Source organism: Mobula birostris, chromosome 2, assembly GCF_030028105.1.
Source record: "Mobula birostris isolate sMobBir1 chromosome 2, sMobBir1.hap1, whole genome shotgun sequence".
Classification (NCBI taxonomy): Eukaryota; Metazoa; Chordata; class Chondrichthyes; order Myliobatiformes; family Myliobatidae; genus Mobula; species Mobula birostris.
In genome coordinates, this window is record NC_092371.1 from 35,461,160 (window position 1) to 35,533,248 (window position 72,089).

The following is a 72,089-nucleotide window of genomic DNA, read 5'->3' on the forward strand; positions in this document are numbered from 1 at the left end:
CTGTAAAAATGTTGACATTACAAATTTTCCGATATGATCTCTGAAAGTAGAAAGTTCTGTAAAGCATAGATTTCATGGTTCCAGTAAAATCATTAAAATGATATTGATTCTATAATGATAAACTTATCATTCCCATATGAAAAAATAGAAAAAATAAAATTCCCCAAGTGTTTACCAGAGGAAGCTTCCAGTTAGAATTCTGAATGGACATTCTGTGAGCTTGATGAGAACCGCATCCTTCAGAAAGCTCCATAACTATGTCTGACAGTAAACATTTAAAACATCTGGAGATATTGTTTAATAAATTGCCCATTCCACATTGTGGACTGCTTCTCCTCAAACTTGACTGTTACTATTTTCCACACAGCAGGTCATTCAATTGTTTTCATATACAATGGCTTTTTAGCACATGTATGTATGAGACTCTTCTATATAATATAGCTCTATCAGTCCCTCTGCCATTGTTTAATCCGATGTTGTGTGTGTAATGTAGATTTTTAATGAATAGCAGTCATATCTAGAGACCAGAACAAGATTACTAATGATGCAGAAGACTCGCCCCTCCATAGATGAAGACATTAATTAAGGTTCAGTAATTGGACTGGTATATTAAATTGTAATTTCTTTCAACCTAGAATCACACTGGCTGCTTTGGAGGAAGCATTTTAATGAGCCATGAACACTGACAATTAAGACTATCTTCAACAAAATGGATAGCCAGTTAAGATTAGCCAAAGTGTACAGCTAGAGATTCTGGAGCACGCTTAGCTGTTTGCTTGCTGTATAATATCATATTTGATGTTGTTTCTCTTATTTCCTACACAAACTCCTCCCTAAATGCTCACTCGTTCTGCCAGGTTACTTACATCCTCCATTAACCTCTCTCTCATATCTTTTAGCGAGTAATGTCCTGTCTTTCAGTCTATCTGTCATGCTACTGTCAATCTCAATAAATACATCCATTAATCACTGGCCTATGTTTATTTATAAACCAGAGGCAAAATAATTGTAAACATTTTCTCCATTAATTTACATACTATTTCCATTATGCCATGTGAGAGAGAACTTCATATTCTTACTTAAACCTTCCTGATTTTTATGCTTTTTAAAATATTCTAAGTGATTAACATCCTTATAGTTCAATTGCAGGCTTTTCTAATTTCCTCTTAAAATTATTACTGAATTATATAAATCAATATTTTTTTGAGATTGCAAAGGTGTTACTGAAATTTTCCATCCTTGTATTACTCATAGGAAGGTAAGTAAATACTATCACAAACAGTTTAATAAGCTATGTACTTGCATCAAACTTCCAATAAAATAAAACAGTGCTAAGATTAAAACCAGATACTCTACCCAATATTAATCTGGTCTCTGTACACACTTAGGTGCTATCATTCTGCTCTGTCTATCTTTCTCAGTAGTATCTGGTACACGTCATGATGGAAGGGGTACCTTATGGAATATTCAAGCTATTGCTGACATAGTCATACTCACAAAGTCATGCAAAGCCCCAGATTCGTCCATCAATATCCTTGGGTTTGTCTTGTCCAACGAACAAAGTAAATGTTTTTGGAACTTGTAAACACTGATTTCAGATTCAATAGAGGCTGATAGGGTTCCGGTGACATCATCGTTCAGAATGGCAGCTTAAATCAACAGCTCCTCTGGAAAAACGCATATTTTGCCCCGTTAATCCATCAAGTATAAGATCTTTCGAAAATATCTGAATTGATAAGGGGGGTAAGAATGGGGAGAAAGAGTAGAGATAAAAAAACCACCACTGTGGATCCTATGGAAGAGAGAGGTACAGCGCGTGGCGGCGAAGCTGACGTTGGGCCTTGCGCAGGCCAAGTGGCAAATATGATAAGGATTTTGGAAGAGATGAGGGAAGTCCAAAAAGATATAAAGCAGCAACTCAGTGATATAAAGTCAGAGCTCGCCAATGTCAATCAGAAAATAGCGGTGGCAGAGACTCGAATTGAGAAGGTGGAAGATCACGTGCAAAACATGGAACAGATACTAAGTAAGACAATAAACATATTAAATCAACAGGAAAGTAAATTGCTTGACCAGGAGGGAAGATCGTGATGGAAAAATATCAGGATTTATAATGTTCCCGAAGGAGCGGAGGGATTGTCGATGATGGACTTTGTGGACAAGCTGCTGCGGGAAGCGCTGGAGATTCCCCAGACTATGGAGATTGAAACTGAGAGGATACATCGTTCGCTTGTCCAGCGGCCTCCTCGGAGACAAAGTAAACTGTGCTCAATAGTATTAAAATTCCTTCAATCCAGGAACAAGGCGGAGATTCTACGAAGGGCCTGGGGTAAGAAGAGGTTTTTTTGGAACGGGAAGTTTATATACTTCGATCATGATTAACCCCCGGTCATCCTACAGAAACAGAAGGAATATTCCAAACTGAAACGAATATTAAAACAAGAAAAGATTAAATTCCAAACCACGTACCCTGCTAAACTGAGGGTATTTTACCAAGAAGGGATGCGACTGTACCAGACGGTGGAGGAGGCGACTACAGACATGAACAACAGAGGACTGTCCATTAGCGTGGTCAAACCAAGGGAAAGTGTGGCTGAGCAGTTATCCCGAACTGCTTGGGAAATAGTAAGAGAACCTAAAAAGCAGGGGATGGGAGCAGGACGAGAGAAGGATATTAGGAAGAGACTGTCAGTTCTCTGAGGGCAGCCCTCACCTCCACTAGAACAGCCATAAGGTTTGGCTAACTTTAAAAGTGCTGATAAACTAAACAGAAGCAAAAATAGACGATGATATACCTATCTCGAGAAATACATGTTATAATGTGGATTTTATATTACTCAATTTATAAAAATTAATTTATTCATTCCTTTTTTCTCACCAAAATGAGAATATCTACATGGGAGGAATACACAGGGAAATCAATTCTGTGTAATGGATATAGTTTTTTTTATTTACTTTTATAGGTACTGCAGTGGGGGCCCTCAACCCACAGGTAGGAGGGGCTATCCCCCATGGCTAGATTTTTCTTCTAGCCCAATCCAGGGTCATCTAGAGATCCCAGCCTTGGAATCACACCTTCGTTACCTTTTTTTTATTATTCACGTTTCTTGGCTCTTATTTGTTCAGGGAGTAGATCGATTAAGTTATATTCTGCAAATTTCAATGATATGATAACAGATAAATACACAGGGCTAAGGACAAAGTAAAATTCATTTCTTTTAATGTCAATGGGCTGTTGAATTCAGTCAAGTGCAGTAAAATTCTATCAAATGAAAAAAGAACAAGCCCATGTAGTATATTTGCAGGAAACTCACTTAAGTGATAATGAGCATGGAAAATTAAAGAGAATGGGCTTCACTAATTTGTTTTTCTCCTCATATAAATCAGGACATTGAAGGGGAGTTGCTATTCTCATCTCAAGTAAGCTAAATTTTGAAAAAGTATTCGAAATGGGAGATAAGGAGGGTAGATATATTCTGGTAAGGGGGAATATAGATGGAAATCCAGTTACTTTATTGAATATATATGCACCCCCAGGAAATGATATTAGTTTCTTCCAGAAGATTATGAATATTATGGTAACGGAAACAGAAGGTCTCTTGATATGTAGGGGAGACTTAAATTTACAATTACAATCAAAGTTAGACTCTTCCAATAGAAAAACTTATGAAACAAAGTCCTTACATAAGAAAGTTAACACTCTTTTTGAGGATGTTGGTCTAATTGATATAATGAGGGTCCTTTTCCCTGACAGAAGGGATTGCACTCATTATTCTGCCCCCCATTAACAGACTATTTCTTAACATTTGGAAAAGATAAAGACAAAATAATCACCTATGGAATTGGGACAATAGATGTAAGTGACCCATGCACTTATATATTTATCTGTTGATTTTGATCTACAACCAAAGAGTACTATTCAGTAACTAAATTTAAGTCTACTCAATGATCCCTATTTTAAGGAACAAATTAAAAAAGAAATTGGTCTTTACTTGGAATTCAATGTTAATGGAGAGTTTTCACCTCCCATTCTATGGGATACTCTGAAGGCTGTCTTAAGAGGGAAAATTATAGCAACACCTTCATATAAGAAAAAAATAAGGAATAGAACATTAGAGGAGTTAGAAAATGAGCTGAAGGAACTAGAAAATAAACACAAATTGAGTTTGGCACAGGATACACTAGAGGAAATTTAAAAAAATAGGAAAGAACTTAATAGTTTGACTACACAAGAAATAAGAAAAAAATTAATGTTTCTGAAATAGAGACACAATGAAAGTGGATCTAAATCTATGAAAATACTGGCATGGAAACTGAAAAAAAAAAAGATAGCAGAAAATACAATTCATAGAATAAGGGATCCAAGAACAAAAGTGATTAAAAAAAAGCTAAGTGAAATTCAAGAAGCTTTTGAAATGTTTTACAGAACTCTATATTCCAAAGTTCCAGGAGGAAGCATTACCCAAATTGTCACCTTCCTGAATTCTTTACAGTTACCCACTTTAAGCAAAGAACAAAATAAAACGATGACTGCTGACATAACTGAAGCTGAACTAAAAACTGCAATTAGTAGGCTTAAATTAAGCAAGTCACCAGGATCAGATGGATATATGGCAGAGTGGTATGAAGAGTTTAGAAGTGAGTTAATTCCTATTTTACTCCCCACACTGAACTGGACCCTGAGAAAGGTGCAAATGCCACCCAGCTGGAAGGAGGCGATAATCTCAGCTATACCAAAAGAAGGCAAGGATAAACTGGAATATGGGTCGTTTAGACCAATAACTGTTCTTAGTGTGGATTATAAAATATTTTACCTCCATCATGACCAAACGATTAGAAGAGTTTCTACCCACACTGATACATAATAATCAGACGGGTTTTATACAACAACGCCAAACACAAGACAATATACGAAGGACACTTCACATTATGGATCATATTTAAAAAGTGAAATTAAAGCAATAGTAATAAGTGTGGATGCTGAAAAGGCATTTGATTTGGTTAATTGGAATTTTCTTTACAGAGTTTTACACAGATTTCGGCTACATGACACAATTATTAAAACTGTATGGACACTATATGACAATCCCTCTGCGAGGATTAAAATCAATGGATATTTATCTAATAGTTTTACTCTAGAAAGGGGCACGAGACAGGGTTGTGCATGGTCACCGCTACTCTTCACATTATATCTGGAACCATTAGCTCAATACATCAGACAAAATTAAGATATCAGAAGAATTACTATTAAAGGGACAGAGCATAAATTGGCCTGTTACGCGGATGACATTTTGATCTATCTAGGGCAAACGACATACTCTTTACCAAAATTAATGCAATCCTTTGAACAATATGGCCAATTATCAGGGTACAAGATCAACATAGGTAAAACCCAACTACTTTCATATAACTATAGCCCACCAAGAGAAATTGAAAGTAGATATCCTTGGGCATGGCAAACAGAGTCCGTCAAATATTTCGGCATCATTATGCCAAGAGATTTGGCAAAATTATCAGAATGCAATTATCAGCCTATATATAAAAAAATTAAGGAAGATATAACAAGATGGAACCTAATTCTTTTTTTTTGGTCTCACTTCAAGGATTGAATCTATTAAAGTGAATATACTGCCCAGACTACTATATCTCTTTCAGACCCTACCAATAGAGATGAACCAAAATCAATTCAACGAATCGAACAAGATGCTATCAAGATATATATGGCAAGGTAAAAGGCCTAGGGTTTGTCTCAAAACTTTGCAATTAGCTAAGGAAAAGGGGGATGGGGCCTACCTTCTCTTAGAGATTATTATTTTGCAGCACAGTTGAGAGCTATGATATGCTGGTGCAACCCACTGTATGGTGCTCGATGGAAAAACATTGAGGACAGGATACTTTCCATCCCCGTACAGGCAATTTTGGCTGATAATAACCTACAAAGTTACATAAATAATATTGACAACCCGTGGGTGATATGAACTCTTAAAATATGGAAAACTATTATAAAAGAATATAAACTAGAGAGAGACATTGCAATCCTTAAATGGTGTGCATATGACTCGGATTTTATGCCGAATAAACTGGATGCTAGATTTAAGGATTGGACAGCTAAAGGAATAACAGCTATTTGCAATGTAATGAAAGAAGGAACACTGTTCAGTTTTGAAATGCTCAAAGAGAAACACTTATTAGAAAAACAAGACTTTTACCGGTATTTACAGATGCGACAGTATGTTAATAGGACGGTTAGAAATGTAATCAAGGCAAGTACATGTCTGATAGAGCTATTTAGAAAAGCATATAATTCAGACAACGGTAGTAGAATAATTTCAAGTGTTTATAAGGGTTTGTCAAATCTTAAAACACATTCGACTTCATACATTAAAACAAAATGGGATAAGGAAGGAGGGATAATAATATCTGAGGAAGACTGGACGGTAATATGGAGGTATCAATGGAAGTGTATCAGTTCACAGAAATGGAGGGAGTTTGGGTGGAAAAATTTGATAAGATATTTTATTACACCCTCTCAGAAATCCCATTATGATAGTAACCCCCCGCTTGCTGGAGAAATTGTGGAAATCAAAATGCAAACCATTATCATATTTTCTGGGAATGCCCTGTTATCAAAGACTATTGGAGTGGGATACATAATGCCCTACAAGACATCTTTAAATGTGAAATACCCTTAGAGAGTAAGACCATATATTTTGGGTATATACCTCAAGAATGGTTGAAAAGAGATAAATATTTAATGAATGTACTGCTGGTGGCTGGTAAAAAGACCCTTACCAGGAAATGGTTATCACAGGAGAGCCCAACTTTAAATGTATGGATGGAAATTACAATGGATATTTAAAAATGGAGAAAATAACAGGATCTGTTAATCATAAGTTGGAACAATTTTATTCATATTGGAAAACAATGGTTTAACTACGTCACACCTCATAGGCCTGATTTTATTCTCACAAGTCAATGAATATGTTGTTAAAAAAAAAATCACTCCCTACTCTGTACATAGTTTTCTTCTTTCGATTGTTCTTTCTTTCCTCTCCTTTCTATAAGTGTATACCTCAGATAAATGTTATGTGGAGATTTGTGACAAATATGATTATATGATATATTTGTACAGTATCTGAAATACATCTTATGGAAATGTTTGTTTGATGATGGAATTCAATAAAAAAATTACAAAAAAAATCAATAGAGGCTAATAGCATCGAGCTAAAGTTCAGCAAAAATATATCCCAAAGGTGACGATTTATTGTCCTCACTTAGCCAACAAAAACAGGATCATTTAGTGTTGAATTCTACAAAGCACTTCCAAGGATAAGAGAAACATATAGTGAGGAAGGAGTATAAATGCCCATTGCTCCATGTTATTAGTTACAGCTACTAACTGAAGTAGTTGACTTCAGAAGGACATAGCTATTAGCCTGGATCTATGGAAGGTGGTGAAAGAATCAGCACTCAAGATAAAACTTGACTTCATACACATCAATCTACCCATTATAGACCCAACTGTTGTAATGATGAAATAGATCTTCATGTAAACTTTGAGAGGGCATTTTCCACATTCAAATTGATGACGTTCATGTTGTTGTATGGATCCATAAATATACTAAATGGAACCTACTGAGAACTAACTTATCAGCTCTAAACTGAGTATCAAATCGTTACAGCGCATCTATCAGCTACAGACTAGTTCACTAACAAAACCTCTGATTACTGGCTTTTTATCATGCTAACTCATTTATCATAGCTATCAAGCAAGAGACCAGTAGAGAAATTGTGTGGATGCTAGAAATCAGAATTAAATATTCTACAACAAAATTATAACAAACATCCTGAATTAGAAATAAATTGCCAATCATTCATTACAGCTTAGTCAAAATTCTGAAATTCTATTTAGTTCCCACTCCAAGATTCAATTCAACAATTTAACTTGATGGATCACGATGATGCAATTTGTGGTGGCCCAAAAAATAATGTACTGTGGTATCCAACTAAATGATGAAAAAAACTTGTACTCCAACATTCTGTCAATTAAATGTATGACAATAAAACAGTAAGCCTTCAATAACATTTTCTACAATCAAACTGCCACATTAAAGTTCACAACTGAATATTTCTGGGGAAGACTAGTGAATATTTGAAGATTTAAAGATGAGAGCCAGAAATAATGCTTAAGGTAAGTTATGATTTTTCCTAATTTTAAGCCTTAAGTGTGTTCTAATATTCCAGCTGATGGTGTGGTGACATCAACACTGGACTTCAAGGCAGATGGTCTTGAGTTCAAACCCAGAATGATCCCAACCTGGGCAGCAGCAGTATCTGCGTGGAAAAATGCCTGGCAATTTGTAGCTTGCCATGAAAACCCTATGGACTATATAATCCATGAGGACACAAAGAGTTGGACTTGACTTAGCAACCGAACAACACTATTTCATAGGGTCTCATTGTTATATATTGCTATTTTTAGAATGTATTATTTTTCAGGATGCAGATATTGTTGCCTATCTCTAAATGGTTCTAGCTTGCTTGACCATTTCAGAGAACACTTACTTTTTTTTGCAAGTTTAATTGTGAAACTGTGGGTCTGGAATCACATTCACATCAAATAAAGTCAGGATACAAGACCCCCCACCCCCACCCTTGAAATGTTTCCACAAAAACCTAGTGGTTTTGCAGTCATTATTACTGTTTACTATTTTGTTGCAATTCCAGATTATTTACTGATTTAAAATCCTCAGATGATATGATGGGATTTGAATTAAATATCTATATTGTTGGTCTGGAATGTTCTGGATTAGCAGCACCATATCCTTACTTTCGAGATCACATTAAATGGGCTTTATTTAGTGAGTGGATGTGGAGAGAATGTTTCCTATGGTGGGGGAGACTAAGACAGAGGGACATAGCCTCGAAGTGGAGGAATGTCCTTTAACAATGGAAATGAAGAGGAATTTTTTTAGCCAGAGAGAGGTGAATCTGTGGAAGCTGTTGTCACAGGCTGCTGTGGAGGCCAGGTCATTGGGTATATTTAAGGCAAAGATTGATGGATCCCTGATTAGTCAGGATGTGAAAGGATTTGGGGAGAGGGTAGGAGTCAGGGGTTGAGAGTGGAAATGGATTAGCAATGATAAAATGGTGGAGCAGACCCGATGGGCCAAATGGCCTAATTTTACTGCTACATCTTATGTCTTATGGTCTTATTTGCCAATTATTGTAGACATTAGAGTGAGTTTAATCCTGTTATTTAATGTATCTGTACAGTTCGGCAGTAACATAGTGTGGAAAGTTGAGCTGTTTTTGAATTCTGAATCAATTAAACCAAATATGGCATAAACAGTTACTTTGGAACAAACTGAGGATCAAAAAAAGTTTCTCTCTCATTATCTACTAAGCTCAACAAATATGTAAATTGTGAAGATCATAAGGAGAACAAGCAGCACATTCCAGAACAGAACAAACATGTTTGTGTAATTCTCTGCTTTTTGTATTTTTTTGTGAGAGTACTCAGTCTGCAGGATTATAATCCTACATCAGACACTTGGTAATAAACTATTCAAATTACTATGCAAAAGCTCTGTTCTGTGGGTTTTTTTAAAATCAAAGCTACAGATTGTTTGACTTAAATGGCCAATGCCAGAAGGTATTCCTTTCCGGAGGAACTTTTTTCAAAAAAACGATTTTCTTTCAAAAGCAACAGCCCTTGGATTTGTAGGATCATTACGACTTTGCCACCTGCCATTATCAATTGATATTCTTTCTCAAAGCTTCCAACATTATTTATCACAGCATAGAACTATTTTAGCACAAATGGAGACCAATCAACCCATCAAATTCATGCCTTCTTTCCAGCATAACCACCCTTTCAGTGCTGTTTCCTCTCTATTTCCTACAGCCATGTAAATCAATCTGTAAATTCCTATCCAATTTCCTTTCAAGAGCCTCGATTAATTTTATTTCTAGCATTTTCATTGACAGCAAATTCTAAATCAAAAATATCGACACATTTTCTTTGAAGATAGGAGGAAACTGCACTGGCTCTTATAGCAATCTCTTCAGTTTAATTCCCCCTGTTATTTCCCACAACTCTCACATACCTGTCAACTTCACTTGATTTATTGTCTTCAACCTGAACTAGCAACAATTTACAGGTACCAATTAACCTACCACCATGTCATTGGGAATGTATGGAAACTGAGATCAAGCTCTAGATCTATTTCGGTAAAACATGAGTACCGGAAGGGTGCAATTATACTGATGGGATTGTAATATAGACCACCCTCCCACCCCAAATAACCACCAGGATATTGAGTAACAGAAATATAATCAGATTAATGAAATGTGTAAAAATATTAGAGTTGTTGTCATGGGGAATTTCAACTCCCTTAGTACAAACTGGGACCTTCTTATTATAAGGAGTTTAGATGGGGTATACTGGGTCTGGTGCTAACTAATGAGGCTACCCAGGTGACTGAGCTTTCAGTGGGTGAACAGTGACAACCACCCTTAACTTTCAGGGTAGCTATAGATAAGGATACGTATGGTCCTTGTAGGAGAGTTTTAAATGGGAATAGGACAAATTATGAGGGTATTAGGCAGGAACTAAGAAAAGATAGTTCAGAGCACCTTTTTTTTCTGGCAAGTCCACATCAGACATGTGGAGGGTGTTTAAAGACTAATTGCACAAAGTGCACAAAAGGTATGTTCCTGTTAGGAGGAAGGATGGGGATGGAAAGATAAAAAAAATTGGATGTCCAGAGAGGTGATGAATTTAGTCAAGAAGGAAAAGGAAAAGTATGTAAAGCTTTGGGAGTTAGGATTTAATGAAGCACATGAGGAGTATAGAGAAGCCAGCAAGAAATAAAGAAGGAAATTAGAAAAGCATGGAGAGGCCAAGAAAAGTCCTTGTCAAGTAGGATTAAGGTGAATCCCAAGGTATTTTATACATACTTCAAGAGCAAGGGGATAACTAGGGAGAGGGTGTGATCACTCAAGGAGAAAGGGAGGATGCGGAGAATGTGTGTATGGTACTTTACTGATGGAGGACAAGGACATCAGAGCTAAGCACATAAATATGTTAAGGTGCTTAGAGGTCAAGGAACAGGAAGTATTGGGCTCCTAATGAGTATTAACATGGATAAGTTTCCAGGGCCTGATGGGATTCACCCCAGATTATTGAAGGAGGCAAGAGTCGAGATTACTGGGGCCTTGACCAGTATTTTTGTGTCCTCTCTAGGCACAGGCGAGGTCCTGCAGGACTGGTGAGTGGTGAATGATGTACTTCTATTTAAGAAGGGAACAAGGGAAAATCCTGGCAACTAGAGACCGGTGAGTCTCACGTCAGTTGTAATGGAATTTCTACAGATAATTCTTAGGGATAGGATATATGAGCATTTGAAAACCCATGGTCTAATTAGGGAGAGCCGCCATGACTTTGTGCGGGACAATTCATGTCTGACCAACTTGATTGATTTTTTTGACAAGGTGGCAAGAGAGATTGATGAGGGTAGGACAGTAGATATTGTCTACATGGAGTTTAGTAAGGTGTTTGATAAAGTTCCTCATGGGTTTTATGGCAAATTGGCTGTTTGGAGGCAGAACAGACTTGCACATAGAAGACAGAGGGTAGTGACTGAAGGGACTTATTTGAGCTGGAAATCTGTCATCAGTGGTGTTTCAACAAGATTTGTGCTGGAACCCTGGAACCTCTGCTATTTGTGATGAATATAAAAGACCTTGATGAAAATGTAGATAGTAAGTTTGCAGATGAGAACAAGATTGGTGGAGTTGTGGGTAGTGTAGAAAACTGGCAAAAAATACAACACAATATAGATCGGTTGCTGATACGGGCAGAGAGGCGGCAGAAGGAGTTTAACCCAGATAAGTGTGAGGCATTGCACCTTGGTTGGGCAAATGCAAAGAGACAGTACACTGTTAAGGGAAACGTACTTGAGAGTGCTGCTGAGCAGAGAAATCTTGGGATCCATGTTAGTTGCACCTTGAAAGTGGCTACGCAGGTCGATAGAAGGCTTATGGAATGCTTTCTTTTATTGGTCAAGGCACTGAGTTCAAAAGTCAAGAGGTTATGTTGCCACTTTATATAACTCGCAAGGCCACATCTGGAGTATTGCATACAGTTCTGGTTGCTCCAATATCGGAAGGATGTTGAGGCTTTGGAGTTGGTGCAGAAGAGGTTTAGCAGCATGTGCCTGTTTTAGAGGGCATGCACTCTCAGAAGAGGCTGGATAAACTTGGGTTGTTTACTCCAGAATGAAGAGGGCTATGGTGAGATCTAATAGAGGTTTATAAAATTATGAGCTATAGATAGAGTAGACGAAGACTATCAGTTTCCTAGGGTTGAAATATCTAATAGCAGAGGAAATGCATTGAATGTGAGAGAGGGCAAGTTCAAAGGGGCTGTGAAGGGTAAGCTTTTAACACTTTGTGTGATGGATGCCTGGAATGCACTGCCAGGTGTTGTGGTAGAGGCAAATACACGAGAGCCTTTTAAGAAACATTTAGATAGACACATGGATGTTAGGAAGATGGAGGGACTTAGACACTGTGTAAGTAGAAGGGATTGGTGTTTGGGTGTTTGTGATTTGTTTCATAACTGCTTTGGCATGATATTTTGGGCTGAAGGACCTACTCCTGTGCTGTACTGTTCTATGTTCTATGGACCACTATGAGAAACCCGTATCATCAGAAGGAGAACGTGCAAACTCTACATAAACAATACCCAACATCAAGATTGAACGTTGGCTACTGGAGCTGTGCAGTCTTCACAGGGATTGATTTTGGGAGCATAGCTGTTTCTAGTATACATGAATGATTTAGATGTGGATGTAGGAGGCAGAGTCAGTAAGTTCAATGTGAAGATTGGAAAATTGGTGTTGTTGACAACATGAAGTGTAATCTTAGGATATAAGGTGATAGTGATGTGTTTGTGAAATGAGATGGAAAATGACAGATGGAGTTTAATCCTAATAAAATTGCATAGTGATATCAACTTCTCAACATGAGGCTAAATGTCACTCAGAAGAAGTCTCAAATCTGCATGTTTAATCATTATAGTCTATTTCTTTGCTTTGAAAGAAGTTGGACGACTGCACTAAAAAAGGCACTTCTCTAAATATGGTGCTGTAAAGACACTAAAGAGCATCTTGACCTTTTTTCACAATGCAGGATAATGTTAAGTGATTTGTTTCTGAAACCAAAAGTCTTGATATGAGTTTTTGAACCTTGGCTTCAGCTCAAAATTTGTAGCTAGATCAGTACTTCCTCTACCCTTCCTGTGAATTCCACAGTACAAGTGTTCAGGAATACATTTCAAATGTTCAAAGTTTCAAACGTTCATTTTCTTGTCAAAGTATGCATGTTCAATACAACATTGTCTACTCTATTTGTCCACTCTAAAGTTGCTGATGAGAGTAAAGACAGCAACTACCTCCCAGAATGAAAAGAAAAGAAACAAAACTGACAGACCCCCTTCCCCACAGCAAAAAAACAGTGATAATAAGAATCCCCTACCCCTCACCCACAGAAAAAAACCCTCAATCTCCTTAACAATCCCTGACCACCCCACCCACAGAACAGCACAGTGACCATAACAATCCCTGACCACCTCTGTCACAGAAAAGAACAGCAACAGCAGCAGCCATCGCTGACCCCCCCCCCCCACCCTTGTATTCACCTCAGTGCTTCTATCTTCCTTGCCCAATTTGGAATTTGGATTGAGAAAAGATCATGAAATCTCTCTCTCATAAGACCATAAGATATAGGAGCAGAATTAGGTCAGTTGACCCATCAGGTCTGCCCTGCCAATTCATTGTTTCTAATCCATTATCCTCTCAGCCTTAATCTCCGTATCCCTTCATGCCCTGACTAATCAAGACTCTATCAACTTCTGCCTTAAATATACCCAATCACCTGGCCTCCACAGCTGCCTGTGGCACTGAATTCCACAGATTCACTGCTCTCTGGCTAAAGAAGTTCCTTCTCATCTCCATTCTAAATGGACAGTCCTCAATTCTGAGGCTGTGTCCTCTGATCTTAGACCCCCCCCCCACATAGGAAATGTCCTCTCCACATCCACTCTATTGAGGCCTTTCAACATTCAATAGGTTTCATTGAGATCCCTCCTCATTCTTTTGAATTCCAGTGAGTACACTGTCAGAGCCATCAAACACTCCTCATATGATCAGCTTCTGAATCCTGGAATTGGTTTCATGATCCTCCCATGAACCCTCTCCAGTGTCAGCACATTCTTCCTTAGATAAAGGGCACAAAACTGCTCACAATATTTCAAGTGAGGTCTCACCAGTGCCTTATGAACCTCAACATTATATCCTTGTTTTTATATTCTAGTCCTCTCAAAATGAATGTTAACATTGCATTTGCCTTCCTCACCACCAACCTAACTTGAAAATTAACCATTAGGGAATTTGCACGAGAACGCTCAAGTCCCTTTGCACCTCTGATCTTTGAATTTTCTCTCCATTTAGAAAATAGTCTACATTTTAACTTCTTCTACCAAAGTACATGACCATACATTCATTACACTGTATTCTATCTGTCACTACTTTGTCCATTCTCCTAATCTGTCTAAGTCCTTTTGTAGCCTGTCTGATTCCTCAACACTACCTTTCCCCTCCACATAACTTTGTATCCACATATCTTTGTATTGTCTACAAAGCCATCAATCCCATCATTAACAAATCATTGATATATAATGAAAAAAGAAGTGGTCCCAACACAGACCCCTGTGAGCGACACCAGTTCCCTGCAGCCAACCAGAAAAGGCTCTCTTTATTCCTATTCTTTGCCTCATGCCAATCAGCCAATGGTTTATCCATGCTAGTATCTTTCCTGTAATACCATAGGTTCTTAACTTGTTAAGTTTATCCTTAACTTGTAACCTCGTCATGTCCACATGTAGCTCACCCAGGTGGGCTCAGTATACTTGAAGATCATCATTTTGTATTCTTTCTTTTTATTCTAGCTCAGAGAGGCACAAAAATTTGAAAAAAGAAATATATCTTTCACATTGCAGACACAATGGCTGCAGTTGGTTGCTTTGTCCTGGAATAAATCCATATTTCAGATACTCCACACTATACACTTTACACTTCTTTTTCATTTAGCCTGCTTCTGCCATTTTCATTATGCATGTCAAGCCAACCTCAAGCACTGCGACAAATAAAGGGAAAAGTTATGACTTTATCAGAGCTCAGGCAACACCTGACTCTGCCTGAAAGCACATCAAATGGTGCTGTAAACACAAAATACTCTGGAGATGCTGGGGTCAAAGCAACACTCACAACACGTTGGAGGAACTCAGCAGGTCAGGACAAAGGGTTCCGGCCCAAAACGTTGACTGATCATTCCCACGGATGCTGCCCGACCTGCTGAGTTCCTCCAGCGTGTTGTGAGTGGGGCTGTAATGTCTTGGTTGTGCCATGAGCTAGAGAAATGTGGTCACAACTATTCAAAAGGGCAGCTTCTGAAATTTATCCAATGGAACACCATAGCCTAATTCACAGGAACTGTGTCACTGCATGATTAGAGTATGGGAATTGTACTAACTAACATTGTATCAAAAGTAGTGAATGGAAATTACGTTCAGGCTGGGCCCAGAAATAACATAATTTCTTCAATCCAGATTTCTCATGGACTAGTGGGGTACTGCAAGGCTCAGTGCTGGGACCCCAGTTGTTTACAATATATATTAATGACTTGGATGAGGGAATTAAATGCAGTATCTCCAAGTCTGCGGATGACACGAAGCAGGGGAGTGAGGAGGATGCTAAGAGGATGCAGGGTGACTTGGATAGGTTAGGTGAGTGGGCAAATTCATGGCAGATGCAATTTAATGTGGATAAATGTGAAGTTATCCACTTTGGTGGCAAAAACAGGAAAACAGATTATTATCTGAATGGTGGACGATTAAGAAAAGGGGAGGTGCAACGAGACCTGGGTGTCATTATACACCAGTCATTGAAAGTGGGCATGCAGGTACAGCAGGTGGTGAAAAAGGTGAATGGTATGCTGGCATTTATAGCAAGAGTATTCAAGTACAGGAGCAGGGAGGTACTACTGCAGTTGTACAAGGCCTTGGTGAGACCACACCTGGAGTATTGTGTGCAATTTTGGTCCCCTAATCTGAGGAAAGACAACCTTGCCATAGAGGGAGTACAAAGAAGGTTCACCAGATTGATTCCTGGGATGGCAGGACATTCATATGATGAAAAATTGGATGAACTAGGCTTATACATGTTGGAATTTAGAAGATTGGGGGAGGATCTGATTGAAACGTATAAAATCCTAAAGGGATTGGACAGGCTAGATGCAGGAAGATTGTTCGCGATGTTGGGGATGTCCAGAACAAGGGGTCACAGTTTGAGGATAAAGGGGAAGCCTTTTAGGACCGAGATTAGGAAAAACTTCTTCACACAGAGAGTGGTGAATCTGTGGAATTCTCTGCCACGGGAAACAGTTGAGGCCAGTTCATTGGCTATATTTAAGAGGGAGTTAGATATGGCCCTTGTGGCTAAAGGGATCAGGGGGTATGGAGGGAAGGCTGGTACAGGGTTCTGAGTTGGATGATCAGCCATGATCATATTGAATGGCGGTGCAGGCTCGAAGGGCCGAATGGCCTACTCCTGCACCTATTTTCTATGTTTCTATGTTTCTATATGCAAATACAGAAGTGTCATATTACTTTTCAATAACTATATTGAGCTTTGAGCGAAGTCTAGAAGAATGGTGGGTCAGATAAAGATGAGGTGATAACAATTACGAGGCAATGAGGATCAAATGCATATAATAAATAATTAATTTATTAAATAAAACCTGTAAACTCTTAGCTGTCGCCTTGGTACCAAGCACCCCCACCACCCTTTACAAAGTCACACTGCCCCTACTTCTACATTGGTTGGTCTCCAGAGTTTCTGCAGATTCTGCAGCTGAAATTCACCATTCTTATCCTCTGTTTTATCAGATTGAATTGTTGTGCATCGATTTGGGTGGTTCATCTTACCTGGCTAGCATGTGTCAGTTTCTCACTGGTTCTGACCAAAGCTACAAGCATTATTAATATATGCTCTTTCACCAGGCTTGTGTCTCATGTAACTTTCTTTGCTCCCTGATTCAAACAAATTCAAACTAGTTCATCCAGGTCAGTCAAACACCGGACTCAGGCTACTTCAGGTCACAGGCCTCTTTTTTTCATCAACAGCCTCTATTTGGTCTATAGGAGTAGAATATAGATTTAGATCAGCTAGTTGAGTGGTGTCACATTGACGATCTTGCACTCAACAGTAGTAAGGCCAAGAAATTGATTACAGACTTCAAGAACGGGATGTCAAGGGAACATATACCAGTCCTCATTGAAGGGTAAGCAATGGAAAGCATGAACAGTTTCATGTTCATGTTCATGAACATCTCTGAAGATCTATCCTAGGCCCAACATATAGATGCCATTATGAAGAGAGCAAGCTAGGAGTCTGATGAGATTTGGTATGTCACGAAAGATTCTTCCAAATTTCAATAGATGTACTGTGAGAGCATTCCAACTGCTTGCATCACCATTTGGTATGAGGGGTTAAAGAACAGTTGGAAAAATCTGCACAGGCTTGGAAACCCAGCCAGATTCATCATAGGTACAAGCTTCCTCACCATTGAGGATATCTTCAAATGGCAATGCCTCAGAAAGGCGACGTCCATCATTAAGGACTCCAGCTACCGAGGACATGCCCTTGTCTCATAACAACCCTCAAAGAGGAAGTACAGGAGCCTGAAGACTCACACTCAATCTTTTAGGAACTGCTTCTTCCGCTCCACCATCAGATTTTTGAATGGCCAATAAACCCATGAGTGCTACCTCACTATATTTTTTGCACTACTTATTGATATTTTTAAATATATTTCTTGTTATAATTTATACCATATTTTATGTATTGCACTGTACTGTTGCCATAAAACAACAAATATCGTTACTTCTCAATGTTAGTAATCTGATTCCGATTTTGATTCTGAATTGGATGTGATTTCTGTTCTAATAGTTAATTGACAGGGACCTTATCATGTCCACATTCCATTACTCAGCTCAACCATTCCTGAGAAAGAACCAATATATGAAATGGTGCTGCAAGAACAGTCTCACAGAACAGTCACTACCAATCCTTTGGTTATGTGGCAAGAACTGCCACTGTACCATAGTTGTTAACGCAGCACTATTAGAGCTCGGGGCAACAGAGTTCAATTCTGACATCATCTGCAAGGAGTTTGTACATCACCCCTGTGAATATGTGGGTTTCCTTCTGGTGCTCTGGTTTCCTCCCACAGTCTAAAGGCATACCAGTTAGTAGTTTAATCGGTCATTGTAAATTGTCCTGTGACTAAACTAGGATTAAATTGGAGATGTAGTTCAAAATACTTGAAATGCATCTTTTAATTTATCTAAATTAGATAAAATAAAAATAAATATTTGATATTATGTGTCAACTTACACGGGTCTTGACTAATTCCTGTTAGATGATTGGCAGATTCTAATTCCTTTATGGCCAACAAATAGAAACAGGTTTTCTTTTTTGTTTCCCATCTAAGATTGTCACAATCTCAAGTACAACCACCTATACTGCTCTCAACCCCCTTTGCTCCAAAGGCAATAAAATAGATTTTCTGGTCTAAGCAGAATGATACAAATATGATGTCATTAGTTATTTACTTGCTTGAGCCTTTATCTGTTGGAGTGAACTACCCTACTGCCTGAACTAAACTCCTGCAATCGTTATCCACCCAACTGAAGTGATCTGAAATCAATGGGACAAACATACTAAACCTGCTTTGGAGAAATGCCTGGTAAGGCAGTAATGAGACTTCAGTTGCATGCAGGCATTAGCCAGTGCACTACTAAGCATTTCTGTCATCTTCCACCCCTTCCCTCCTCCATCCTTCCCACAAAGCCTTTCAGGCTTTAGAATAGAGTTAAAGTATGACTAATATCCACAAACATTTCAAAAGGTAATAAGACTGCTTTAATTTTTTTACAAAAATATTCTTAAAAGTAAAAATATTAACATATAATTAAGTATTTCCACAAGAGAAACCAATTAAAATAAATCTTTTTATTTTATTTTTCTTTTCATCTAATTCCCAATTAGATGGGGCAAGCTAAGATGGTGCCGGAGGGAAACTTCTTCCACCTCATCTGCGAAACGGCTTAAATTCCTCACTTTAATGTCTCTTTTTCCCTATTCAAGGTGGGGTTCTGTCAGAGTCCGTGATCTACACTCAAACTGCGGTTTTTCACAATGGTAGTTTCCAGCTTCTGGAGCTTGCCGACTGGTAGTTTCAAACATCTCCAGGGCCAGCCTGGAAGATGGCACCTTTGGGGTGTGGCGGTGTGGCCCTGTGAACTCGATTCCTCTCCAGTGTGGCCAACAGAGGCGTCGTGGAAGAACAGAACATCAAGGCAGTGTGTGTGGCTGTTGAAGGCCTCTACATTTAGATATCTATCTATCTCTCTCTCTCTCTCTGTCTCTCTGTGTCTCTCTCTCTCTCTCTCTCTCTCTGTCTCAAAATAGTGGGAGAAGTTTGTTGCCAATTCTTGAGTCAGAGAAACTCAGAATAAAAAGCAACAATGCAGACTGTCAGATTGTAACAGTGAGCTGTTGTTTGGGCTCCCCTCTCACTGTGGAGGGGGCAACACCTCTCTATCCCTTGTTGGTAAGAGAGAGATCCTGTGGCATGTTAAATAGCTGGGTGAACAATAGTTTTTGTTGGACTACAGATCATGGTCTTTCTTTAGGGGTGTGCTATTGCTTTCTTGGAAGTAATGGACACTGTTGCTTCCTAAAACAAAAAGCTGGAGCAAGTGGGGGAAGGGGAAAGGGTAGAGGAGATGCTTTGCTGCTGTTTGTGCACGGGAGGGGGTTCTAACATTTTCCATCATTCATTCTTTGGGGCTTTCTCTTGTTTTGTGTCTGTGAAGAGTAAAAATTTCAGGTTGTATCCTATATACATTCTCTGATATTAAATGGATCTATTGAACCATTGAACCATCGAACCATTCGACCATTGGATTAAATTAATGTAGGTGTCACTGGCCGAGAATCAGATTCCCTAGCACAATCCTTAGGAATCCCAGTGTTGTCAAGCTCTGCTGCTGGTATCAGGTGACAGGGTAGAATGACAGATGGACTATAATCTGCCACTTAGCATGTAGAGAACATCCATAGAAGTTCAGGATTTACTTACCTAATTATCTGGCCAAATTCCATTGTTCCCTGTTGGAGCTACTGGACAGAGATATTCCATTTGGCTCATCATCCTGCTTACGGTAATGCTCAGTATAGTTGTAATTTTTCATTAATTTTAATATTGGGAAAACATGAAATAACAATTTGGACCCGGCAATTTATTTAGTCCCAATTATTTTCTAATTCTTCCTTAAGACTGCATATTGACCGGTCAACTAATATTCATTTTACCTGAGCAACGTACACAAAATGCTGGAGGAACTCAACAGGCCAGGCAGGAACTATGGAAAGGAATAAACAGTTGATGTTTCAGGCTGAGACCCTTCATCAGGACCAGAAAGGAGGGGGAAAGGTCAGAATAAGAAGGTGGGGGAAAAGAAGGGAAGCCAGGTGGGTTGGGGAAGGTGATGAAGTAAGAAGTTGGAAGATGATAGGTGGAAAAGATAAAGGGCTGGAGAAGAAGGATGAGAGAGGAGTGGACCATGGTAGAATGGGAAGGAGGGTCACCAGGGGATGTGATAGGTAGGTGAGGAGAAGGGGTAAGAGGAGGCCCATTGTGGGGAAAGGGAAAGGGGGAAAATTTACCCAAGTTGCAGAAGTCAATCTTCATGCCATCAGGTTGAAGGTTACCTAGATGGAATAGGAGGAGTTGCTTCTCCAACCTGAGAGTGGCCCCATCATAACAGAAGAGGAGGCCATGAACCAATGTGGGAATAGGAAGTGGAATAAAAATGGCTTGTCACTGGGTGATCCTGCTTTTTGTCGATGTTGCAAAGATACTTGACAAAGCAGTCCCACCAATATACATCGGGTCTGGCCAACATAGAGAAGGCCAGATCAGGAATGCCAGATGTTAGACAACCTCAATTGAATTGCAAGAGAAGTGTTGCCTGAGGTCATGAATGAAGGTGAGGGAGAAGAAGAATGGGCAAGTGTAGCACTTCTACTTTCAGGGATAAGTGCCAGGAGGGAGATTGGTGGGGAGTGATGAATGGACAAAGAACCATGGAAGCAGCAATCTTGCAGAAAGCAGAGAATGGGGGTGGGAGGGAGGTAAAAATGTGTTTGGTGATGGGGTCTAATTGATGATATCAGAAGTCGTGGAGAATGATGAGCTGGATATGAAAATTCATGGGGTGGTAGGAGAGGAAAAGAGGAACTCCATCCCTGCTAAGCTGGCAGGAAGAGCATGGATGTCTGGGAAATTGAGGAGATAGGGGGAGGCCTGCAGCAATGATGGAGGAAGGAAAGCCCCACTGTTTGAAGAAGGAGCACATCTCTGATATCCTGGGAAGGAAAGTCTCATCCTGGGAACAGATGCTGTGGAGACAAAGGAACCAATTAAAGGGAATGGCATTTTTAAATGACACCAGGTTGGCAAAAGGCATAGTCAAGGTAACTGTGGGAATCAGTAGGATTATAAAAGATATGGATCGACATTTTGTCTCCAGAGATGGAGACAGAAATCAAGAAAGAGGAGAGAGGTGTCGGAAATGGACCCAGTATTTTACCTGTCCCCTTGCCCCTGAGGTACATGATGGGGGCCTCCTATCTAAACTGAATGGCTTAGCCACTGTATAGTCATATACATTAGGTGGGGCTAACATTTAACAGGGTAAAGATGGCAGTTTACCTTCCCTGACTCAACAGTTGGTATTTATGTCAACGTGACATTTAGATGGTTACTTTGCTAAGCCTTTGCCCAGCTTTAATACCTCCAGTTTACATTTAAGCTAAAGTATTAGACAAAGTCTGCCAATTTGGCCAAAATTTATTAAACTGATTAACCTTAAAGGTGATTAACTGCAGATCTAAAATGAAATAGATTCTAAGACAAAATATTACAATTTATACAAATGGTTCTTACTTGTGTAGAGTCATAGAGCACTACCAACAGAAACAGGCCTTTTAGCCCATCTAGTCCAGGCCAAACTATTATTCTGCCTAGTCTAGTCAACTCGTACCTGGAATATATCTCTCTGTACCTCAGTCATCCATGCACTTATCCAAATTTCTCTTAAATGCTGCAATCAAACTTGCATCCACCACTTACACTGGCATCTTGCTCCACACTCTGACCACTCTCTCATGTTTATTTATTTGTTGGTAGCATCTGTTAGTCTCACGAGACTATGGATCTGTGCCTGGAAAGTCTCGTCCTCTCCAGGGTGCTGGCCTGGGCAAGGTTGTATGGAAGACTGGCAGTTGCCCATGCAGAAAGTCTCCCCCTCCATGACACCAATGTTGTCCAAGGGAAGGGCAAGGGCGATATAACTTGGCACCAGTGTCGTCGCAAGAGTTACCAGAATGAGGTTGAAGGCAACGTCGGACTTCCTTAGGGATTCCAGCTCTGGATTTGTCCTCAGGGTTTACTCTCGAAGCCTTTCCCATGAGTGGGTATGGCCGCAAGGCAGCGGAGGTTTGAAATCAGAGTTTTCCCTCTTTTAGATGGACTGCCTTCCCAGGCTGACGAGCTCCATCTACCCAAAGCACAAGTTTTAAGGTGCCAGGACCCGCCTTCGCCCCTTCTCCCATCAGTAGAAATAGTTCCGCTGGGCTTAGAGGCTAAGCCACATGAGAAGGCCAGGAGTTGGACTTGGTTGTCAGAGGCTATTTGAGGTGCATGCCGTGAGGAGCACTTTTAGGTAGTGGGAGCTTATCCCCACTACCAATTCTCGGCTTGACAACCTTGAAACAGTTTATTTATTTACCTCTTGAGATACAGTGCAGAAAATGCTCTTCTGGGCATTTGAGCTGGACCACCCAGTGACCACCGTTTTAACCCTAATCTAATCATGGGACAACTTACAATGACCAGTTAACCTACCATGGGGTATGTAAATTTTTTTGGACTGTGGGAGGAAACCAGAGCATTTGGAGGAAACCCACACGAACGTGGGGAGAACATACAAACTCCTTATAGGCAGTGGGAAGAATTGAACCAAAGTCACTGGTATTGCAAAGCATTGTGCTAGCCACTATGCTACCATGCCATCCTTAAATATTTCAGCTTTCACAATTAATTCATAAGCTCTAGTTCAAGCCTCACCCAAACTCAGTGGAAGAAGCCAGCTTGCATTCACACTATACCCCTCAGAATTTTGTATATCTCTGTCAAATCTCCCCTTATTCTCCTACACTCAATGGAATACAGTTCTAATCCAGTCAACCTCTTGTTATAGCACAGGTCCTCAAGTCCCAGCAACATCCTTGCAAATTTTTTGTGTACTCCTTCAAACTTATTGATTGGGTATGATGTGTAAAATAATCTGTGTCAAGCCATTAGTGTCTAGCAAAGTGTTTCCTTATTAAAAATGTTCATTCCTTTAGATTCCTAGAAAAGTACAGCGCATAAACAGACCCTTTGGCCCATCTAGTCTGTGCTGAACTCAGGTCTTCCTGTCCCTGCAACATCCTTGTAAATTTTCTTTGTACTCTTTCACTCTTATTTCCTGTAGGTAAGTAACCAAAACTGCACTCAATACTCTAAATAATGCCTCACCATTATCTTATACAACTTCAACATAACATGCCAACTCCTGTACTCCCTCATTGATTAATGAAGGCCATTGTGTCAAAAGCTTTCTATACGACCCTATCTACCTGTGATGCCACTTTCAATGACTTATAGTCCTATATTCCCAGATCGATTTTTTTCTACAGCACTCCTCATTGCTCTACCGTCCACTGTGTAAGACCTACCCTGGTTGGTCCTATCAAAGTGCAACAGCTCATACTTGTCTGCATTAAATTCCATCTGCCATTTCTCAGCCCATTTTTCCAACTGGTCCAGACCACACTGCAAACTTTGATAGCTTTCCCAGCTGTCTGCTGTATCCCCAGCCTTGGTGTCATCTGCAAATCCGCTGATCCAGTTAACCACATCATCATCCAGACCATTGACATAAATGGACCCAGCACTGATCCCTGCAGCACTCCTCTAATCACAGGCCTCCAGTCAGAGAGGCAACTGTCTACTCCCACTTTTTGGCTACTCCAACAAAGCCAATATCTGATTCAACTTATTACCTCATCTTAAATGCCAAGCGACTAAACGTTCTTGACCAACCGCCCACATGGGACTGCTACAACATGCCGACAACTGCATCAACCTCTGGGGTTTAGATGCTCTAATTCTCTGAAGTATGGATAGCTTGCACCACCCTTTTAAAGATTCAGGACTGTCCCGCTAATTGGCAATCATGTTTTGGGTGCCAAGAATTGAGTACATAAAGAGCACCTGAATAGAGTCTCAATGTTTTATTTTGAGCTCAGTTCTTGATCTAGTTTGATACCATGTCTCAATCCTAGCCTTGAATACTCCAGCATCTGGGTTCAAAATATCCTCATCAAGGACTCTTGTCACAGTGACATTGTCAAATACCTTGCTGAAGTCCATGTCAACAACATCCACTGCCTTGTCTTCATCAACGTTCCTGATAACTGCCTTGGAAAACTCTATAAATTGGTTAGGCATGACTTACCATGCACAAAGCCATGCTGACTATCCCAAATCAATCCTGTTTATCCAAATACTTATAATACTTATATATCCAGTCCCTTAGAGTACTTTTCAATAACTTTTCATTACTGATGTCAGGCTCACAGGCCTATAATTTCCTGATCCTCCAATCTTTCTGTACCTCACCTGTGGCTAAGCATGAGTTAAATGTCTCTGCTTGTGCCATTGCAACTTCTGCACTTGCCACCCACAGGATCCAAGGGAACGTATTGTCAGGCCCTGGGAATTTATCCACCTTAATACGGCTCAAGACAGCAAGCATCTCCTCCTCTGTAATCTGTATAGTGTCTATGAAGTTGATGCCACTTTGCCTCACTTTGTGTCCATCTCCTGAGTAAATACAGGTGCAAAAAATCCATGTATTATCTCCTCCATCTCTCTTGGCTCCATGCATGGATTACCAGTCTGATCTTTCAGAGGACCAATTTTGTCACTTGCAATCCTTTTACCCTAAACTTAGCTGTAGAATCTGTTATGATTCTCCTTCACCTTGTCTGCTAGGGCAACCTCATGCCTTTGCTTAGCTCTCCTGATTTCTTTCTTAAGTGTTCTCTTGTATTTCTTATACTCCATAAATAATTCATTTGTTTCTACCTGCCTATCCCAGCTATGCACCTATTTTTTTCCTTAACCATGGCCTTAATAGCTCTTGAAAAATCAAGATTACCTACACCTGTTATCTTTGCTTTTTATTCTGACAGGTACATACAAGCTTTGTGCTCTCAAAATTTCACCTTTGAGGGCTTCTCATTTACAAAGTTCTCTTTTGTCAGAAAACAGCCTGTCCTGGACTGCACTTGGCAGATCTTTCTGATAGCAACAAAATTGGCCTTTCTCCAATTTAGAATCTCAACCCACAGACCAGACTTTTTTGCATATTTACTTTGAAACTAATAGGATTATGATCACTAGATGCAAAGTGTTCCCCTACGCAAACTTCTGTCACCTGCCATGTCTCATTTCTTAATAGCAGATCAAGTATCACCCACTCTGTTGCTGGGACTTCTATGTACTGATTAAGGAAACATTCCTGAAGATATTTGACAAACTCTATCCCATTTAGTCCTTTTAGAGTATGGAAGTCACAGTCAATACGTGGAAAGATAAAATCACCTACTATAACAACCTAATGTTGCTTGCAACAGTCTGCGATCTCTCTACAAATTCATTCCTCTAAATTCCACAGACTTGTGGGTGGTCTGTAATGTAATACCATTAACAATATCATACTTTTCTTATTCTTAAATTCTACCCATAAACCCTCACTACATTAGCTCTCCGGTCTGTCCTGATTGAGCACTGCCATGACATTTTCCCTGACAAGTAATGGCACTCCTCCCTCTTTAATCCCTCCTGCTCTATCACATCTAAAACAATGGAACACCAGTCCCACTTCTCCTGCAACCAAGTGTCACTAATGGCTATAATATAATAATTCCATGCCCCGAGATCACCTGCCTTTCCTACAATACTTCTTGCATTGAAGTATACGCAACTCAGAATATTAGTCCCACCATGCTCAAACTTTTGATTCCTGACTTTGTCTGAGGTCTTAACAACATCTGTCTCCACAACCTCTCCACTATCTGTTCTGACACTCTGCTTCCTATCCCCCTGCAACTCTAGTTCAACGCCAACCCAACCAAATAGAACTAACATCCTCCAAGAATATCACATCCTTGTCATAGGGTTTGAAGGCTTGTGTGCCTCAATGACCCGGAGAGTTATATTGACTGGATTCAGGGCCTTATGCATTGTTAGGGTCACCCATGCCAAACAGGTCAAAGGGTAGAGGTCAGACTAAGAGAGGTCCACCAGTCCACCAGGATTCAGGGTTCAGCTCAGGCCTAATAATCCTGACTGGTCAAAAAAATAATTATGGAAACAGCAGTGAAGAATCCTGCTGGACAAAGATGGAGGCCCTTCGTTGCTGCCCTAAAAACCAGCTGTGCAATGGGCAGTAAATAACTAAGCAGTACTAGAAAACATTCCTGCTGGGATATTATTCCCTCTCCAGTTTAGGTGCAAACTGCCTCTTCTATACACCCTCGTGGCTCTCACCCCATCTTCCCACCACCCCACTAGGGATAGGGTTCCTCTTGTCCTCATCTACCACCCCACCAGCCTTCGTGTCCAACGTATAATTCTCTGTAACTTCCGCCATCTCCAACGAGATAACACCACCAAGCACATCTTTCCCTCACACCCACTTGCTGCTTCCCTAGTCTCGAGATGAAGCCACACTCAGGTTGGAGGAACAACACCTTATATTCCGTCTGGTTAGTCTCCAACCTGATGGCATGAACATTAATTTCTCTAACTTCCGTTAATGCCCCTCTTCCTCTTCTTACCCCATCCTTATTTATCTATTTATTTATTTATTTGTTTGTTTGTTTGTTTATTTATTTATTATTTATTCTCTCTTTCCTTCTCACAATAACTCCTTGCCTGTTCTCCATCTTACTCTGGTGCTCCCCTCCCCCTATCTTTCTTCCAAGGCCTTCCATCCCATGATACTCACCCTTCTCCAGCCTTGTATCCCTTTTGCCAATCTACTTCCCAGCTCTTGGCTCCATCCCTCCCCCTCCTGTCTTCTCCTATCATTATGGATCTCCCCCTCCCCGTCCCACTTTCATATCTCTTACTATCTCTTTTTTCTGTTAGTCCTGATGAAGGGTCTTGACCTGAAACGTCGACTGTACCTCTTCCTATAGATGCTGCCTGGCCTGCTGCATTCCACCAGCATTTTGTGTGCGTTGCTTGAATTTCCAGCATCTGCAGATTTTCTCGTGTTTGCGCTTCTGTACAGGTCCCACCTTCCCTGGAATACAGCCTAATGATCCAAATATCTGATGCCTTCCCTCCTACGCCAGCTCCTTTGTCACGTGGTAAACCGCATGATCTTCCAAGTTCTGGCCTCACTAGCACATGGCACAGTTACCAGTCCTGAGATCACAGCCCTGGAGGTCCTGTCCTTTAACTTAGCACCTAACTCTCTGAACTCACTTTGTGGAACCTTGTCTGTCTTCCTAACTATATTATTGATGCCTGTAAGGACCATGACCTCTGGTTGCTCATCCTCTGACTCGAGAATGCTGAAGACTGGACTGGCCATAACTGCTAGTGAGTTTCATTTGTACCATGAATAGATAAAAAAAAAGTTTTCTGTATTTGCAAAAATATCAGTAACATAACCAATGAGGAGAACAAACTGGGAGTGAAAGGATAATAACTACTCTTCCTGTAGATGGGCCAGTTTTAATCACAAATGCATTTCTTGCTCAGTTTTAGCTAGGTTAAACAATGTTTGTGTGCCATATGTTATACAGTCAACTCAATCCTGGCAATGTATATTGGTGGGAAAACCATTTGGCAGCAACTGCCTTATAACAGATGAAGGATTATTGAAGACGTAGATGTGAGCTGGTGCTTTAAATATACACCAGCAAGAAACATTACTAACCAAGCCCGGACAGCAATTTCTCAGCCGATTTTAGCTCCATGGTCAAGTTCACAATGATGTGTACCATCAATTACAATGAATTAAAATCAATCTTGCAATTCCATTTCTTTGCCTATAGAGACAAGGCTGGAAATTCAACATATCAGTTCTTCTCACATTGTGAATAGCTACTTGGAAATGTGTGTATAACATTAATTGTTCAATTGGTGTTTCTTTGCTACTAAATGTTCTGAATTTTCCATATTACTGACAGCTTATGTATTTGTACGGCTCTATTGATTTTAATTCTGAATTTGTACCAATCACAAATCCATTCTACTGTGTAAGCAACTATCACCACTGTTATAATGAATTTACTTGCCAAATATTGTCAGAGAAGAGTTTCAAATAATTAGTGTTAAATATTGCAAAACAATACTTTTAACGATGCCAATTCCAGTTTTGGCTGCAAATGAATTAGATCAATAAATTGCCAGTGTCTGCTCTATATATAAAGATTGCTCTTAGACATACACTCAGTGGCCACTATATTAGATATACCTGTACACCTGCTATAATGTAAATATGTAATCAGCCAATCATGTGAGAGCAGCACAATGCATGAAAGCATGGAGGCATGGTCAGGAGATTCAGCTGTTGTTCGGACCAAATATCAGAATGGGAAAGAAGTAATAGTTCGTTCCAGATGAGATGCTTTGATTACCTCAGAAACTGCTGATTTCCAGGGATATTCATGCACAGAAGTCTCTACAGTTTATAAAGAATGGTGCAAAAAAACAAACAAAAAAATCCAGGTAGCAGCAGTTCTGCAACTGAATACACCTTGTTAATGAGAGTGGTCAGAGGAGAATGGCCAGACTAGATTAAGCTGAATAGAAGGTGATGGTAACTTAAATAAATACACACTACAACAGTGGTGTGTAGGAGAGCATCTCTGAACATACAACACATCAACTCTTCAAGTGGATGGTCTACAACAGGGGAAGACAACAGACATACACTCAATAGACACTTTATAAGGTACAGGAGATAATTAATAACGTGGCCACTGAGTGTATTTATTCAATAGAAAGTTATATCCAAGTATGTAGTATTTCTACAAAAGCAGTGTGTCCTGCTGGAAAGAATGTTTTGGCTTAGGCTAAAGATAAGGAGCCATTTTGTACAACTTAGGAATGTTGGATCATCCAATCGGGTTTGTTTCGGTACGTGTTGTAACTTCCCGTCCAGTGCGATGCGATGGAAAATTTGAGAGAGGTCAGTGGAATCGGATTTCTGGAGTACAGTAGTCTGGTTTAGGGTGTTTTGATGGGAGGAATGGAAAGAAGGGCACCAGAGAAATGCCTGGAGGATCCCACCCAGAGGGCAGATCCTATAGTAAGGACTGCTTTCTGAGATGAAGGATTCCAAGAAGGGAAGTTGAACCTGTGGCTGGTGTTAGGAACTCAGCACACTGAGTAAAGCAATTTTTCCAACTACTACAGAAACGAGCTCCAACGTTTATGTGTACATTTAGACTGTTTTAATTGTAATGGGCCCTTTATCTTTCTTTTTTTCCCTGTTAACTGATAAAGTTGAAAAATTGGTAAATACACTTTCTTCATAATTTTATGCCGCTGTACAATCTGTCATTTCTTAGCGACCAATAACCGTGTATGGGGCAGTATTTAAACAGCATTTGCTGAATCAATGTTCTTTAACCAGAACATCCTAACTTGCTTGTTTGTTTAAACCTAAGTTATACCAATGTCAGATAGTTGTTACTTATAGAAGATGGACTTCTCACCACTGGTCGTTAGAAGAGCTAGGTAATGAATTGAAGTGACTTTATCACTTATATCCTTCATACATGAGGAGTAAAAATCTTTACATTATGTCTCCATCTAAATGTACCATGAGCAATTTATAGTAACTTATAATAAATAGTATATACAACAGGGCTGTAACAAAATGGTTAAATATGAACAGTTAATGTAACATAGAAATACAGTTGCATCAGCATTTTTTAATCAGTCTGATGGCCTGGTGGAAGAAACTGTCCCGGAGCCTGTTGGCTTTTATGCTGCGGTACAGTTTCCTGGATGGTAGCAGCTGGAACAGTTTATGATGGGGTGACTTGGGTCCCCAGTGATCCTTTGGGCCCTTTTTACACACCTATCTTTGTAAATGTCCTGAATAGTAGGAAGTTTACATCTACAGATGCACTGGGCTGTCTGCACCACTCTTTGCAGAGTCCTGTGATTAAGGGAAGTACAGTTCCCAAACTAGGCAATGATGCAGCCAGTCAAGATGCTGTCAATTGTGCCCCTATAGAAAATTCTTTGGGTTTGGGTGCCCATACCAAACTTCTTCAACATCTGAGGTGAAAGAAGCACTGTTGTGCTTTTTTCACCATACAGTTGATATGTACAGACCACGTGAGATCCTCGGTGATGTTTATGCTGAGGAAATTAAAACTGTTCACTCTCTCAATCCCAGATCCATTGATGTCTCCATTCCTCCTGTAGTCCACAACCAGCTCCTTTGTTTTTGCAACATTGAGGGAGAGGTTGTTTTCTTGACATCACTGTGTCGGGTGATAACCTCCTCTCTGTAGGCTGCCTCATTATTATTTGAGATTAGGTCAATCAGTGTAGTGTCGACAGCAAATTTAATTAGCAGAGCAATGTTTGTATATGAGTCCAGTGAAAAGCTTGCATTTGTGGGGTGCTTGTCGAAAGTGGAATTACCACTGAACCATCACCCATAGTGCCTAATCATCGCCCATTGTGGTGGTGAGGAACAGGAATGGGAAAGAACTAATGTGTGTTGATTATCAAACACTGAATAGATACATAGACCCAGAGCAAAATACTGTTCCATGGATTGAGGATGCTCTGGTCTGTCTGACTGGAGCAAAATGATTCAGTGTGTTGGATCTAAGGAATGGGTATTATCGGATACCCATGAGGGAAGCTGACAAAGAGAAGATGGCATTTATATGTCCATTTGGATTCTTTCAGTTTGAAAGAATGCCTCAGGGCATATCAGAAGCACCTGCTACTCTCCACCGTGTCATGGAGAAAACTGTTGGGGACATGAACTTGCCTGAGGTATTAGTGTACTTGGATGATCTCATGGTGTTTGGGTCAATGCTGAAGGAGCATGAGACAAGGCTACTGAAGGTGTTAGACCTCCCGAAAGCTGAAGGTTTAAAATTGTCACTGGAAAAATGCCAGTTCTGTAAGGTGTGAGTCAACTATGTTGGACACATTGCCTCTCAGGATGGAGTGGTTGCAAATTCATCCAAGACAGAGGTGATAAGCAAACGGCCAAGGCCCAAGAGTGTGAGTGCCTTATGTTCATTCCTTGGATTCTGTGGGTACTACTGGGGATTGACTACACCAGGGTAATTCACCCCTTGAATCAACTTCTGTGTGGTTACCCTCCTTTGGGGATGAAAGGGGAAGAAGGCAAGTTTTATTTTAGCCCTTCCAAGCCTTTTGGGGAAAGATGGGATGCAAAGTGTGACGAGGCATTTTAACTGCTGAAGGAGTCGCTGGCCTTTGCAAACCTCCAGTTGCTAGATGTACTGCATACAGACACCAGCCAGGAAGGATTAGGCGGTGTTCTCGATCAAGACCAAGGTAAATGGTGTAGACCTGTTGGTTTTCACAAACAGAAGAAAATCTGCAGATGATGGAAATCCAAACAACACACACAAAATGCTGGAGGAACTCAGTAGGCCAAGCAGCGTCTATGGAAAATGATCTCATTTACAAAGTAAAGGACCACTTGATTTACTGAGTATGGATTTCCTCTCCCTAGTGCCTGATTCCAGTAATGTTGCAAATTTCTTGGTCATTATGATTCACTACATCAGATATGCTTAAGCCTTCCCCACAGAAAGTCAGAGAGCAGCCACAGTTGCCAAAGTGTCATGAGAGATATATTTTGTTCAATAATGGCCTCCCAAGAAGGATCCATAATGATCAAGGAAGGGGTTTTGAGAGTCAGATCATGCATGCTTGGAGTAGAGAAGTCAAGGACCATGCCCAATCACACTCAGGGAGATCCTCAGCCTGAAAGGTTCAACCAGACATTGCTGGACATACTTGGAACTCTGAATGCCAACAAATTTAAGCACGCGTAGCCAGCATATTGGACATTTGATAAACTGCTACAACTATACACAGAATGAAGTGACTGGCTACTCACCATACTATTTGATGTTTGGACAGGAAGTGAGATTGCTTGTAGATCTTGCCGATTGCCTAATTGCCCAATCAATCGGAAACTGAACAGAAAGTCACAACACGCACCAGTATTTAAGTCTCCCTCATCTTGCAATAGGTAATGGTTCCTGATAGCTGAAATGGAACTTCAATTTCTTTGTGTAACTCCCATGCCTGATGCCAGACTTTCAATGCAGACACTCTTTAAAAGCTTTGTCAGGTTAAGGGAAAAGACAATGGAATACTTTCAATGATTCTTAGAAGAAAGTTAATCTTCCCACTTCCTTTTGGTAATCAAGTTTAAGAATAGTGTTTGAGGTTGTATTGTGAACTTCTGCCTCATGGATCAGAAAGATACAGAAGCCCCGTATGTGTGGCAGAAAAAAAATACTGCCCTCCTGCCCTCCTGCCACGCTCATCAGCCATCCTGCTTTCATCTGCAGTAGATTGAAAGGTGCCCATATCGACTTCATCAGTCACATACAAATCTGGAGTGGAAGTATGTCCTTGACCCTGATTACCTAACCGCATCCAAACCTTAGCTTCCAACAAGGTAGGAGTTAAATGAAGAGCTGATTTCCTCCTTACAGGGTGTAATCAGGAAGCAGTCCAATAAATCCACTGTTATCCCACTTTCCCTGAACATGGATTGTTAAAATACAATCATCTTAATTACTGAGCTTTCACTGAGTCAATTAATCCTTATTTCATCAGCTATGAGTTTTAGAAATGAGCTTACCTGCTTTGATTATCTATCCTCAATCAACATGATTTGTGACTGTTACGTATGCATGGAGCAAGAACGACAATGGAACAGTAGGATTAAGCAATCTTACTGGGTCATGTTAACCACTGTACATGCTGGGAAGCTTACAGTGTGGGAGCTGTGACCCAGCCCCACCGACATGAAAACGTGCACACTCAAAAGCACACATGAAGAGAGAGAGCCATACACATGTAGGAAGCCCATTCGATTCACTGCGTGATCAATTGGCTGCATGCAAACCTGCCACATTCTCACAATCGATCCGATATGGTTCATCCATACCCCTCTATAGATTGCACCCACTGAGGAAGGGAACTGAGAAAAATGATAAAAGCGTCATCACTCTTAGAACTGGTCATCTGGCGAAAGCACCTTCTTAGACCATCACAGGGGGGCAGTCTCTCTTATCGTGTCTTCCTAGTTAGCTGATGTCAAGGGCGATGGTCTGTAAGCCTCCTCTTTTCTTGATGAAGCGCCCATTGGTGGATATGCTAGGATACTGGCTTCATCAGCAGAGGATGCTTCTGTAGCTTCCCTGGTCCATTGTCAGTTCACTGGCATTTACAATCCATATGCCAGTTGACAATTCAGCCACCTGTCTGTTCAGGTTCAGTTACTTGACCACAACAGTTTCAAAGAACACCTAGTAGCTAGTTTTTATCCTGCGAGATGTGCATGTGGACTTTGTTGCTGCTACCAAACATTCACAGCCCAGATCAGTGACCTCTTGTGCATGCTGTTTGAAAACTCAACTTCAGCATGTATTCTAATCTGTAGAAAGAACACTCACAACAGCTTCAAAGCATTACAGCGACATCATTGCACTGTATACCCCCTCAAATAAAGTAAGTGAGCACCACTATTTGATTCCTTTGATTCCTCCTAGTTTCCTATGAATCATACACCTTGGTGTATGGATCCTAAGAAATACTGTACAGGGCAACTGAGCTATAATCTGTCCTAAATATTGGACAAGAATTTATATAATCTTGATAAAACTAATGATAAATTACAAAGTGCATAGCTGCTTTATAATGAATTATCTCTCATAGATACATATTTAATAGCAAACATGATATCAAGACTGACATCTCCTGCAAGCTTAAAGTGTGTGGTGATGATGTTTTAACTTAATTTAGTTGTTCCACATGCTTTTTCATGATAAGCTTTGATCTAGCAACAGGACCGAAGAGCAGGAAGTCAAAGATGTATGCATGCAATGAGTTAAAATTTACAAATACCTATTTACTACAATACACACAAACTCTTTATATAATAAATCAAAATTAACATAAATGTGTTAAGTAACATGAAAGCAAACTGGACACAAGGTGTCGAGTTGTAGCTACGCTATTACTTTTGCTTGCTCTAAGACAAAAGTGTTGCTTAATTTCTCTTACTCAAAGTATCATCCGCAGAAGATTTTGAGGTGAGAAATTCTGCATTTTTAGTTCTAATTTTTGCAGTATAAGTTCCTAAATACACATGCATATGCCCAATGAGAATTTAGCACAATAACTGAAATCGCATGAATGGGTGTGTGCATTATTTTCACTTGTGTGCTCATGTTTTGTCACTCCCCTCATAATATAGTTTTGTATTTTTTATTTAGTCAAAGATTTAAGTTTTTTATTCTGTCACTTCTCAGTATTTCCCTGTCATCAGTCATCTCTTAAATGTTGTCATATCTCATAGAAGTTTCTGGTGTATGAATCCCAAGAAATACTGGGCAGGGTAATTGGTAATTGAGCTATAATCTGTCCTAAGTATTTCTATTATCAACCAAGTGAATAAGAGTGTATATAATCTTGATAAAACTACTGATAAATTACAACATGCATAGCCACTTTATAATGGATTAAGTCTTGCCAGAGCAACATGGCACATTAAGCATTGCAGTAAAACTTTTACCTGCATCTTTCAGCTTAAATATAGTTTCTAACATAACTTGATGCAAAAGATAACAACAAATATAATGGATCTATGGCTTAACTGTGCAAAATCAAATCTTTAGAAACTAGGAAATAAATATTGTTGTTTCTTGATTGGTCAGGGTGTGAAAGGTTACGGGGAGCAGAAAGGTGAAATGGTGGAGTAGACACAATGGGCCAAATGGCCTAATTTTCCTCCGATGTCTTATGGTCTTTTGCTCTAAATAGATAAGTAGCATAACAACCTGACTAAAATAAATTTCTTCAAGAAGAAATGGGGTGGGGGTGGGGAGCAAAAGATTGAGAGATAGGGAGGAGAAAGAGAAAAGAAAGGAAAATAACCAAGAAAATCCAGTGTTAAAAATGATCACACTTCAAGAGTACTTCAGCAGCTGTAAAGTGTTTTTGAAGATTCTGAGGTTATGAATGACACTCTAAAAGTTGAATTTTCTCTTTAGTTTTACCATTGGAAAATTCTGTTAAATGGGAGTTATCAATACACATGCTGTCATACAGTATATCTCTCCTGCTTTCAGTGGAAATAAAACTCAGCAAAGATGTAATATGAGGTAGCTGAATCAATATTGTCCACCTTACAGTATTAAAGTCAAAATAATGCCCTGTATATAGTTATTCATTGTTGTCCCAATTATAAGACAGGCCATTTTCTGAACTGCACTCTTTATGCTTATTTAAATCCATTTTTGTAACAGTATTGGCACAGCAATTAGCAGTACTAACAATAAATCTGTTATAACATAGATCCCATTTTTGTTTTTGATAAACATAGAATTGTTTATTTCGTTGCTTCACAATTGGGTTGCAAGAATTAACAGGTTCAGGAATAGGTGAGCTATGATGTGAAATGATACACAGCTCTCTCCTGAAGTTGGTTCAGTGCACAACATATCATAACTGTTCTTCTAGGCATAATGTTTCAGAATGACTGAAAATCATTGTGTGGGAGCCTCGGGGATAGAAAGCATTTTGTCACATATCCCTGCTGTCTATACAGTTCCAGACAGGATTAGACATCTGTGCAGAGCAGCCATCAGACTCATTATTTTTCTCACATTTTATGCATTAGGTTCTTTTTTCAGAATAGTGCCACTGACATCTGCCACATCAACCTTTTTACTATCTGCAGATGTATCCTGAAGGTCATGGATCCATTATTCACCAGGGCCAACCACTCAATTACTTTTAACACTGATCAGCGAGGACACACAACAGGAAGCACGATCTACAGGTCTGCAGGTTTTCAGAAAATCCAAGGAGTATTGATTGCTCCTCTGCTATCTTTCAATCCCTGTATACAATGGAATACCCCTAACTGAACTTTCATTGCACAAATGTTCAGCTGGTGAGCATTGAGAGAATAATATTATTGAATGTGTGCTTCACTGAGTGCTGAAATCAGACCTTCATATAAAGAAAAACTTAGGTGCCTATGACACATAGCATTCTTTAGAAAGAGACAAAATGCAGGTTCAAAACCTTGGCGACATCCTGGGTAAAAAAGTTAGCATGGCTGAGATTCTAAAGTACTGTTTTAAAGCTCTCTCCTTGCATGTTCTTACAAATCTGAGTGATTTACCACGAGCTGCAGAACTTAATCTCACATTAACTTGCCATTGAAATAGATGAATACAATGGTGAAGATTAAATACAGGTAAAAGTGACAAATCAAAGATTAATTGTCAAACATCTGGTCAAAGGAATATAGCTAGTAAGCCACATATTCAAAGGATAATTTCTCCTTTTGTGTTCTAGGAAAGAAGATCACAACTTCCCGTTGATCTGCTGGAGCGAAGGAAAAAGAGCAAGTGTAGTCAAGAATTAGTAGCTCAAATTTATTCTGGTCTTATCCTCAATCTTATTAAGCCTATCAAAAAGAGCATTGACTCAGAAGCTATGGAGCATTAATTTTGATGTATTTAGTGTGTTGGGGTTGGGGGGGGGGGAGCTGGGAGCCACATGGCATGTTGAAATGAAGCATGAGTCCCTTACATCAGTATGGTGTGGTCTGGGACTCCTGAGATGTTGGTTTTGAACTCCACTGTAATTAATCCAACATCCTTGCCAATTTGCTGTGTCTGTGCACAACTACGTATCAATTAAACATTAGCACAAATGGAGGAGATGGCTTTAACTGGTGTATTCACATTGCAATGAGAGAGAGAGAATAATGTGTGTTTGTAGACAACATCACATGCACAGACAACAGATCAATATGTAGTGCTGGGAGTTGGTGTGGTCATTGCTCTAAAAGGAATAGATCCACACATTACAGAACTCAGCAGGTCAGGCAGCATCTATGCAAATGAATAAAGAGTCAAAATTTCAGGCTGAGACCCTTCTTTGGGACTGAGAAGGAAGGGGAAGATACCAGAATAAAAAGGTGGGAGGAGAGGAAAGAGGCTAGTTGGAGGGTAACGATAAATCCAGGTGGTTGGGAGAGGGCAAGGGCTATAGAAGAAGGAATCTGATAGGAGTCAAGAGTGGACCACAGGAGAAAGGGAAGTAGGAGGAGACCCGGAAGAAGCAATAGGCAGGTGAGAAGTGGTGGTGGTGGTGGGGGGGGGGTTAGAGATTTATTTCCCATCTGGGAAAAAAAAATTCTTTCTTCCTCTCTTCCTCTATTCCCTGCTCTGACCTTTTACCTGTTCTCACCTGCCTATCACTTCACCCTGGGTCCACTCCTCCTTTCCTTTCTCCTATGGTCCACCCTGCTATCCTATCAGATTCCTTTTACCTCAGCCCTTGACCTTTCCCACCTACCTGACCATACGTATTACTTTCCAGCTAAACTCTTTCCCCTTCCCCACTTTTTTATTCTGGCTTCATTCTCCTTCCATCTCAGTCCTGAACACTGTTCTCAGCCTGAAATATTGACAGTTTGTTCATTTCCATAGATGCTGTCTGACCTGATAAGTTTCCGCAACTTTTTGAGTAAGATGGATAGTTAAGATAACAGTTGGAATGGATTTCCTGCTATTGTTTCAAGATGTTCAATAGGCAATCATTGCAGTTGAGAAATGCTAACCATGAGATATATCCCTATTACTTCATCAGAATGGCCCACTGCATGGAATTAGAATGCACATACATAATTAGGCAGGAAAAGCTAATCTTAGAAATACGGTTTCTAACTTTATGATTTTTAACTACTGAACAATTAATTAATTCATTAATAGAACAAATTTCCAAACAATTAGCAAATAAACAAATAAGCCAAAGACGTCTTTATGCCATATTTTAAAGATGGTTGTTTTGATATAAGTACCTGTGATTGTTTATGATATTAATGGAACTCCTAGTAACATTACTGGATCCATGCTGTTAAAGATTTTTCACATTATAAAAGCTGGTTTGGGAATTTCCAACATTCTAAAGATGGAGCTACATGAATCTGTGTGATCACAACATCTGAAATGGTGTATTATTGAAAGATGAAATATCCAGTTCTTTGCTCTGGTCTGTTATTAAAACATGTTTGAAATAAAACCCAGTTGATTAACAAGGACAAAAAGAGAATGAAAGCCTGGTGTAGTGTGCAAAAGTATCTAAAAAAAAGAGTAAATATGTTGCTGAGCACAGTGGCACTCAAAGTGAGAAAGCAGATAAGGCATTCACAAAAAACAGTTGAAAGCTAGCCAAGAATTAATAGCAATGTGTGGAATAGTATACAAATTAAATTTGAGAACGTACAGTTTAGATTAGTAAATATTTTGAAAAAGTGTGACTAATCCATGTTTAACATTCCACAAAGTATTTGTTTTGAGCAAATACAGATGCACATTGCATGTAGATGATTTATTTTTACACAGAGAAATAATATGGAAATAACAGTAATACATTTCAAAGATTATTAAAATCATTTAGTAAACATGAATCAAAACAACATTTCAAGGAGACCTTATAAATTTAATGATAAAATATGAACAATATATTTGATGAGGTGATGAAGGTGATTGATGAAGATTGAGATGTGGATTATATTAAGGCATTTGACACAATCCCTCATGGGAGGCTCATCCAGAAGATTAAGATGCATGGGATCCTTGATTAATTGGCCATTTGGATTCAGAACTGACTTACCCATAGAAGACGAGGGTGGTGGTCAAAGGGGCAGTCTACCTGGAAGTCTGTGATTACTGGTGTTCCACAGGGATCTGTACTGGAACCTCTGCTGTTTGTGGTGTATATGAATGACCTGAATGAAAGTAGAGATGAGTGGATAGTAAGTTTGCAGATGATATGAAGACTGGTGGTTTTGTGGATAGCGTAGATGACTGTCAAAGGATAGAGTGGAACATAGATCATTTTTGGATATGGGTGGAGAAATGGTAGATGGAGTTAGGCCACATCTGGAGCATTGCATACAGTTCTGGTCACACTATTACAGGAAGGATGTTGAAGCTTTAGAGAGAGTGCAGAAGAGGTTTACCAGGATGCTGCCTGGATGAGTGGGCATGTGCTATTATGAGAGGTTGTTCAAACTTGGGTTGTTTTCTCTGCAGCAGAGGAAGCTGAGAGGATATCTGATAGAAGTTTATAAGATTATGAGAGGTATAGTAGACAGACATTTATGAGAGTCGACAGACAACATCTATTTCCCAGGTTGAAATGTCTAATGCCAGGGGGCATACATTTTAGGTGAGAGTGGGTAATTTTAAAGGAGATGTGAGGAACAAGATTTTGACTCAGAGAGTTGTCAGTGACTGGAATGCTCTGCCTGGGGTTGTGGTAGAGGCAGATATACCAGGGGTTTTAAAAAGATATTTAGATAGGCACGTGAATGTGAGGGAAATGGAGGGACATGTACATAGTGTAGGCAAAAGAGGTTAGTTTAGTCAGCCATTTGATTACTAATTTAATTGGTTTGCCATAACATTGTAGCCCAAAGGATTTGTTCCTGTGCTGTATTGTTCTATGTTCTACGTAAAGACAAGCAAGTTGAATGAACATTTTATCCAGTTAAAGAGGAGACAAAAAAAAAAGAAATATAGCACCACACAATTTACACTCGAATTGGAATATTAAAGTGAATCTCCTGAATTCTTTACTCCAGAAAGCTGGCAATTTCAAGGCTGATCAATAGATTGTTAGACAATGAAAACTAATGATGTCACACTGCTATGGAAGGCTGCAGCTGAGACCATGGGATTTTTCAGAATAGCAGAGAGCAGGCTCAGGTAATATGTACAAGTTGTGAAATGCTGTAACAGAAAGGAAACTTTCTGTTTGGGTGAGGATTGCTATGTTGATGTTCCTTTTCTTGTATTCTCAAACCAGTGTCACAGCGTATCAGTTGTATCAGTACCCAGTTATATTGTCGGAACTACATCTCAGCCTCAGTTTTCAAACAGAAGTTTTAAACAATTCTTCTGAATCTTCTTAACACACATCTTGAAATCAATTAGAAACAATTATATTTTTATTTTTAAATCATAACTGATACATGTTCAATTATGTTTTGTAGTATCTATTAGATATATGCAGACATCTTATTTGTTGGTTCAGTCAGAGGTGAACATATGGAAAACCACCAAAATGCACCAACTATACACAGTGAATTTGCAACATCTGCTTGAAATTTGTGAAAAGATTCTTGTGATACGATATTTCATGTTATATTAATTTGTTTAAAATTAACTTCTGGGATTCTTTAGCTCTTGCACGCTTATGAAATATGACCTTACTCTGATACCAACATTTTGGTAGACCAAACAAGAGCTTACTAACCTGATTTTATCATATTGTGGATCCATATCCATGAAGATGAGTTCAACTTTAGTTAAAAAAAACAGATAAGATGAAAAGGAAACATCATCGTGTTAGCTAATTAAATGAATCTGGTTCCAAGTTAAGAATGTTTAAATTATTGGATGGATTTAAATTACTTAAAATGTATTTCATTCTCAGAATTCAAGTGATATCTGGGAGTTTTTCTTTAAGTTCATTTTCAGGATCAGTCATGTCATAACTGGCAAGACCAGAATTTATAAACAGTAAGCTAGTTAATTACGGTCACATATACAAAGATACAGTGAAAAACTGCATGCCATCAATACAGATTTTTTCATCACATCAGTACATCAAGGTGGCACAAAGGAAAAATAATAAAACATCACAGAATATTGTGTTACAGTTCCAGAGAAAGTGCAATGCAGGTAGACAATAAGGTACAGGGCCATGATAAGGTAGATTGTGAGGTCAAGAGTCCATCTTATCATACAAGAGATCCATTCAATAACCTTATAATAAGGTAAAAGCTTGAACCTTGAACACAAAATAATCTGCAGATGCTGTTGTCAAAGGAACACTCACAATGCACTGGAGGAACTCGGAAGGTCTGTCAGCATCAGTTGAAAAGATTAGTCGACGTTTCGGGTCGAAACCCTTCGTCAGGACCAAAGGAAGAACTTTGGGGAGGGTTTGAAGAATGCTGGTAGTTGAAAAAACAGTAATTTTAAAGACAAAGGGGTGGGGGAGGGGAAGCAGGAAGGTGATTGGCAGGAGAACAATGCGAAGTAGTATGAACATAGAATTCTCCAGCTTCCGGTAATTCCCTCCCCCTCTCTTACTCTATCTCTATTTCACATCACCTCCCCCATAGTTCCGCCTCCTTCTACTACTTCGCCTTGTTCTCCTGCCAATCACCTCCCTGCTTCCCCTCCCCCACCCCTTTGTCTTTAAAATTACTGTTTTTTTCAACTACCAGCATTCTTTAAACCTTCCCCAAAGTTCTTTCTTCAGTCCTGACGAAGGGTTTCGGCCCGAAACGTCGACTAATCTTTTCAACTGATGTTGACTGACCTGCTGAGTTCCTCCAGCGCATTGTGAGTGTTAGCTTGAACCTTGAGGCTGGTGGCATGTGCCTTCAGGTGTATTGCACATCAACTTTGTATGATCTGAAACCAGGATTTAAAATCTGAATAAAGTAAAATAAGAAGGCAAGATAGCTATGGCAGATTGGAAAGCCATATTAAATAAAGTTTATGTCATAAGGGGGTATTGGGAGCTGACCCAAATGCAAGATACAGACACTGAAGTACTAGGACAAGGTTTATCAAGAAAGTAAGGAGAGTCAGGAAGAAACTATGCTGGACAGGGACACAGGCCCTGGACGAGACAAGGACACCAGGCCTGGGCTAGTACTAAGACTAGGAAAGTGGAACCAAGACAAGGAACTTGGAACTAGGAGCCTGGGCTAGGACTCTGAGCCAGAGACTGGACAGGGAGCCGGAACGAGGGTCTTGACTTGGGCTCGGACCCCGGATGTAGGTGTGAACAAGACATGGCTACAGGACTAGACATGGAACTCCTGCACAGGACGAGGCACATGGACAGGACGAGAACGCAAAGCTTCGATTTGGACAGGACAAGGTTCTTGGACTAGGCTTAGACAAAAATGAGGTTCTAGAACTTGGCTTGGACTAGATGAGGTACTTGGACGTGGCTTGGACCAGACGAGGTACTTCGATATGGTTTAGACTAGACAAAGTACTTGGAAGGATACATCAGCTCCTACTTTGTCACAATGGTTCTCTCAAGTGATGCTATGTCTTAGTTTGGAGAAAATTAGAAGTCGAACCTTTGAACCTTTATTTGATTTTGAGAAAAGATGGGGCTCATTTGCTCGTTATTATCATTTGAGTTAATTGATATAATTTTTCCACGATCTAATTGTAAATTTTTTTGGTATATTTTCTCCTCTTGCTGGCAGTTTGATGTTTATTTTTAGAAACTTTTTGTATGACGCATGACTCCGGGGTTATACACCTAATGGGTTTTTTTCCCTCACTTTTCTGCTTAGTAGGTTTTTTTTGTTATCACAAGATTTTTTTTCAATCTTTAAGTTAATGGTTTTTTTTGAGGCATTGTAAGTGTTGTTACTTCGAAGTACTCATGTTATTTTTCCTGTATAGACAATAAAAAGATTTGGAAAGAAAGACGAGGTACTTGGACATGGCTTGGACTGGACGAGGTACTTGGATACTTGTCGAGGTAAACTGCTGAGGAAAACTCTGGGGTAAACTGCCAAGGTAAACTGTCAGAGATTCAGATGGGGAGGGGAAGGGAACAGTCCAGCAGGGAATCCTTGGTTTGCAGAGGTATTTATGTGCCAGCCCAAAATGAGAATCGAGTGCCTCAATTAAGGCACCCAATGGAACAAGGGAAAACAGGAAAACCCGGAATAGGGATTGATGGACCAGACCCTGAACCGGAATGCAGATTTCACAGACCAGACCATAACAGTTTGATACATTAACAAGTGCTAACTTTCAAAGTTTACAAATCATTTTTTGACAACAAATAAAATTGTCTCGCGATAGCTATAAAGAAATGTTAAAGATAGTATAGGTCACAGGAGCATACTTTACAGCATTGTTGGAAAGTGCAGTAAGTCTGAAGATTGGGAAAATATCAGGTTGTAGGGAAAGAGAGGACCAAGACATTAAAAAGCACAGGGAACATAGGAACTAAAAGAAGGAAATCCAAAAATTAAACATGAGAAAGCTTCTGTAGATCTCTGAAAAGGAAAAGGTATAGCAAAGGTTAATATGGTTCTTTACAAATGAGATGAGAGAAGTTAGTATGTCTTGAAAAAATTTTCAGCCCCCAACTTTTGTTCATATAAATGAGTATTACAACCAGGGATTTTGATAAATATAGCTGAATCACATGTTATTTGTGAATCACATGCTTCTTTCTCACAGTAAAGTCCAAAAAAACCGGGGAAATTGTAAAGCATAGAACACTCAAAATTCAAAAATAATGAAAAGTCAGCAGTTCAAAAGTATTCACTCCACCCCCGCCCCTGCTCAGTACTTAGGTAAACCACCCCTCGCTACTACTACAGACAGTAGTCTTTTTGAATAAGTCTCTTTTAGCTTTGCACAATGTGATGGAGTAAGATACACCCATTCCTCTTTGCAAAATTCTCAAGCTGTGCCAGGTTAGTTGGGAATGGATGGAGGACAGCAATCTTGAGAACTTGCCAGCACTGTTAAATTGGGATAAGGTCAGTACTCTTACTGGGCCATGTGAGCATATAAATTTTCTTCATTTGTAGCCACTCCGCGCTTGTTATGGCAGTGTGCTTTGTGTTGCTGACCTTCTAAAAGACAAACTTCCTCCCCAGTCTAAGCTTTTAGCAGACGCTAGCAGGATCTTATCCAGGATCTCTATGTATTTAGCAGAATTCATCTTCCCATCAATACTGATCAGATTTCCAGTCCCTGCTGATGAAAAGCATCCCCATAGCATGATATTACCTCCACCATACTTAACAGCAGGTATGGTGTTACCAGGCTGATGCACAATATTAGATTTAAACCACATGTATCACGTGGTGTTGAGGCCAAAATGTTTCACTTTAGTCTCATCCAACCATAAGACCTTCTTCCAGATCTTTGCAGTATTTACAGTATCTTCTAAGTTGCACTTTGCAAGGTTTTTACTTGGAAGGACATGTTTTTTTTATTAGCCAGGGCTTCTTTCTTGCTGGTTCCTTATGGTTGTTATAGCCAGGGTGGTAATGGGGACAAGTCCCCACTATTAAATGCTTCCAATGGAATGCATCTCAAATAGCCTCCAACAACCAAGTCCAGCTCCTGGCCTTCCCGTGCGGCTTAGCTACTAACCCCGGCAGAACTGTTTCTACTGACAGGAGAAGAGGCAATGGCAGGTGACTGGTGTCTTAAAACCAGTCGTTTCGGGCAGATGCTGTTTGTCAGTCATGGTTGGCAGCTCTCCTAAGCGTAGGAAAACCCAGATCTCAAATCTCCGCTGCCTTGCGTCTATATCCACATATGGGGAAGGCTTTGGGAGTAAACCCTGAAGAAAAAACCCAGAGCAGGTCTCTAATGCAGTCCTACGTTGAATTCAATGCTGACTAGCAACTCCTGCGATGCTGCTGGTTCTGAACTGTATCGGTCTCTGCCTTTCCTTTCAGTTCATCAGATGCATGGGGGTGTGGAGCTTTCAACATGGGCAACAGCTTGCTCTCCATATCATCATGCCCTGGCCTGCATATCTAGATAGCTAGGACACAACATCCATGGTCAACCCTGACTGATGGAGGCCTCACTCACTCACACTTTCTTGCCAGTCTTCCATAAATATCCTTCTTGTGCAAGGCCTTTGAGATTGTGAAGACATGAACTTCATCTTGAGTTGCAACCACTGACTTCTGCAGCTCACTCAAAATGGTTTTGACGTTACAGTAATCTCCCTTAAAAGTCCTGTTCTTTTCCAGTGACTAAGTTCAGAGGGGAAACCTGATATAGACATCGTGGCTGCCATTTCATCGTTGTTTTTCATTTTCACAATGGATTGCACTGAGGTCTGATGTGTGCTCAGTATCTTTGAAATTGTCTTGTATCTTTTTCCCAGATTTGTATTTCTCTATTAATATTTCCCTGACTTGTCTTCAATGCTTTTTTATCTTCATTTTGGTCCAGTTTGCTGAAAATCTACCATACTGTTGGAAGTTACTGACACAGAGGGGTATTTAGTCTCATGAATTTATTGAAAACAGATGATCCTCCAATTTTCCAAAACAAAAAATTCGGTGAGTTGGACAGGTAATACAGTATATTACACTTGAAGAAGGTTAGCATAGTAATTACAAAGGGGATTAATACTTCTTCAGCCTCACAATTTTGGTTTTTAATTTTTCCTAAATTGTTGACAGAAATTGGAATTTTTCTTTTGATTTGACATGATGCACAATGTTTTGTAGAGTAGATCAGAATTCCTACTAAATAAATATATTTAAAATTTAGAAAATGAGACAGCAAACTATGAAATAGTTGTGGGGGCCGATACTTTTTCACAGCACGGTATACAGAGATAGGCAAACATAGAAAGGAAATTGAACATAACTATGGATTTGTGAGATGGAAATCATGTTTGCCAAATCTTCCAGAACTTTGTGAAGTTTTAACTAGTAGACTGATGTGAAATGAGGTTTGAGAGATAAGTCAGGGGACAATGTTATACATGTAGTGCAACAAATCAGATGCTGGAGCAACTCAGTGGATCAAGCAGAATATGTGAAAAAAATGAATAACTAACAAGTTAAATCAAAAGCCTTCATATGGATGAAAATAGAAGAATGTTGCCCAATATATGGATGTGAGGGGAAAGGATGGAGCAAGTACTGGCAGGTAATAAGGTGATCCAGTTGAGAAGGGGTGACAGACAGTTGGAGGAGGGATAGTGGTGGAAGCTGGGAGATGAGGGATGAGGCATCAAGGGATGCAGATGGTGGAATCCAACAGGAAATGGAAGTGGAACACAAATTCAAGTAACGGATGTGGGAAGGACAGATAGCGAGTATAGTGGGGTTGATCCAGTGAGAGAAATGTGTGAGTGATGGATGGGAAGATCGAATGAGCCAAGGAGAGGAAAAGAACATGGTGATGGGTGGGGGATGCTCGTATGCATATTGGAGGAACTGGGTAGATCGGGTGGAGGGAAAAAAGGAGCAGAGAGGGAGCAATTCATCTGAAATTACAAAATTTGGAATGCTTAGCAGGAGCGAAGATATGATTGTCTATTAGGTGGGCCATAGAAGTTGATTTTAATGCCATATTATAGGATATAAGACCATAATACGTAGGAGCGGATTTAAGTGATTTGCTCCACCATTCAATCATGGCTGATTCTTTTTTGCCTTCCTCAAACCCACATCACAGCAACCCCACATCCCTGTAACCTTTGATGCTGTGTTCAGTCAAGGCTTATTGAGAAAGTAAGGAGGCATGGGATCCGAGGGGACCTTACTTTGTGGATCCTGAATTGGCTAGCCCACAGAAGGCAAAGAGTGGTTGTAGACTGGTCATATTCTGCACGGAGATAGGTGATCAGTGGTGTGCCTCAGGGATCTGCTCTGGGACCCCTACTCTTCATGATTTTTATAAATGACCTGGTTGAGGAAGTGGAGAGATGGGTTAGTAAATTTGTTGATGACACAAAGGTTGGGGGTGTTGTGGATAGTGTGGAGGGCTGACAGAAGTTACAGTGGGACATTTATAGGATGCAAAATTGGGCTGAGAAGTGACAGATGGAGTTCAGCCCAGATAAGTTGGTAGGTCAAATATGATGGCAGAATATCGTATTAATGGTAAGACTACTGGCAGTGTGGAGGATCAGAGAGATCTTAGGGTTCGAGTCCATAGGACACTCAAAGCTGCTGTGCAGATTGACTCTAGTTAAGAAGGCATACGGTGCATTGGACTTCATCAACCGTGGGATTGAGTTTAGGATCTGAGAGGTAACGTTGCAGCTATATAGGATCCTGGTCAGACCCCACTTGGAGTACTGTGCTCTATTCTGGCTGTCTCACTACAGGAAGGATGTGGAAACCTTAGAAAGGGTGCAGAGGAGATTTACAAGGATGTTGCCTGGATTGGGGATCATGCCTTATGAGAATAGCTTGAGTGAACTCGGCCTTTTCTCCTTGGAGCGACGGAGGATGAGAGGTGACCTGATAGGGGTGTACAAAATGATGAGAGGCATTGATTGTGTGGATAGTCAGAGGCTTTTTCCCAGGGCTGAGATGGCTAGCACGAGAGGGCACAGCTTTAAGAACTTGGAAGAAGGTACAGAGGAGATGTCAGAGATTAGTGCGTGGAATGGGCTGCCGGTGACGGTGGTGGAGGCAGATACAATAAGGTCTTTTAAGAGATTCCTGGATGGGTACATGGAGCTTAGAAAAATCGAAGGCTAAGCGTAACCCTATGTAATTTCTAAGGTAAGAACATGTTCAGCACAGCTTTGTGGGCTAAGGGGCCTGTATTGTGCTGTAGACTTTCTATGTTTCTAAGAACTCATTAAGCTCTGCCTTATATACACCCAATGATATGGCCTCCACAGCTGCCAGTGCTAGCAAATTCCACAAATTCACCAACCTCTGGCTAAAGAAGATTTTTTCACATCTCTGTTTAAAATGGACACCGCTCTATCCGATGAGCCCTCTTGTCCCAGCCTCCACTTGCACATCTCCCGAGCATCCTTTGCACATCTACTCTGTCCAGGCCTTTCAACATTCAAAAGATTTCAATGAGATCCCCCTTCATCCTTCTGAATTCCAGTGAGTACAGACCCAGAGCTATCAAATGTTGCTCATATGATAACCCTTTCATTCCCGGAATCATCCTTATGAACCTCCTCTGAACTCTTTCCAATACCAGTGCACCTTTTCTAAAATGAGGAACACAAAACTGTTCACAGTATTCAAGGTGAGGCCTCACCAGTGCCTTATAAAGCCTTAGCATCACATTCCTGCTCTTGTATTCTAGACTTCTTGAAATGAATGCTAACATTGCATTTGTCTTCCTCACCATTGACTCACCCAACAGGTTAACCTTTAGGGTGTTCTGCACAAGGACTCCCAAGTCTCTTTGCATCTCAGAATTTTGGATTTTCTATCCATTTAGAAACTAGTTCATTTATTTCTACCTCCAAAGTGCATGTCCATGCATTTTCCAACATTGTATTTCATTTCCCACTTTCTTGCTCCTTCCCCTAATCTAAGTCCTTCTGCAGCTTACCTGTTTCCTCAACACTACCTGCCCCTCCCCCAATCTTCATATCATCTGCAAACTTGGCAACAAAGCCATCTGTTCTATCATCTAAATTATAGATATACAGCATAAAAAGAAGCCATCCCAACACTGACCCCTGCGGAACAGCACTAGTCACTGCAGCCAACTAGAAAAGGATCTTTTATTCCCACTCACTGCCTCTTACCAATAAACCAATGCTCTATCCACGCCAGTAGCTTTCCTGTAATACCACGGACTCTTAACTAAGTAAGCAGTCACATGTGTGGCACCTTGTCAAAGGCCTTCTGAAAGTCCAAATATACAACATCCTCTGCATCCTCTTTATCTATCCTACTTGTAATCTCCTCAAAGAAAGCCAACACATTCATCAGTCAAGATTTTCCCTTGAGGAAACTGTTGGTTTTGTCCTATTTGTCCTGTGTCATCAAGTACTCCATAACCTCATCCTTAACAATTGACTCCAACATCTTCCCAACTGCTGAGGTCAGGCTAACTGGTCAAATTAAGAATTATAAAGCTAAATTGTTTAATTACATATGGTGTATTGTCTGTCATTTCGTGGTACTGATTTGTAACAGCATAACAAAGCATGCAGCATCCACACAAACGAGGAGTTTCGGTGGGTGCTCGCACCTCAATCTCACACATTTGGCCGGGCCAGATATTGTCTTCCCTAGACTTACGCAGCCCACAGAACCAGAGTGTTACAATTGTAGGGATATTGTCCGGGATCGATTTTGTTGGATGCTGTGTGATTGATCCAGTGGGTTGTGTGTTTAAGTCTGTGTTAAAAGTCAAGTCAAGTCAAGTCAAGTCACTTTTTATTGTCACTTCAACCATAACTGCTGGTACAGAACATAGTAAAAATGAGACAACATTTTCCAGGACATTTTCTACATGAAACAATACAAAAATTGCACTGAACTAAGTAAGAAAAAACACAAAAACTACACTAGACTACAGACCTATTCAGGACTGCATAAAGTGCAGAAAACAGTGCAGGCACTAGAATAAATAATAAACAAGACAGTAGGCACAGTAGAGGGCAGAAGGTTGGTGTCAAGCCAGGCTCTGGGTATTGAGGAGTCTGACGGCTTGGGAGAAGAAACTGTTACATAGTCTGGTAGTGAGAGCCTGAATGCTTCGGTGCCTTTTTCCAGATGGCAGGAGGGAGAAGAGTTTATATGAGGGATGCGAGGGTTCCTTCATAATGCTGTGGATTCGCGGGGCATGTGCATGATTTGCCCTTCTGATGGCCCAGGACAGTTTGGCCCTCGCTTTTGTTAGGGCTTCCTTGTTGTCTGCTCTAAACTATTGTTCTGTACAGTGATTATGGTAAGAGGTTATGGATGCTGCCGGGGTTGAGTGGGCCTTATCATAAGTCGAGTCTCCTGTAGCAGACTTCAAAGACAGAGTGCTCTTGTTTCTGAGGAGCGAGGGGAAGAAGTGGTCTGAGTTGGAATGTCTAATGAGACCCCAGCGAGGACTGATAATTCAGAGTTGGTAGCTCTGGAAGGCTCCGCCTGTTCTCAGAAACGAAGCCCACCCCTAACATGGAAGAGGAGTATGAGACTTGGGCGGAGCAGACCTCTCAGTCGTTAGATGAGTGGCAGTGCTCCAATGATGTAAAATGGCAGTGATTGGTTGAAAGTTTGAGAGGGTAGGCTGCTGACGTAATGAGGGACGTAAAGGCACAGAACCCCTTGCCACTTCTGCGGCCTACATGCAAACACTAGAAAAAGTATCTGGTGTGTTGGGAAGCTCAATGAAGCTCATGATGGGGTTCTTGAACATGTGTCAGGAGGCGGGAGGTAAGTTTTCTGCTTACATTTTTCAGCTGGAGAGGCAGCTAAATTGCCTACGGCATAGAGGGGCCATTCAGACAGCTGAGGTGGATCTGTTAAGAATTGACCAAATAGCAAAAGGCACGGAATCTCAGAACCTGATCACTTGGGGTCTCCAACAGTCTCGTAAGATGCGGCCCCCTCCATCATTTGTTGGGCTGATCAGAGAAATACGAAAGGAAGAGAATGCATCAGAGGCCTGAGTACAGTCCTCGGTAATGAACCCCATGGATAGCCCGCCCTGGCCAGTGGTAGAAGAGATGGTGGCAGACTTCAGAATTGGAATGTCCAGGTTGTTATCAGCCAGTGTGCCCCCCTGCCTCTTCCCCGCCGTATAACAGAGCTGCTGATAGGGAGGCAGATCCTCTCAGGGGATGGACTATGTAGAGGGCTGCTGGCAGCCGGGGTCCCGTGAGAAGGGGAGCAGGTAGTTTTGTCTGTTATAACAGTGGTGAAGAGGGACACTTCAGGCAGGAGTGTGAACAATGGAGAACCTCTCAGTGAGTGAATCCCTGGGTAACTAAGCAGAGAGAGATGTTGGGGAAGCTTAAAAGAGACCCAGCGAGGGGACTGCCTGGTGTCTTCAGGGGAACACATTCCCAGCATAATATATTAAGGAACACCCTAAAGCAAAAAAACCTGTTCCTGAAGACTGAGTCAGGCCAAGCTCCAGTGTACCGCTACGAATAGAAGGTATTTATGCTAGAGCCATAATTGACACAGGATCACAGGTCACATTGCTGTACTATTCGTTTTACAACTGGTACTTGTACTTGACGCATTTACCATTGATGCCACTCAGTGCACTAGAGATCTGGGGTCTTGGTGCGAGTGATTATCCATATGATGGTTACCTGTCAGTGAAGCTGGAGTTTTCAGAGGCGGATGTTGGAATGGCTGAGGTCCTTGATACGTTAGCGCTGGTTTGTCTGGACCCCGTTGAGAGGGGCAGAGTTTCAATTCTCGTGGCAGAAAATACTCCTTTTGGGAGGAGGCTAATGGGAGCCAGCAAGGAGAGAGCTGAAGACAGACTTCTGAAGACATTGTCCATTCACCTGGTGTTTCAAGCTGCTTTCAAGGAAGTGCAAGGCTGCATTGGGCTGGATAATGAGCTTGGACGAGGGACCGTATGGTTCAACCAGTCAAAGCCAATCATATTATGGCCTAGGGAAGTAGTGAGAGAGATGGGGAAACCCCAAATTTCCAGGAATGCCTGAGGCCGAGGTCTCTTGGGGGATGCTCCAGAAGACCACAGAGAGAAGTTGGGCATGTCTGCTGGGGTACTGGTGAGGCCCGAATTGCAAAAGCCCTCAGTTGTACAGGTGAACAGGATGGCAGTGATTGTCAGGAACACCCTGAAGAGGGAGGTGACCTTCAAACGGGGGATGCCCCTAGTGCACTCATTCCCAGTGACGGTAATGTCTAGTGTCCCTGTGAGACAAGCCAGGGAGAAACTATCTGCAAAAGTTGACCGCTGAGTCATTCAACTTTGGGGATGCCCCAGTACCAGCAGGTTGGAAGAGGAGGTTGATGGAGAAGATGTTGAAACTGGAAGGTGTCCTTTCTACTGATGACTTTGATGTGGGTTGTTCTAAGAGCACTCACAACACCATCTGGGTGACTGAGGACACCTCGCTCAGAGAAAGGTCGCAGCAACTGGCCCCTGCAGAGGTGGAGGATGTTTGGCAGCATTTGTGTAAGTTGAAGGAAGCTGGGATCATTACTGAGTCCAGAAGTCCCTATGCGTCCCCAATAGTAGTGGCCAGGAAGAAGAATGGGAAGGCATGGATGGATATGGAGTATAGGACTCTGAACAGGCATACCATCCCTGACCAGTATACAATCCCGAGGATCGAAGATGTGTTGGCCTGTCTGGTTGGTGTGAAGTGGTTCAGTGTGCTGGACTTGAGGAGTGGATATTACCAGATCCCCATTAGTGAGGCTGACAGAGGGACGATGGCATTTATATTTCCATTGGGATTCTTCCAGTTCGAAAGGATGCCCCAAGGCATCTCGGGGGCCCCTGCGACTTTTCAGCGTGCCATGGAGAAAACAAAGGGGGATATGAACTTGCTTGAGGTATTGGTGTATCTGGATGACCGCATAATGTTTGGATCCACCTTGGAGGTACATGAAGCGAGGCTGCTGAAGGTGCTGGGCCGCCTGAAAGCTGAAAGCTTTCCCTGAACAAGTACCAGTTCTACAAGATGTCTGTCAGCCATGTTGGGCACAGGGTCTCATGGGATGGAGTAGCTACAAATCCGTCTAAGATAGAGGTGGTAGCTTCATGGCTAAGGTCCCAGACTGTTTGTGCTTTGCGCTCGTATATTAGGTTCTGCAAGTTCTATTGGAGGTTCATGAAGGGCTACAAGAAATTGGGTTATCCTTTAAATCAGCTTCTGTGTGGTTACCCTCTCTTGGGGAAGAAATGGAGGAGAATAAAAGGAAAGGGAGGTAAAGAGTACTATCGCCTTTCAAAGCCTTTTAGAGCAAAGCGGGATACGAAATGTGATGATTCACTGAAGGAGCTGCTGACACAGATGCCTGTGCTGGCTTTTGCAGGCCCCTGATTGCCATATGTACTGCATATGGTGGACCTTGCAGAGAGGGATTAGGGGGTGTCCTGTATCAGGATCAGGGCACTGGTTTGAGGCCTGTTGCATTTGTCAGCCGGAGTCTGACCTCAGCAAAATTGGATGCCACAGGCCATCTTTGGTTGGTGGCTTTGTCTGCCTATGATTTCAGCCTGAGGTGCTGGCCGGGAAGTAGGAACAATGATGCTGATGCTTTGTCCCAACGTGCGTCTGAAGGGCTGGACAAGGACAAAGAGTGAGAGAGTGTTCCTGCCCAGGGAGTGAAAGCCATGAGCCAGTTTTTCATCACGGTGAAGGCAAAGGGAAAGCAAGGGTAGGGTTGAGCAGTAGATCAACTGGGAGCTTCGGATGGCGCCATTCCACAAGCTTACTGTAACCTGGCTGCTCTGAAGACAAACCAGTTACTGGAATTGAGTCCTGGGGAAGTGGCAGCTCAGTGAGATGACCCGTGTATCAGTAAAATTTGGTCAGTGGTTGAAAAAAGGAGACATGGCCCAAGTGGAGAAAATGAAATGCACTGCGGTGCCTCCATTATTGAGACATTGGCCCACATTGGAGTTGAGGAACCAGATCCTATACTGGGTCACGTCACCTCCGAACTGGCCTTGGCATTCCCAGGTAGTTCTGCCTGAGAAGTTTCAGAGGATTGTGTTGAAGTTATTCCATGATGTTTCTGGACATTTGGGAGTTGAAAAGACCCAAGGGTTGCTTAGAGATCAGTTCTACTGTCCCCGAATGAAGCCGGAGGTCAAACAATACTGCAAGTCGTGCATTCAATGCATACGGAGGAAGACGCTGCTTACAAGGGCCACTCCGTTGTCCCACTTGCAGAGGGCAGGGCCTCTAGTCCTGGTGTGTATGGATTTCCTGTCAATAGTGCCAGATGGAAGCAATATATTGAATGTCTTAGTCATCATGGATAACTACACCAGATATGCGCGAGCTTTCCCTACCAAGAACCAGAGGGCGTTTACGGTGGCCAAAGTGATACGGGAGAAGTATTTCATTTATTATAGCCTCCCCAGGTGGATGCATAGTGATCAGGGACTGGATTTCGAGAGTAGGTTCATGCATGAGTTACCGAGCATGCTTGGAGTCGAGAAGTCGAGGACTACACCTTATCACCTGCAGGGCAATGCCCAGCCCGAGAGGTTTAATTAGACCTTGCTAGACATGCTCAGAACTTTGTAAATCAGCAAGAAGACCAAGTGGAGTCAGCATATTGGACGTCTGGTCCACTGCTACAACTGTACACGAAATGAAGCTACCGGGGGATTTGTCATATTATCTGATGTTTGGGCATGAGGCGAGGCTGCCCGTCGACCTTTGTTTTAGGACTGGTGAGGAAGGCCTACCACTGAAGACTTATCTGAAGTATGTGCCTGATATGAGAGGGAAGTTTAAAAAGTCTTCTGTATTAGCTGAGGTCCTGGCTGCCAAGCAGAATCAAGGAAATAAGAGGTGGAATAATCAAATAGTTAGGTTCTCCCAACTCCTGCTGGGAGACCGAGTCCTCATAAGGAATTTGGGTCTACCTGGGAAGCATAAATTGGCTGATTGCTGGGCAGCTATGCCCTGTGTGGTGGAGAGTCAGATGTCAAACATACCTGTTTTCCAGGTGAAACCAGAGGATGGGAATGGGCCTGTGAAGATTTTCCATCGGAACCAACTTCTGCCTCTGAGACAAGAGGTGCGGGTTGACCCAGAGCCCGACCTCAAGCCTACAACTAGTAAGAGGACCCTGTGGCAACATGGAGTGACTGAAGGACAAACAGCAGGAGAGATTAGACTGGCCCCCACCCCTGAATGGGATACAGACTCAGAGGATAAGAAAACATGCTGCCTTTTTCTAACTCCCCACTAATTGAGGAAGAGATTACCAAATCTTCTCACGCTGAGTCAGGTGAAATCAGATGAGGCTATCTGTGGACAGACTGGATTTCAGTGTGACACTGAAGGGATGAAGCAGGGCTCAGCCAAGGGGCAGAGGGGTCCGGGTTGCAGGAGGGCACGAGTGATAGACCAGAGAAGGCCTCTCCATGAAGACCAGAGGTATCCCAAGGAGTGCCTGAACCTGAAGAAGTAGATGATGGGTAAAGGAGGTCTCAAAGCATCAGGAGACCACCAGATAGGCTGGCCTATGTAGCGCTGGATGAACAGAGTCTGGCACTTATTGCCTTGGGGAGCTATGTCACTGCCATTTACACCTGGGTTGGACTTTGTGTTTTGTATGAAGGGGTGGCAAATTATCCCAATGTCACGAGGACATGACTAATTTTGGTGGGGGGAGAGTGTAACACCCTGGTAAAGGTTTCTCTGTTAAAGCAGTGTTTGGGTTATGGTTAGAGATAACAGGTGCTTTGGAATGTGAGCCATCCAATGAAGGAACTATGTTTTTGTGTTGGGTGCCTGACACTGGGGTGAGCTAGGTCTTTTGTTCGGCTGGAGATGAAGGAAGAAGACGCTGGAGAGAATAGGTCGTAAAACTCGAGTCAAAGCAGGGCCATGATCCGATAAAGCCCGGGGAGATTGAAGGAGGATCAGCAAAGGGGAAACCATGTGCTCCAACTTGTAAATATTAGACTGTTTCATTAAAATAGGCCCTTATTTTCTTTTTCTTTACTAACCCTTTAGTAAAGTTAAGAATTATGAAGCTAAATCATTTAATTGCATATGGTGTACTGTCTGTTATTCAGTGGTACTGAATTGTAACAGGATAACAAGTCATGTGGCATCCACACAAACAGGGTTTGGGGTGGGCTCACAGCTCAATCTCACATGTTTGATGGGGCCAGAGACTGTCAGCTGACAGAACCAGAGTGCTTCAACTATTTCTTCATTTTTGGAATATATCTATCCTGCACCTTCCTCATTTTCCTCAGAAACTCACGCCAGTGCTGCTTTGCTTCTAATTTACTTTGGGCAACTACTCTTCATAACTACTGCAATTTCCTTTACTCCAATGAAATACTGCTACATCAGACTTTACTTTCTCCCTATCAAATTCCAAATTGAAAATCATATTGTGATCACTGCCTCCAAAGGGTTCTGTTGTGTATGTGGCCTATTTACACAACTATGTTATTAATAAAAACGCAGGAGATGGGAGCTAAGTTTCATGGTTCTTTACTGGTAGAGTCTGAACTTGACGCTCACGTACAGATTAATACGTGCCTAATAGTGCATGCAACGACGTGTTACTACAACATAAAATAGTCCCTTATTATAATGCAGGCTATACGATACACTCCTTCCCCTTTATTTTAAAAGTGTATCAACTGTTTTTTTACTGGGGTACTATGCTAAACAAATATGTTTACCCTTAACATACAAATGCCCACCATTCGTTTACAAATTATAACAACTAACTTCATAACATCAAATTATAACTCAAGTCTCTGGGGAGGTCTTCTCTGCCTCTTCGGCTAACATCTGTCCTGAAATGTTTGCTTTGGGGAATAAGTCTCCACAGGTACATTAGGTGGGTCATCAGCACTGATGACAGGCTTATCTGTAGATGAGGCTGATGTGGTCGCATCAGGAGTGTTTGCTTCTATGTCCGGGGAGTCTGGGCAAGGTGTTGTTGTGTTTTTCACCTGAGCATCCAGGATTTGGTCCACATGATGTCTCCATACATTCTCTCCCTCCTCCACTGTATACACCAGTGGCCCATCTATGGCGGAAATTGTACCCGGCTGCCACTTTTCAGCCCGGTAATCACGTGCAAGAACTGACTGTCCCACACTGAAGCTCCGTGTTGACTTAGCATTCAAGTGTTTGAACTGTCTGTTCTCCACATCACGCTGTACATCTGATTTGAGAAGATCCATGCGGGACCTCAGGTTCCTGTTCAGAAACATCATCGCTAGAGTCTGGTTAGTGGTTGCATGTACTGCATTATGATAGCAAGGAGGAAGTTGCCTATCTTGTGCTGCAGTGGTCGATTTTCACTGTCCATTGCCTTGATGGCTTTCTTGAATCTCTGCACAAATCTTTCTGCCACGCTATTTGTGGATGGAAGGTAGGGGGCAGGTGTAAAGTGCTTAGAACATAGAACATGGAACATAGAATAGTACAGAACAGTACAGGCCCTTCGGCCCACAATGTTGTGTCAACCCTCAAACCCTGCCTCCCATATAACCTCCCACGTTATATTCCTCCATATACCTGTCTAGTAGTCTCCTAACCTTCACTAGTGTATCTGCCTCCACCACTGACTCAGGCAGTGCATTCCATGCATCAACCACTCTCTGAGTAAAAAACCTTCCTCTAATATCCCCTTGATTATTCTGTGCTTGATTCCATTGTTCAAGTAATGGCGGAAGGAGAAGATGGCAGTGCGACACAGCGCACGCGGCCTCTCCAATGATAAATATCGTTATCTGTAGGAGGCTGTGCACAATTCTGATTTGATGGAGGCAGACATAAGAGCACGGAGGAACATCTAGTGAAACTTCTGAAATGCCTGTTTCGCATCCGCCGCTACTCTGTGAACTGAAATCTCCGGAGGGGAAGGCTCTGAATCCTCGGCTTTTTCTGCTGCTTGGCGGCCGGGGCCGGGATCAAAGCACTCTGCTGAAATGGTGCTCGGTGCTTCGTGTCGGAGGGCTGGTCGGAGGGTCAAAGTTTTCGGACTGACTCAGAGTTGGACTGTGGTCAGGTGCTTCCATGATGCTGCATCGGCAAGTTTGCGGCGCTGGAAGCTCATGGCAGGGAGAGTTTCTCCCTTCTACCGTCTGTGTGAGATGATGGGCTATTGGGACTTTGAGACTTTTTTTTTACCGTGCCCATGTTTGCTCTTATCAGATTACGGTATTGTTTTGCACTGTTGTAACAAAATGTTATAATTATGCGTTTTTTGTCAGTTTTAGTCTTGGTCTGTCTTGTGTTTCTGTTACATCATACCAGAGGAACATTGTATCAATTTTTAATGCATGCATTACTAAATGACAATAAATGAGGACTGAGTGTCCTCATAATCTCATCTAATCTAATCTTCACAAAACTTTGGAATTCTTCAGTCGTCCATTGTCTGTGCAGATTTGTTCTGGTATGCCATTCCTGGTGAACATGGTCCTCAGCACTGTAATGGTCTTTTCTGATATGGTTGTCTTCATTTTGACGACCTATGGCCATTTGGAATGTGCATCAATGGTGATTAAAAAGATGGATTCCATGAATGGTCCAGCAAAGTCGATGTGCACTCATTGCCATGGTGATGAGGGCCACTCCCGTGGATGGAGAGGGGTTTGTGGTGGTGTTTTCTGGATCTTTTGACATCCAGAGCAGTTCTTTGTTGAGTCCTCAATCTGTTTATTGGTTCCTGGCCACCACACATAGGCACGGGCAAGACTTTTCATCTTCACGGTGCCCAGGTGCCCCTTATGCAATTCCTCCAGCACTCTGGTGCGTAGCTTTGTAGGAATTACAACTCGTGAACCTCACATTAGTGTTCCCCGACATACCGACAACTGCTCCTTCCTCACTGACAAGGCTGAAAACCGTGTGTTACCACACGCTGGCCATCCCTTTAGCGTGATGTCATACACTTTTGACAACATAGGGTGTTTCTCTTTCAATGAGACTGTTTGTCACTGGTAATTGTTCAATTATTGTTATGTGAAAGACCTCTGCTGAATCCATTTGTGTAGTTATCTCTGAAGTCTGCAGTGGTAAACGTGACAAACCATCTGTGTTGCCATGTTTCTTGGCCCCTTGTGTTCAATGTCATACATGTGACCTCCTAAGAAAAGAGACCATCGCTGCAGCCTTTGTGCTGTCATCACTGGAACGCCTTTTCTTGGGTTGAAAATTGACACGAGAGGCTGATGGTCAGTCAACAGGATAAACTTTTGACCTTACAGATAGTGACTGAATTTCTTGACTCCGCACACGAGGCTTAGGGCCTCTTTGTCAATCTGTGCATAGTTATGTTCAGCTGAAGTTAGCGTTCTTGAGGCAAAAGCTATTGGTCTTTCTGAGCCATCTGGAAACTTGTGCGATAACACAGCTTCTATCCCATGGGGTGAGGCATCGTTAGCCAGTCGGATTGGTAAAGAGGGGTCAAGGTGTGCAAGCACCCCTTCTGAAGTTATGAGTCTTTTAGTTTCTTGAAACGCTTTCTCTCAGCTCTCAGTCCACTTCCATTGTGTCCCTGTCTGTAATAGTGCATTTAGTGGGTGTAGGACTGTGGATAGGTTAGGCAAGAACTTGTAGTAATAGTTCACTAGTCCAAGATATGCTCTCAGCTGAGACATTTTTTTCAGATAGCGGTGCTTTAAGCACCACTTCTATCTTATCTTGAGACATGTGTAAGCCATCGTTGTTGATCACATGCCCACAGTTTCAGATTTCCTTTTTGAAAAACTCTCATTTCTGTCGATTAGCTCTGAGCCCATATTCTTGTAACCTGGTGAGCACTTGCTAAAGGTTAGAAGCATATTTTTCGTCATCTTTGCCGGTGACAATGATGTCAACCAGGTAACACTGAGTCCCTGCAATCCCTTGCAAGACCTGGTCCATTGCCCTTTTCCAGACTGCAGGAGCTGATGCTATCCCAAACACCAACCTGTTGTACCAGTGAAGTCTTTTGTGTGTATTTATTGTCAGGTATTTCTTGGATGCTTCATTGATTTCCATTTGGAGATAAGCCTGAGTCAAATCGATTTTTGTGAAATGTTCCCCTCCTGACGGGGAAGCAAAGATGTCCACAATACGAGGTAAAGGACACTGTACTGTGTGGAGAACTGGGTTAACAGTCACTTTAGAGTCACCACATATGCACACCTTGCTTGGTTTTCCTGGTTTTGTGCTGGAGGTTTTCTTCATCACTAGAACAATATGCGTGGCCCATCCACCTTTGACAGGACCCCAGTATGCTCCAGATTTTTCAGCTCTGCCTCTACTGTAGGACGGATTGCATATGGCACTGGTCTGGCTTTGTGAAATTTTGGACATGCATTTTCCTCAATCTCAATCTTTGCCTTCATTCCCTGGAGTGTTCCTATTCTTTTCCTGAACACTTCATCAGAGTTAGAAAGCATTTGTGACAGCCTCTCAGATGTAGACTTGCCGCTCTCCTTTGTTGACACATCTAGTGCCTTGATGGTGTGCCAATCCAACTGGATTTTCCTGAGTCATTCACGTCCCAGCAACGGTGGTCCTTCATCTTTCAGTACATAGAGGTTCAGCTGCTGTGTTTTGTCCCTGTAGGTCGCTGTCACTTTAATTTTACCTTGGGACGCGCTTTCTGTCCTGTATAGGTCTTTAGTAGTAGTTTTGTTCATTTCAAAGTTATGTGAGAAAACAGTCATTTGTAGTCGTGTACAGAGATCACTGTTAACGCTGAGCCCGTGTCCAACTTCATTTTCAGTCTCATGCCCGCCACTTGTGGAGTGATCCATATTACTCTTCGATCATCTGTCTCTTTCACGCTTTGAAGTTGCAGACAAGACAATTCACTTTTGTCTGAGTTGTTTTCATCAGAACTGCTTTATTTCATTTTGTGTACATTGTTGTATTTTCCTTTCTGGGGGTTCTTGTTTCTGTGTATTTGGTCCTTTTTCTGCTGTTTACTAGCTTTGCATATACTCTGCCAATGTGGCCCTGTTTGCCACAGTTTCTGCATTCTTTGTCTTTAAACCAACAGTCCTCAGGGTCATGTGACATGTTCACACAACTGTAACATTTCTTTCCTTCATTTCTGTTCAGTGACATTTTATTTGTAGCATATTCCAAAGATTTTTGTTGTATCTCTGAAGCACCCCATGCTGCTGTTTCCAATTATATTGTAAATGTTCCGTGTTTTCTCTAATGTAAAGTCTTTTTCACACAGAAGGTTCTTCTGTGTGGTTTCACAGTGCATGCCACACACTAACCTGTCCCTCAATGCACCTGATAGACCAGCTCCAAATTGACAATGTTCTGATAATTTGCACAATTCAGCACAATATTCAGAAATGCTTTCATTTTTGCTCTGATTCTGTTTGTGAAATTTAAATCTTTCAGCAATGACCAGTGGTTTGGGCTTTAAATGGTGTTGGAGAGTGTCTACTATTTACTTGGGCGTTTTGTCAGCTGGCTTTTCAGGGGTTAACAAGCTCCGTGGCAGCCTGTATGTTTTTGCTCCCATAACACTGAGTAAGACATTGGCTTCCTTTTCATCATTAACACTGTTAACATCACAATATAACTCCACTCTTTCAATGTAAGTTACCCAGTTTTCAATGCCACTATCAAATGCTGTAATGGTTCCGATCAACGGCAACTTGGTTATGTTAATTTAGCCCCGTTTTTCCTTGTTTTCTTTTTAGCTAGCACCTTGCATTCACAGCACATTTCGCTTGACTTAGTGTCCTTTTTGATATCACAACGAGCACACTCCGTCTAGATGTGTGTGTTGCTCCTTTTCAAATGTGGGAGACGGGAGCTAAGTTTCATGGTTCTTTACTGGTAGAGTCCGAACTTGATGCTCATGTACAGATCAATACGCACCTAATAGCGCATGCAACGATGTGTTACTACAACATAAAATAGTCCCTTATTATAATGTAGACTATACAGTACAGGTTCTTTTACCTTAAGCTCCCTAATCACCTCTGTTTCATTACAGAACACCTAATCAGCATAGTTGATCCCCTAGTAGGGTCAATGACAAATTGCTCTAAAAACCATCTTGTAGGCATTCAAAAAATTCATTCTCTTGAGATCCATTACCAACCTGATTTTCCCAATCCACCTGTACCTCCCAAGACTATCATAACAGTGTTCTTTTGACACGCTTTTTGTATTTCCTGTTGTATCTGTGGTCCACATCTGAGCTACTATTGGGAAGTCCTTATATAACTGCCATCAGGGTCCTTTTACCCTTGGAGTTTCTTAAATCAACCCACAAGTATTCAACACCTTCCAATCCTATGTCACATCTTTCTACTGATTTGATGCCATTCTTTACCAACAGAGCCATGCCATCCCCTTTGCCTAATTTCCTATCCCACCGATACAACATGCAGCCATGTACATTCAGGTCCCAACTACAACTGCATATTTTTTTATGTTAATTGCTGTTCTAGTTTGTGAGTGATTTTATTAACTCAAGGTCTCTTGCTCTGAAAGGTCTCCTGCTGACATGATTGTCAAATTTGCTCAGTTTTGTAGAACTAAACAGAATGGAATAAAATGAAGCCTGAGGTCACCGCAAGAGTCTCACTGAGTTATGAGTGTGTAGGTAGAATTGAGTTCCGTTGTGATGCCTCTCATGACGAAATAGCTTCTTTACTTGCTGCAGTCAGAATTTCATTTCAGAGAATTGCTGCAAGGCTCTTGGTATAAATTAAGTTAACACCCAGTAAGAGAAAGCAAAAGAATAATTGAAAATATATTGTGATCATGGGAGAGAGTTGGGATTTTGTAAGAACAAAACAGTGAAAATATCAAAAGTACTCACTGGAGAAAGAAGGTAGAATACAGGGTATGATTTTATCTGACACACAGCGGGAATTTTTCTTTTTGGTTTCTGACCTTTCTACCGAAGTAATCATGCAAAGATTTGAAATGGGCATGGAATCTGTTGCATTGGTGTCACAAAAATCGCAGCATGAAATTTTTCAGTGTTGAGAAAGGGAACTGTTTGCAATCGAACTCTTCAATTCTCAAACTTCAGCCTGCAATTATATTGACTCAATATGACTTTCAGCATATATCATACATGGGTAGGGACAAAGGGTGCTGATTTCACACTGTGGCTCTCTGTTTACCTGCCAGACCTTTATCAGACAGAATCATATGATGTCAAAGACTGCAATATTTCTGGGGTCTCTGTATTGAAGTTACAGTGGAATGCAGATGAATTCACCGAAAAAAAAAACATTGCTTTCTACTATATAACCCTACTTTACAGGTAAGGGCCAGGAATTTTGGTGACTCCCAAATCAATTTTTCAGCAAAAGTAGACATATAAACAAAAAACCTGGAATATATTCATGCATTATGGGTGGAATTTAGAGAGACATGTATCGGGTGGACTGGTTGGTTGAGAACTATACTACTATATCAGCTACGATAGAAAAACAAATTATACATCTCACATATTAAAAATTTAAAGAAAGAAGAAACCAGGTGTTTCCTAAAACTTTCTTCCGACAACCTTCACCCAGTGTCTTCACAAAACAAAGATAGGATTACTTTTCATGCTGGCTCTGAGCTGGAGATTATGTTAACCTGAACTAGTTTGCCTCAAAAGGATGTCAGTACATAAACTGCAATATGAAGCAGATAGAGAGGCAGTGGAAGATTTTGTTTTTCGATGGTCTGGACATGTAAAAACTGGTTTTCTTTGGTAGCGTGGTTCTCTAGTGTCAAGTAAGATGCAGAAATTGAGGAAAACCAGGTTGGATCTTGTGCCATTAAAATAGTACAGTCAAATATCTGTCAAGTAGAGATAACACAGATGAGGTGATTAAAAATATCAGACCAGAGACCCTGCATAACATGTGCAGGAATAATTCAATGCATTAAATAGTCTTCATGAAACACGTGTTGTCATGGTACATCCTGTGGGGAAATTGAAAGCAACCTGTTTTGGAAGGAAGAATGCTAAAACAAATGCTGGAGTATCTGAGAATAGAATCAAGATAAAATGCAAGACTGATATGAAGACAGGGTTCTAAACTAGACGCTAGCTGAGAATCCTAAATTGAGCTGATAAATGAGCACTGAACCTCAGTTGAGGTGCTCTTTAAATATTAAAATCCTAGTGCCAAAACATGGCAGCCAATTAGCAGGGCAGCCCTGAATCTTTAAAGAGGCCATTCCAGTTAACCATGTTCTGGAGTGTTAAGAGTGTCTAAACCCTGGAGGCTAGCACAGTGGAGTGTATGTTGTAACACAATGCTACAGAATAAACAGTATTGTGGCAAGTATTTGGTCTATAATGACTGACGAGGAAGCTCTTTCACTTAGCAACGGTTTCATTGTGATAGACACAAAACAGACCAGGCACCAGGACCCACAGAGTGAACCGAACCAGTCTTACACAGATGGGGGAAGTGACCATTACACACCTCGGTTACAGTTAGGGTGACCCAAATATACACAAGCAAATAACTGCATAACCCAAGCTAAAATGTAACAATATTTGAACTGGAACTTCCCACCATAATCCCACAAAAGCATTTTAACACAAGAACAGTAAACAGTGCTGGTCATTAGAAATGCAGGGGCAGGCTGTCGACCACGCCCCCAGCCAGAACTTCACAGTATAAAGGGATCTGGGGAGTCCTACTGTACAAAAACAAAGGATTGGCATGCAGATAAAGCAATTAATTGGGTATATTTATGGAATGATGGCCTTCATTGCAATGGAAATAGAACATAACAGCAACAATATTGTGATGCAACATTTTGTAGACACTGATGGAACTGTGGTAAACCATATTTATGTTGTAACTGGGTTAACTGTCTGGACACGCCCCTCTGCTGACTGCCCCTGTGGCTCCTCCCACAGGTCCCTGAATAAAGGTGATTTCGCCTTGTCTCTCCCCCTCAGTCTGGGGGCAGACACTTAGCATGGAAGTCGTATTTTACTGTGAATAAAAGCCTTTCAGTATTTACCCTACTTCAGTCTTTTGGAGTTATTGAAGGTGCTTCAGGAACCAAACCTGAATACTCTCTACATTGGTAAGACCCATTGTAAACCAGGGATTGTTGAGCACCTCTGCTTCAGCTGTCAAGGCAGAACTTTTAATTATAATTCCCATTCCTTCTTGTGCCAAGATGAAGCCACCCTCAGGGTAGAGGAGCAACACCTTATATTCTGTCTAAGTAGTCTCCAAACTGATGGCCACCTGGTTTTACCTATCACCTTCTTGCTATGCTCCTTCCTGTCCCCCACTTTTTTACTCTGGCATCTTCCCAATTCCTTTCCAGTACTGAAGAAAGGTTTCAACCCGAAATATTGACTTTATTCATTTCCATAGATGTTGAGTATTTACAGTTTTTATATCTTTATTTAAGGGAGAATGCATTAGAGGCTGTACAGAGAGGGTTCACTGAGTTATGTCATGGAATGAAGGGACTGAGGTATGAATAGAGCTAATCTTTGCAGTATTAGGAAAATAAAATATATTAAATTCACAGGAGGATTAATGAGAGTATGTTCCACAAGTGGGATTGTGTAGGACAGGGGAATGCAGCTTCAGAATAAATAGTCACCCATATAAGACAAAGATGAGGAAGAATTTCTTCTCTCAGCAGACAGAGAGTCTTTGGAATTTTCTGCTCCAGGGAATGTGGAGGCAGATTCATTGAACATATTCAAAGTGGAGATCAACAGTCATTTAAGTTACCAGTAGATCTAGGTGGTATGGGAGGAAAGTGGATGAGTGGTGTTGAGTCTAAGATTAGATCATCCATGATATTATAAAGAGGTGCAGCCCCCATGTGAGGCCTATTGGCCCACACTTGCTCCTAGCTCCTGCTTATGTCATCGACCTGCAAGCAACAGCATTCATTTAACAAGGAAGAAACCACTGAGTTATAGTTCAGATGTTCAGCCTACTATAGACTAGAAAGGCACTTTAAACATATGGAAGGTAGGCAGCAGAAGCATTTAAAACACTAAGACAAATATTCAAATGATGAATGATTTCTTGTCATTGAATTCTTTCTCAATATAAAACTGCAGATGTTTCAAATCTGAAACAAAATCACGGAACAATATAACACTAGATAAGCCATTTTGGTGCATAATGTTGTGCCGAACTTGATGCCAATTAATAATAAATGCTTTCCTCCTGTGTAGCAAACCTATCCCTCCATTCCCATATATTCATATGTCTATTGAAAAGCATCTTAAATTTCATCAGGTTGCCTGCTGCCACCACCACTTATCCCAGGAATGTACCACACACTGTATGAAAAAGTTGTCTCTCACATCACCTTTAAATTTACACCCACTCACCTTAAAAACATATTCTTTGGTGCTTGACATTTCTACACCGGGGAAAAGATCCTGACAGTCTATGCTATCTTTGCCTCATAGTTTTAAAAACCTCTATTAGGTTTTCCTTCCACCTCTGACACCCTACGGAGGAAAACTGAAGTTTACCCAACTTGTCCTTATACCCTCAAATTCCAGGAAGCATCCCATTAACCCACTTCTGCACACTTTCCAGTATCCACGTTCTTTTTATAATGGGGTAAACAGAACTGTATACAATACCACAATGACTAAAGCTTTATACACCAGTAGAATGACTTCCTTATTTGTCTTTTACATTTTTCACCTTCTGCACGCCAACTTAACATTTTTAGTAATAGACTAAGATAAGTATCCTGCTCCAAAAAGTGCTATATGTGGTCATTCTTACGCTCAGCCATTAGGCTCTATGACCTGTAGCCGGGGAAGTGATGAACCCCCCCCCCGCCCCCTGTTAGACTTTTTGAGGTAACTTATTTTTTATTCTTTCTTACTTCTCTTCTAATAATTATATGTCTGTGCACTTGCAATGCTACTGTAACACTATAATTTTCTTTGGGATAAATAAATTAGTTATCTATCTGTCTCATATTCCACACTTCTACCAATGAAGGCAAACATGCCATATTCCTTCTTTACCGTCTTATCCATTTGCATGGCCTCCTTCAGTGAATTACGGATCTGGAACCCAAGTCCCCTCAGTACGTCAATGTGATTAATAAGCCTATCATTAACTGTATACTTTTTCCTTACATTTGCTTTCTCAAATTGCAACACCTCACACTTGTCCAGAGTAAAATCTATCTGCTACTTCTCTGCCATATCTGTAACTGACCTCTAGCCTGCTGTATTCATTGATGGTCATTTGCACAACTCCACTAAATTTGTGTTATCTGCAAATTTTCTAATCCAACCAATTAAATTTTCATCCAAAGCATGGAAATACAGCATATAAAAAAACAAAAAGTTCCCAGCATTGATCCTTGCTGATTAATGATTGTACTGTCTTGCACTGTTTTGTGCACTTTATGTAGTCCTGTGCAGGTCTGTAGTCTAATGCAGTTTTTATGTTGTTTTATATAGTCTGGTGTAGTCTTGTGCTGTCTCACATAGTCTAGCGTAGTTTTGTGTTGTTTCATGTAGCACCATGGTCCTGGAGGAACGTTGTTTCATTTTTACTGTGTACTATACCAGCAGTTTATGGTCGAAATGACAATAGACTTGACTTGACTTGAAGTGACTGGTCATGGACTTCCAGCATGAGTAACAGCCTACCGGCCTAAGAGTGGCATGGTAATGTAATGGTTAGTGTGGTGTTCGACAGCACCAGTGAGTTGGGTTCAATTGCCACCTCTGTCCTGTAAGGAATTTGCATGTTCTCCCTGTGATCATGTGGGTTTCCTCCAGGTGTTCCGGTTTCCTCCCCTTTTCCAACTGTATATGGCTTAGTAGGTTATTTTGTCACATGGGTGTAACGGGGTGACACAGGGTCATTGGGTTGGAAGGACATGTTACTGAGCTGTATCTCTAAGAAAGAATCCAGCCCTCCTCTCTGTCTTCTATGGGCAAGACAGTTCTGAAGCCAAACTTGCAATTCATCCTGGATCCAATACATTTTTATATCCTGTATCAGACTATTATAATGGGTCCTGTCAAATATCTTACTAAAACCCATGTAGATAATGACCATTGTCTTACCCTCATCGAGCACCTGTTCAACTCCTCAAAAAACTCAATCAAGTTTGTAAGGCATGCTGACTGAGTCTATACGAGCTATGCTTTTCTACTCATAAATCTATTCTCTCAGAATCCTCTCCAATAGCCTCCTTACCACTTCTGTGACAATTACTGGCCTATTGTTCCCCAGATTATGCCTATTCCCCTTTTTGAAGAAAGGCATGATATTTGTTCATTTCTAGTTCTCTGCTATCTCGCCTTTTACTATTGAGGACCCAACAATATTTATCAAAGCCCCAGCAATCTCCTGACTTGCATCTTTCAATATTCACTATTCTGGAATATGTGGTATGCCATATACACCATAATCAGACAACTGAGCACGACATCTTCCTTAATCTCAAAATAACCCAGCATGTTATCATGCTCCGCTCACTGTCCTCCAAATCCTTCTGCTTGGTAAATACGAACATTTAGTACCTTAGCTACTTGCTATGACTCCAAGCACAAGTTCCCTCTTTTATCATTGAGTGGAAATAACTTATTCACAATTTTCCTCATTTTCTTAACGCACATCCAAAATGCCCAGGGATTCTCCACGATCCAGTTCACCATTAAAATTCCATAGCTCTTTTTGGCCTCCTAATTGCTTAATTGCCTGCCTGGGCAAAATAAGAAAATGCTAAAAACATTCAACATCTCAGACTTTTCGGTGGTAAGATATACATAGATTTAAGTCAGCAATCCTTCAACAGAACTGGGGGAAAAATCACAGTATTACTCTGAACCAGTGATGGATTCAACTTGCTATAAAATTATCTATTTTATACCTCAGGCCACTAGTAGACATGGAAGAGCCTTCAGCTCTGCCTACTCACTGCTCACTGATTACCTGCTGGATAATCACTTCATGCATCTGGAAAAATTTCAACCCTTTCACTATTTCAAGCCATATTGTGCATATGTATATAATTTGAAAGAAAACAAAAGAAAACCTTTGTCAGAGAAGACTAAAACAAATCTATAACCTTTATATCTATAAAGGTAAACAGAATTTTCTGCCAGTCTCTCTTACCTTTGAAACAATTACTGGGAGAATTTGAGGTTCAACTCACCTCTGCAGATGCACAATCTCAGACTGAATATAAGAAGCATGGATAATTAAGGCGATTTACATTAATTCAATTTGAATTATTGTTTTGATTCTGCTGAAAAGAATTGATAGTCTCTAGCAGTTCTCTGGAACTCTTCCTCTTAAACAGTACCTAGAGATTGAGGATGGCATATTCTGCTTGGCTCTTTGAGTTCAGAAGTCACTAATAAGTCCAGCATGGAATGCTGCAGACCCTGTCACCAATGCAGCAGGAGGTGTCTGCCAGGACAAGTTGGTGGGTATTAATTGGTTCATTCCTTCCACTGCTGCTGTAGATAATCCAGATCATTTTTCCCAGGGCTGAAATGGCTAACACAAGGGGGTTTTAAGGTGCTTGGAAGTAGATACAGGGAGAATGTCAGAGGTAAATTTTTCACACACAGGTTGGTGGGTGCATGGAATGCACTGCTGGCAGATACCATAGAATCGTTTAAGAGACTCCTAGATAGGTACAAGGATCTTAGAAAAATAGAGAGCTATGTGGTAAGGAAATCTAAGCAGTTTCTAGGGTAGGTTACATGGTCAGCAGAGCATTGTGGGCCGAAGGGCCTGTAATGTGCTGTAGATTTCTAAGTTCTATGTTCTAGATATTGAACTATATAGCAGAGCTTGGATCATTGCCTCACAGCGTACCACAAGATTTATGCTAGGTCTAAATATTAATCGCTTCCTCACCAACCACAATCTGTACTGATGCATTACAGATGATGGTGAATTTCAACGCTGATGTCTGCCTTTGCAGAGGGGTCATTTTGAGGTTGTCCAGGGTCTCAGTCTGAAGGTATTTCGTGGTTAACATAAGGCTATTATAGTGCCAGCGTTCCAGCTTCACTTCTGCTGATGTCTACAAAAGTCTTCATTTTCTCCCCATGACTATGTGTGTTTCCTCCTGGTGTTCTGGTTTCCTTCCTCGTTCCAAAGACGTAGCAGGTGAATTGGTCACATGGATGTAATTGGACAGGAGGGGCCAGTTACTATTCTCTATCTCTAAATACTTTGCTGGGGGTAGTATGGTGCAGTAAGGACTGGTTGGTACAGGTGTTGTGAGTGAGGCCCAGCTTTTTATGTTCTTCAGCAAAAACGTCAGCTGTAGATTGGAGCTTTGCCTTCAAGCATACACTAACACAAGTGCCTTCTGCACGCAGCATCTCAACTAATGGGAGCTGGATGAGTTTGATTCTGGAGTATAATCAGTTTAATTTCGTACTTTTGCACACAGTTTATCTCCCTCTAATTAACAAAACTTTTTGTTATTTTTCTACACTGGTCCCAACATATTGATGCAGCTATCAAGAAGGCAAGACAGCGACTATACTTCATTAGGAGTTTGGTATGTCAATAAAAACACTTAAAAACTTCTATAGATGTACTGTGGAGAGCACTCTGACAGGCTGCATCACTGTCTGGTATGGGGTGGGGGGGGGGCTGCTGCAGCACAGGACGAAAAGATGTTGCAGAGGGTCATAAATTTAATCAGCTCCATCTTGGGTACTACCCTAAAAAGTACCTAGGACATCTTCAAGGAGCGGCGTCTCAGAAAGGCAGCATCCATTACTAAAGACCCCCCACACCCAGGGCATGCCCTTTTCTCACTGTTACCATTAGGTAGGAGTACAGAAGCCTGAAGGCTCACACTCATCAATTCAGGAACAGCTTCCTCCCCTCTGCCATCTGATTCCTAAATGGACATTGAACCCATGATCACTACCTCACTTTTCTAATTTATATTATTTCTGTTTTTGCATGATTTTTAGTATACATATACAATATTCAATATACATATACTGTACTGCATTTGATTTACTTTTTTTTTCTTCTTTCTATATTATGTATTGCATTGAACTGCTGCTGTCAAGTTAACAAATTTCACAACATATGCTGTTGATAATAAATCTGATTCTGATTCTGACCTCTTTCTGCTACTAACAGTACACTAGGTTTTTTTTTGACTCCCTTCATTATTATTGCCTTCAAGCCTTCAGTTTTCTGTTTCATTCACCCATACTAGTGTGCACATCCTACAAATAACTTATGAGACCACATTGGTTATTCTTGTTCATTCTTTGAAATTCAGATTCCAATCAAAAGTTTAACATTGGCAAGGAGCAGAACAATGAGAGTACCTACATAGACCCATTTTCTGGTGAAGTTGGATGACACAGAGATCAAGTTCTGAGACTGGGAGACATGGGCAGCAAAGTTCTTGGCTACACTCTCTATTGTAAATGAGGTTTCCCAATTACACAAAAATGCACGAGAAATTGCTGTTGTTTTCTGCATTTACATCACTGTCTCTGATTATGTTTAAAAATAGATGTTAATGCTTGTTCTTTTCTTCCCTTCCAAGACTAAGGAAGTGCACAGAGATAAGAGAGGGTAAAATTATGATCAGAGGTCAACTTGATTTCATTAGGAGCTACAGTCTGGTAGAAAACTTTCTGAATAGAAGAAGACCATTTTGCCTTTTCTAGGTCATTAGTAATAAGTTTTTCAAGTTAATCCCACAGCTCATCATTGCCTCATTAATCTTAATATTAATTCCCATCAATGCACATTTTTCTTCAAAAAGTTTCCATGTTATTTGTGTGCACTTTAGTGATCTGCCTGTTTCCGTACTGGAAGACTCATTAAGTGAACAAGAGGATGGAGATCAAGTTAAAATAGGACTTCCAGAGAGAGATTGCATGCCTGAAACTTAATTTTTTTTGGCTAAAGAGAATGCATAGATATTTTAAACATCTATCTGCACTGTACGAACATTTTAGTTTTACTTTACAGTGTTTGAAAAAGTATTCAGCTCCCACAACTAGTTTCAGATTTTACTGTTCCATTTTCTAAATTTTGAATATATTTATTTAGTAGGAATTTTGAGCTAATCTACAAAACACTGTGCATCATGTCAAGTCAAAATAATAACTCCAAAACCTGTCAACAATTTACTAAAAATTAAAAATCAAAATTGTGAGGCTGAAGAAGTATTCACCCTCTTTGTGATTACTATGCTAACTTTTCTCAGGCACAATATATTGTATTTTATTTCCAACTCATCCGATTTGTTGATGTAGAAAATCAGTGGAATGAATTCATAAGAAT